At 33.2% G+C, this 72089-nt stretch overlaps 7 protein-coding genes and 1 long non-coding RNA gene across 8 annotated transcripts; 5 read left to right on the top strand and 3 right to left on the bottom strand.

The window, feature by feature from the left end:
- The first annotated feature begins 2542 nt into the window (after positions 1-2542).
- On the top strand, positions 2543-6672 carry LOC108212713 (uncharacterized). Its single transcript, XM_064090129.1, has 3 exons — positions 2543-2575; positions 5848-5931; positions 6271-6672. Exons 1-3 carry the CDS (start codon positions 2543-2545, stop codon positions 6670-6672), a joined length of 519 nt encoding a protein of 172 aa, XP_063946199.1.
- Positions 6673-12916: 6244 nt separating this feature from the next.
- Positions 12917-16314, top strand: LOC108214133 (ferritin-3, chloroplastic). Its single transcript, XM_017385938.2, has 8 exons — positions 12917-13271; positions 14081-14164; positions 14257-14317; positions 14426-14513; positions 15198-15259; positions 15624-15689; positions 15808-15871; positions 16013-16314. Exons 1-8 carry the CDS (start codon positions 12925-12927, stop codon positions 16057-16059), a joined length of 819 nt encoding a protein of 272 aa, XP_017241427.2. The 5' UTR covers positions 12917-12924; the 3' UTR covers positions 16060-16314.
- A 2726-nt stretch (positions 16315-19040) lies between these two features.
- Positions 19041-29832, bottom strand: LOC135151327 (uncharacterized). Its single transcript, XR_010290112.1, has 5 exons — positions 28851-29832; positions 26479-26670; positions 22651-25550; positions 20278-20469; positions 19041-19353 (listed from the first exon to the last, which is right to left on the bottom strand). It is a non-coding gene; the product is annotated as an uncharacterized LOC135151327 (long non-coding RNA).
- Positions 29833-32742: 2910 nt separating this feature from the next.
- LOC108210743 (uncharacterized) lies at positions 32743-39281 on the top strand. The gene is made up of 11 exons (XM_017382134.2): positions 32743-33051; positions 33535-33622; positions 34500-34793; positions 35034-35192; positions 36129-36269; positions 36391-36447; positions 36608-36746; positions 37926-38030; positions 38278-38468; positions 38597-38638; positions 38749-39281. Exons 1-11 carry the CDS (start codon positions 32960-32962, stop codon positions 38914-38916), a joined length of 1476 nt encoding a protein of 491 aa, XP_017237623.1. The 5' UTR covers positions 32743-32959; the 3' UTR covers positions 38917-39281.
- A 212-nt stretch (positions 39282-39493) lies between these two features.
- On the bottom strand, positions 39494-46100 carry LOC108210509 (probable apyrase 7). The gene is made up of 3 exons (XM_017381832.2): positions 45948-46100; positions 41199-43349; positions 39494-40231 (listed from the first exon to the last, which is right to left on the bottom strand). The coding sequence occupies exons 2-3, from the start codon at positions 43201-43203 to the stop codon at positions 39933-39935; spliced, it is 2304 nt and encodes a 767-aa protein (XP_017237321.1). The 5' UTR covers positions 43204-43349; positions 45948-46100; the 3' UTR covers positions 39494-39932.
- A 2479-nt stretch (positions 46101-48579) lies between these two features.
- Positions 48580-51663, top strand: LOC108211574 (probable methyltransferase PMT23). The gene is made up of 8 exons (XM_017383211.2): positions 48580-49210; positions 49380-49529; positions 49764-50034; positions 50114-50224; positions 50329-50500; positions 50574-50825; positions 50912-51106; positions 51284-51663. The coding sequence occupies exons 1-8, from the start codon at positions 48710-48712 to the stop codon at positions 51468-51470; spliced, it is 1839 nt and encodes a 612-aa protein (XP_017238700.1). The 5' UTR covers positions 48580-48709; the 3' UTR covers positions 51471-51663.
- A 360-nt stretch (positions 51664-52023) lies between these two features.
- LOC108210628 (peptide-N4-(N-acetyl-beta-glucosaminyl)asparagine amidase A) lies at positions 52024-54097 on the bottom strand. The gene has a single exon (XM_017381994.2). It carries the CDS (start codon positions 54035-54037, stop codon positions 52232-52234), a length of 1806 nt encoding a protein of 601 aa, XP_017237483.1. The 5' UTR covers positions 54038-54097; the 3' UTR covers positions 52024-52231.
- A 6333-nt stretch (positions 54098-60430) lies between these two features.
- LOC108211899 (sister chromatid cohesion 1 protein 1) lies at positions 60431-66370 on the top strand. Its single transcript, XM_017383614.2, has 20 exons — positions 60431-60675; positions 61457-61525; positions 61618-61676; positions 61779-61823; positions 61943-61962; positions 62050-62126; positions 62378-62501; positions 63027-63102; positions 63207-63285; positions 63461-63573; positions 63844-63917; positions 63998-64159; positions 64397-64562; positions 64641-64720; positions 64806-65061; positions 65177-65258; positions 65407-65537; positions 65622-65709; positions 65799-65911; positions 65997-66370. Exons 1-20 carry the CDS (start codon positions 60623-60625, stop codon positions 66077-66079), a joined length of 1950 nt encoding a protein of 649 aa, XP_017239103.1. The 5' UTR covers positions 60431-60622; the 3' UTR covers positions 66080-66370.
- Positions 66371-72089: the final 5719 nt, after the last annotated feature.

The following is a 72089-nucleotide window of genomic DNA, read 5'->3' as shown; positions in this document are numbered from 1 at the left end:
TTTTGACCACTTATATCCGGTCATATTTATAAATTTGACCACTTATTTAAGTTGGTCAATTTTATATTTTTGACTAGAAAGTTGTAGTCAAATTTATAAATTTGACTGATGTTGGGTGGTCAAATTTATAAATTTGACCGAAAACAGCCAAATTTATCAATAATATTACCAAAAAAAAACGCCATGACCTAGCTTATATACTACTATCCCACCTATAACCAAATCAAAATAACCCAATCCAATCACAACAACCCAAACTAACTATACTGAACTTTGCAATTTAATGTAAACTCAAATTCGAAAGACACTGTAAACAAACTTCATCATACACCATTCACAACTGGTACCATTCATAACTGATAGGATAAGTTTTACGCTGCAAAATCAATTACTACAGCAGTTAGAAACCTTGCATCAATTACAAGGGAAATTGATCTGCTTCTTCAGCTACGTCTTCATCATCATGATTTCTTGAGAAGTCGCGATCCATTGGAGCTTTTTCAATACTAGCACCCTGCAATTGAATAAATTATGGAAAAATAAGAATGCAGAAAAGAAAATTATAGATTTGCAGGTGTGCAGCATGTAGACAGCACGTAGAAGAATCCAATAAGCAATACTTAACCTCAAATTTTTGTGGTACCAGACAAATGGATATAGATACATAAATGCTAATTCTGTGCAAATTTCTTCAAACAGCAAAGACCACTAGAGTAGTATTCTAAAAAAGCAGGATTTGGCATTCAAATCACTCAAATATAAATCATAGAGGGCTACATAAAATAGAACTTCTTACTCGTAAATATTATGTCTCTCACCTAATGCAGGTCTGGACAGCAGTTAGAAACCTTGCATCAATTACAAGGGAAATTGATCTGCTTCTTCATCTACGTCTTCATCATCATGATTTCCTGAGAAGTCGCGATCCATTGGAGCTTTTTCAATACTAGCACCCTGCAATTGAATAAATTATGGAAAAATAAGAATGCAGAAAAGAAAATAATAGATTTGCAGGTGTGCAGCATGTAGACAGCACGTAGAAGAATCCAATAAGCAATACTTAACCTCAAATTTTTGTGGTACCAGACAAATGGATATAGATACATAAATGCTAATTCTGTGCAAATTTCTTCAAACAGCAAAGACCACTAGAGTAGTATTCTAAAAAAACAGGATTTGGCATTCAAATCACTCAAATATAAATCATAGAGGGCTACATAAAATAGAACTTCTTACTCGTAAATATTATGTCTCTCACCTAATGCAGGTCTGGACATGGTCAGACTTCATAACTCTCGAGTTCTTCACTTAAGCCTTGACAGGTATGTCTAGACAACCTGTCACTAAATTGAACACTTAATTGAGAATAATGCAAAACAGTAACAGGATATCATGCATACCATAAATATAATGTAATTTAGAAGGCAATACCTTGAAATTATAATATGAGATCCAATACATAATCGCTAACAACTTTTCCTTTTTATATCCAAATCCTTGCAAGTATCAGACATTCACATTTCTTTCTCAGTTTTTCTTTTATTGCTGGAAGAAGAGCCAAGTGTCAGGCTCTCATCAAGCCAGTCCAGCAACTCTCCCTAGATAGGTTAGTTTGTTTCCCCTCTACAAAAATCCTATCAAACAGATCCACTATAGAACTCGGCAATGTCCAAAATTTTACCAATGTACTAATTTTATGATGGTTATGAATCAGTCGGATTGCACACGTTAAGAACTTTTAATGCTTTGTAATAATACTTCTGGGAATAACAAAACTTAATTACAAACAAGAAATAGCACTTACCTCCAAGACAATTCTTGTCCAGGAAGATAAACCACCATTATGCTTGTTGATAAGACTTAACGAGTCATCAAGTAGCCCAATTGCCGCAAATGATAGAGTTGCGACAGCCACAGCAGATACTTCAATAGAAGAGAAACCAACTATGACTTCTGCAACGATCACGCCAATTGGTACAAATAACAGTCCACCCATTATAGGAGTTCCTCTCTTCAAGGCATGCCTATTTGGCCCTTCTTTGTTAATGATTGATTTCATCTTCATTCTATGAAGTAAAGGAACTCCAGTATATCCTCACAGACCTACCATTTTATAATGTGACCATTATGACTCAAGTTAGAAGGGAAATAAAATATCCAAACCAGCTTGCAAATTAAGTGCCTGCAATGTTTAATTTTAATAGATTAACAATAATTTATATTAATTTCAAATAGCCACAGACAGAGCTTTTGTCGTGGTTCACTTTCGCATTAAGTTCTTTAATACATATAGATGTAACCTTGAGTAATCCCTAAGGAAGCATACCGATCGTACTAGTCTGAAGTGGTCAGCCAACGTTCTGGATTCCTATCTAATGTATAAATATGAGTGTATTAATATAATCGGAAACATTTCTTAAAATTGCGTCAGAAATGAAGCTCTTGTTTAGATGAAAATTTTGCTTTTTCAAATTAAAATTCCAAAAGCAGGAAGGTGAAAAAACATACATAACTCGCAAATTCTTCACTTAAGCCTCGAAAGATGTGGAAATGGGGGTCGCTACTGCGAGGAGAGGTGAGAGATCGCGAGTTTATCTGGAATGTCTGTAGATAGGAAATTTCAATTTGGGGAGTTCTATCCTCTTAACATTCGCCTGTCTAATCTAATCCCGCTGTCTTTAAAAATATTAATTTATTTATTTAGTTTTAGTTTTTCTAATTTAAATTATAAATAATATACGTGTGAGAAATATTTACTTCTAACTAAATTAAATACTACTTTAATTATGTGACAAAAAAATATTACTTTAATTTGTCAATTATTATATTATCATTTTTGTTAAGTTTTTATGTGAGCAAAATATAATAATATATATAGACAATAACATCAAAATAAAAACATAAATGAAAACCAAGAGAAACTATACCTAAATGACCTAAAAGTAGGTATTATAAAAATTAAATTATGATTTTAATTTTAAAAATATCAAAAATAAAAATTACTTTTTTAATTTCAGATATATTGGAAGAAAGTTTCAAAACTACCTTTTGTAATATATTTAAAAACTACCTACTTTAATAAATATTAAATCAGAATTTGAAACTTCTTTTCGATTATTTTGTTATCAAAAATGGCTTACTTCTCTTCCAAGAAGTTGACCATATTTTTGTTAAAAATGTATATCAAAAACAGAAAATATTTTTGATAAGTCGGTCTTTTCTCAAATTAATCCCTGTAAATGAGTTATACTATACTAGATACTTTGAATATCGACATAGATTATTGACTTATGAGAGTAAGAGTTCGTCGGATGTGAGAGTCGACAAATCCAAACAAGGGAGAAGAATATAGTCTTGAAATGATATTGATGGATGAAAATGGCAATGCCGAAACTTTTAGTGATATTTGTTTGTTGGTTATTCTTTTATAATATTTGTTTTGTCCGCACATGTTTGTTGTTTTTAATTTTTATATGATTTACTTTGTATAAAGAAAAATATAGACTTCCACAATATCTGTTTGTTTGCTATTATCTCATGGATTTAAGTTAATGTTCGTCTACAAAATATATACAAAATTCAATATAAATGCAAATAAAATAAAATCACAAAATTCTAATCAACTCATACCTAAAATTTATACTAATACACAAATCTATACTAACTTCATCATACATGAGTAACATCAAACATTTATACCAATTTCACAAACAATACTCTACACTAATTTCACAAATTTAGGAAACACAATTTAACCAATATAATTATCATAATTAGGTATTGAATTTATATTTTCAAAGAAAAAAAATAGAATAAAACTAGAATGTGATACTTACTTGATGATCTCAACGATTTGATGAGAAAAATAGAAAAGAAATGGTGAAAAAGGGTAAATAGACGAGAAAAAAAGGGGAAATGAGAAAAGGGAAACAAATATGGGAAGGGTAAAATTGACCGAACCCGGTCAAATTTATATTGTTGACCGACTCCAGTCAAATATATATTTAACTTTTTTTGAAATTTTGTGCGGGAAAATTCCCGCCTAAAAAATAATTTTGACCGCACACAAATTTGACCGCGATCGGTCAAATTTAATGACGTCATCGAAACATGCTTTGGCGGGAAATTTCCCTCCTTTCTTTGCGGGGCCCGCCATTTAAAATTGACCGGATAAATTTGACCAAAAACTAATTTTGACCGTTTTCAGTCAAAATTGTGAGCAGTCAAAATTAATCGGTCAATTTTAACCTTGACTTGGTGACATGCGAGTTTGACCTTAAATGTGACTGCGTTCGGTCAAAAATAAGGCGGTCAAAAATAACCGGTCAAAAATACCCGGTTTTTCTTGTAGTGTCAATAACCCAATCACAAATTTTGATTCAGTGATGTCTTAACTTATTAGTGATGTCTTAACCTATTAATTCTTAAATTTTATATCAAAGCCTTTTTATAATCGTCCAACCCTTGTATTAGTATAATTTTCAGATATTTGTCTTGCATCTTTTTATTCTATATATTTTCTCGATTTTAACTTATGGCCTTATGGGTCGTTTTCTCTGATTTAACAAATATTAATTTAATAAATCGCCCAAATTTGTAGGAACCCACTCCAAGTCCGAGGGAGTGATGAATTATAGCATTAGTGACTTTGAAAATTGTTTTTGGATATTTTTTTCAAAAAAATGAAATTACAACCCATAACAAATTCTTTTTAAGTAAGTAAAGTTTTCTCGATTGTGTTGGATATCGATTTTTGTTTGCATGTAGTTGTATTTGATCACAAAATCATAGCTTTGTATTTGTAAAAAAAAGACTTTTTTTTATACATATATATGTTTTTTATATATATTACACAAATAATGTCAAAACAAGTTTAATTTTCAAAAGTACTTTCATTCTCTCTCCATTTTCAAAAATACATTATTTCTGTTTTGAGTGTTTGAGCCCAATAAGAAGCCCATTTCCGCTGCATTCTCGCTCCGATCTCAGCTGCGTTTCTTCCTCACCTTCGCACTCTCAGCCGCGTTTCTTCCTCACCTCCGCACTCCGTCATCATCAACTAGCATCTAATCGCTTGAACAAGGTATAATCTCGGTTTTAGAGTTTCAATTCTAGTTGCATTCAGCTAATTCAATTTTGTAGATTTGAGTTGATTCGCTTTTGTATATTTGAGCTAATTCGCTCGAACTAGCATCTAATAGTTGCGTTTTGTGTTGCTTACGATTCCAGATTTCAGTATGATTTTCAGCTTTGAGATTACAATAGTTTTGTAGATGTTGTTGATTTCGTAAGTTTGTGTTTCACATATGTATATTTGAATGTTACTCTAAGTTGCAATTAAAGTTTATTCTGACTAAATTCATCATTGTTGTATATTGTTGTTATTAAAGTTTATTCTCCATTGTTGTATTTAGTTGCAAGTTGCAAATCGGTTGATTTCAGTTGCAATTGAGGTTTATTTTTAGCTGACTAACCATGATTTATGAGATTATGAATTTCGCAACCAAAATAACATGAGAGTCATTTTTTACTTGTGTTTTAATTTTGATTAGTGGTTGCTGTTAAGCTTGGTACTTTTGAGTTGCAATTCATGTTGATTCAATAGTGGTTTTTGTGATTAAGTTATATTGCATCCCAACTAACATGTTAATTCAGTTGTTTCCGAAGTTGATTTAGTTGCTGATTTAGGATTTAGTTGGTTTTGTTTAGGTGACCCCGCAAGGGCACTCATTGAAGTTGCATAGAGTGTTGCTACATTGTTTAATCAACATTATAATTCTTTATGCACACAGAGACCATTATGAACTACATTGTTTGCTCTATATTGTTGAATTTGGTTGATTGCAGTTGCAATTGGCTATTGGCCATTATCAACATTATGAACTACATTGCAGTGCATTGAAGTTACATTATGAACTACATTGTTTGATGGTACCTTTCTAAAATCAGCTCATAGAGGTACATTATTGGGGCAGCAACTCAAACTTAACATCCAACGTTGCTGAATCTTTAAATTCTGTAATCATAGCAATTCCAGAACTCCCAATTTGTACTATTCTATAGAGTTTGCGTGCTTTGATCCAAAAATGGAGTTGGAGCAATAGAAATATAGCAAATGCAGCATTGACAAGACTGACCAATAAGTTCGAAGATATGTTGAAAGATAATTACCTATACTCCATTAATTTGACGGTAAGACTTTAAATTTTAGATTTTCTAAATATAATGATTATTGAGAGGCACTGACTTATCTATTCATATGTTTTACAGGTGCATCTGACAAATGATGTTTTGTTTGAAGTTCACAATGGTGATAGAAAAGCTATAGTTGATATTGGTTCGAGAACCTGCACATGCAATAGATTTCAGCTGGAACAACTTCGTTGTGCTCATGCAATTGCTGTTTTACAAAAGGCTAATCATGATCCATATGATTACTGTTCACCATATTTCACAAAGCTTAAGGAAGCAATGATGCATGCATATGAAGAGACAGTGTTCCTTGTTGGTCACGAAGACGCGTGGAAAGTACCCGAAAATATCAAATCAATGGCACTATATCCTCCACAAGGACGACTAAGAGTGGGCAGACCAAAAAAAAGAAGATGCAAAGCTTCTTGGGAGATAAATGCAAAACAGCGTGAACAAGTCAAATGCGGGAGTTGCAATTAGTATGGACATAATAGGAGAACTTGTCGAAATCCTCCACTTAGAGTTGCTTGAATTAGTTAGTTTACATTGATTGTTTTATCTCAAACAAAGACAAAATTATCGTTTTATAGTACACGGAATAGAACTACTAGTTTTATATATTTGACTCTGAGGTTAAGGTATCAAGTGACTTTCAGTTACATTTGAAGTTGATTTTTGTTGCATATTAACATATATTGTCTGTTAAACATTAGCAACACTGAATGCTACACTGTATGCAACTAAATATGACAAATATTAAATTTGGACTAGTGGTTGTTGTTGAACTTGGTAGTTTTGAGTTGCAATATATGTTGATTTAGTTATAGTAGTTGCAATTGAGGTTTCTTTTGGTTGATGACAAATATTTAAAATCTTCATTAAGAGCCCCTGTGGGGCCAATAATCCAAATGAATTCAATATTACAATGCATTGGCATGATATCCTTGTGAGACTGTATAAACCTACAATGCAAAATTATTTGCAACTTAGTGCCCACTTATAGTTGTAGTTGTTAAAGTTGCTACTATTCAACTTAATAATCCAATATGCAACATCACATGCAACTTATTAAATAGATATGCAACTTCATCTGCAACTTTAACAAATTATTATTTCAATATGCAACTTGCCAAGCTAATATGCAACATATAATGAAACTCAGCAATATGATATAATTATGCAACTTAGTGCCCTGATATGCAACTAACAACCAAATACAAACAAAACAATTCATAAACGAACCAAATCATAAGTTTTGAAACCATATCATTTACATAGTTCTTAATTCCATCATATCAAATCATGTTAAATCTCTAACCACTATTAACACAGGCAAATCATTTCATAGATCTCGTCTTTCTCTTCTTTGTTAGTTTTTTTATCGCTTTCGCATCTCCTTTTTTATCCTCTTCCTCGCTCTCGTAGCCATAAATCTGCTTGACCATGCCATATGAGTAAAACTAGAAAACCAAGTTTGCTTCTATGAGCGCCAATATCCAAGTCTCCTTGCGGAATTTCCTTCTTATCAGCAAGATACTCAGCAAAAGAGACCATGTAGATGCCTTTCTGCTCTGAAATAAAGAGGGTTTGGAACATCCCAAATAAAAATCCCACTCACACCGAGACAGAGTCAAGTCTTCAAGAGTTCTTTCATCGATTACTTCAAAGTGCCCTGCATATTAGCATTATAATTTTGATTCAACATTAGCCACAGTCTATGCAACTCAACTCCTAACATGCAACCTTCTAATCAAATTAATCAATCTTAACAATTATCCTAATATGCAATAAGTGCTCCTGCGGGGTCACCTATCCAAAAGCAAATCAAGCCTAAATTATCATTCGAACCAATAGAACTTAATCAACTTAACTCCTAACATGTTGATTAAGTCAACTTAATCAACTCAACTCCTAACATGCAACCTTCTAATCAAATCAATCAGTTTTAACAATCAACCTAATATACAATAAGTGCCCCTGCGGGGCCACCTATCCAAAAGCAAATCAAACCTAAAATATCAGCCTCAACAGTAGAAATATTGACCTAAAATGCATGCAACTTCATCTGCAACTATCTATTTCTTATACAAAATCAAACAGTACATGAAAAATCTACAAAGGACAACACTACATGATAAATCAAGAGCTTAGGAGTTTATAACATTCCCTAACTAAAATATACAAAATTAAACACATACACATATTTAAATTCATTTCAAATCGAAGCACAAAAATTATCATACTAAGAGAAACAATTATCCAAAACAAATGTATTTAGGGTTTTACAAAACAAAAATCGAACAAATCGAATGCAAAATTCACAATGGCTCGAGAGTGAGAATTACAAAGCATCACCTGATTAAGCAACAGAACTGAGTAGGAGTGAGAATTACAAAGTTTCGCCGATGAGGAAGCTGATGAAGATGAGAGACGTTGTGAAGAAGACAGGCGTTGTGAAGAAGAGAGAGGTGCTCGAAGACTAACTCCCCACTAACTCCCGACCAGTACTGCTAAGCCCGATACCCAACGTAATTTTAAAAAAATTTCTCAATTGTATTGTATAAATGGTATTAAAAGCTTGTGGTTTTAAAAGAGGTAGTAAAAGTAAAAATCTTATTAATTGGGATAGTAAAAACAGAAATAAGATTAAAAAAACAATATATAGAACAAATTCCCAAAAAAAAATCATAGCTTTGTAAGAAAATTCAAAAGTTAACAGTTTTGTTTTAAAAAAAATAGTTTTGCAAATAACTAAAGATAGAGTTTATTTCTCAAAAAGAATAATCCAAAAATCTGCTGCTAGTCTATGAAAATTTCTCAATTAGAAAGACTCAATAAATAATGAAAAGTTATTTTTAGATACCACCCGTTGAGTTAGACACATATCAAAATAAATCAAACAATCTTAGTAAAAAAAATTTTTTTTTTTGTTTTACGATCAAACTAATTCTCATCTATCCAATTGGATCATTGGATGGGAACTAGAGACCGGAACTAGCAATTCCCATTTGCGCAGTTTGTATATTTGAGCAATAAACATTTACCTACATTGAAAGTATATAGACCATACCTCGCAAGAGTCCGTTCAGTACGACCTTTCATTCTGTTCAGGCCCATTTTGAATTTCAGTTAATATGTTTAGATTTTTGTAAAATATTCGTTGATTTTAAGAATAATTTATAAAAAAATTGTCAAATTCTTGCTATTCCTTTTTTTTCCCTTTCAAAAAAAAAAAAAGAATGACAAGAATTTGACAAGATTTTTCATCCGTTTTCCAAATAAATGGTTGGCATCAATCCCGTTAACCATATTTTCATATTAAAAACTAAAATGTAAATTTTAATATGTTGGTTAAAATTTTTTAATTTTCACAAAATATTAACTGTGTATATCGATCATCATTTTGTAAAATTTTAAAAACTTTAACGACTAAAATTCACTCTTTAGAATTTAACACGTAACGGCGTATTATTAAATGTAATAATAGGCCGAGGAAAAGACCGACCAATTTACTGCTATTTTCAAAAATAAACATACATTTTATAAATATATGAAAATTTAAGTAACCATCCCAAGATTTACTCATCTTTTATATTATTCATTTATTTATGTATAAACCTGTGTGGGACTGCGGGTTATTATTGCGCGGATAATTTTACGGACCCCAAAATTTTATTTCTAAATTTATTTCCTAAATGACGTGGTAGACAAATAACGAGTTTTAATTGAGTGGTTCATGTAGATATAGGGGTCCATTATTATTAGTATAATAAGTTGGACCAATCATATGTTGCCAAGTTGATTTGAAAAAAAAAATCAGTAGAGTTTTTGGGATACCTAACATTTTCCTCATTGTCCAGAGCTTGTTTGTCTCGATTTTAAGTCATGGTTTAAAACGGTTCCAAATCTTAAACTGGAAATGTCTATTTATATAATAAGTCAGAAGCCAACTTTAAAGTCAGAAATAAGTCAGAAGTAGTTTGAGATATTTTTCAATGAGTTAATTTTTTTTAAAATTTTTATTGATAAAAATTACTCATAAGATATAAATTACCTATAAACTACTTTTATTTTTATTATTATATTTTTAATAACTCATAAATCATTAATAAGTCAACATTATCCAAAAACTCTCATTCTATCACATATATCACGTTAAGTTATAACTTATAAGTCATAAGTCACAGAGTAGGAATGCATGCACGACTAAGAATGAGAGACAAAAAAAAAGAAAAAGAATTGAGTTTGAGTTCGAAATTGGTCTGGAACAAGTACTAACAGGTTACGGATCCGGAAAGCAAGTAATTGAAGAGGCTGAAAAAAGACAAGAAGGTGTATAGAATTAAATTTGAACTCCAACTCGATTACGAGTGCGTGGAGAAATGCCTCCTCCAAACTGAAAATTTGATAATTTACGGCTTGCTCCAGCTATACACAGATCCGGATCTGAGAGTAGTCTGTTAGGCAAGTAGGCAACCGGATCCCAACTTAGAAGGGGTCCAAAATTTTTTAGTTAAAATTTTATAAGATCATTTTTTGTTGGAGATTTCGAACACCATGCATGTTCTGCAATTAAAATATTATAAAATCTAATATTTTATAAAACATGTTATATAAATAGTGTTATTTCATTACAAACCTAAAAAAAATTGTACATTTTACAAGTTAGACATGTATAGAATATATGTTCGGCAATATCCTACTTGTAAAACATATATGATTTTTCAAGATTTTTTGTTAAATTCTGATTTTTATAAATATGATTTCCAAAATTATATATTTTTTAATGTTTTAATTGCAGAACATGCATGGTCTTCAATGTCTCCATTGAACTTTATTTCAATGTAATTTTAATATCAGTTTTTTGTTATAAAAGCAAATATTAAAAATGATAGATAAAAAATTAGAAGGACCCAAAGTTCCGGTGAAAAGAACTTGTTTAAAATTAATGTTGATAATAATGTACTTGAGACTCTCAATGTAATGAGAATGATTGAATGGTTTTGCAATGATTATTGCACTTTGTACACCAAACTTTGGCTCATTAGCAAATTTGACCCCACACTTTGAAACGTGTTAGTTTGTAACTCTAAGTTTAAATTAGCTTTCAGTTTGTAACTCTGACCCACACATCCGTTAAAAACTGCCGAGAACGTTAGGTGATGGAGATGTCGTAGTGTGTATATTAGTTTCTAACAGCTACCTTACACCCTGTGGCCCCTCAAAGTTTTTGTATTATATTTTAAAATTAATTCTGAACACACACAACGATAATTCAATCCGCTAACAGTTATCCGCTAATTCCCAAATAGAGTCTGAATTTTATTTTAAGTGCAGTGCTTTGGTAAAATTGAGTAATAATTAGTTATATACTTATATCACATATATAGTATGTTATTATTTTTAAAATAGGTTATTTTGTTTTCCCACATATTCATAGAGCATCTCCAACCATCGAAAGTCATTAGCTAGGATGTGACTTGGCATGTCAAAAACAAAAAAAAAAAATAGCCAAACCTTTCAAAAAACTTCACACTCCAACCATAACTATTTGTTGTTTATAATTTTAGCCAACTTTCAATGAATGATTATATATGTTGAACCTCTACAGGTCTGCATGATATCTGTAAGAAGATTGCACATCATTTATTATCGTACTGAACTGAAATATTCTATTTTAACAATCTAAAATATTGATAACATATTATTTTTAAATTATAACTAACAAATATAGCCAACACCATTAAAACACAATGTTTTACGAGTTCAACAAATTTTACATAATGTCTTACAGATCCAATTTAGCCAACGATTATAGCCAACGTCACTGGAGATGCTCTTAATACTTTTTATTTATAATATGGCATATGATTTTTCATTTAAGAAATCTTTTTATTTTATCGGAGATGGTCTGACTTTTATAGCGTCATAATTTCTTAGAAGTCCAAGCTACTTTAATTTTGTAAATGATATAAGAATATTGGTTACAGATGATTGGCTAAATCGAACCTATAAAATATCATATAAAATTTGTTGAAGTTATAGTAAATTTTATTTCGATGATATTCATCGTATTGATAGGCTATATTTCAAATATATCATGTTATTTTTGTTATGAATAAAATTTATTATTTTTTATATTTAATTGACGACGTGACATTTGCTACACATCTCTAGTTGTTCAATAAATATATCCATCCATGAGAGCTTAGCTAAAATTATAAAAATGTGGAGGGTAGGGTTCGAGTTTGATATTTTCATAAGATTTTTACAATATTTTTTTATTTTTAATATATCAACTTAATTTTTAATTAAAAATTTTTCATGGTTGAAGTTGCTGTAACTTGAGCCTTAAAATCATACGCAGATTAAATCATGTAATTTCTCTCTTTTTAGTGGAAAGAATTTATGGCATCCTTTTATTCCCGAACGGAGTTATGGCATCTTTTCAGAAGATAAATTAGATCTCCTTTTGATCCATTTTCTAAACAAAATTATCCTCAATTATTATAGTTTTACTGCCGGACTGCGAGTGCTATTTTCACACCAACGGTACCGATTGATCCTCGGGATTCCAATCAAACCCAAAAGCAACTTTCCCAGATATGACACAAGCTCGCCACGCGCCCTCTTTGTCCACCTCATCCTCACCATCCACGTGTCACCTCATCAACGGCCGCTGTCACTCACCATACGCCCATCATCACCAATCTGTGACTATATATCTTCTGTATGTATTTCTCATCTCTCTCACTCACCACACAAACCAATCCCTCTTTCAATCATTTCACACATACACACAGTAATATGTTTCTGAGAGCCTCTGCTCCGATATTTTCGCCTGCGGGCGAGACTGCGAAGACGCAAATCGGCGGCGTGGTTGCGCCGGCGAAGGTCGGGACCGGCGTCGTGTGCGCGGCGGCGAAGAACGCGAACCACCGCCCGCTGACCGGCGTCGTGTTCGAGCCGTTTGAGGAGGTGAAGAAGGAGTTGATGCTCGTGCCGTCGGTGCCGCAGGACTCGATTGCGCGACACAAGTATTCAGATGATTGCGAGTCTGTTATCAACGAACAGATCAAGTATAACTCTCTTTTCATACGTGTGTGTGTATATATATGTGTGTGTGTTTGAAATTTATGTATATGTGTGTTTGAAGTTAGTTATATATGCTTGTTGTTCAATTGAACTTGTTTTTAAATTAATATGTATCTGAACGACAACGTGTGTGTGTGTATGTGTGTTTGAAGCTTATTATATGTGCTTGCCAGTCAATTAGTGTTAGACCTTCTCCAAGTATATTTTTCGCTTATGCGATAATCGATTTAAATTGTATGTATGATTGTTTTTCAATTGAACTTGTTACTGCTTGCTTGAGCTAGATATGATGTCCCTGTTTAGCAATTTGCGGTTAAAAGCTGTTCTGACTAGAGGATTGAATTAGCTGTTTAATTAGTTTTGTATTTAGGTAGACAGATGTCAATCCTCTAATTGAAAAAACGTATCCAAGTAGCTTTTTCAGAATAAGCTTTTTAAGTCCAAACCATTATTTCGATCCGCTAATATCAAATACCACCACATGGCCGAAATTCTAAAATGGCCCAAACCTCTTAATTTTTCTCAAACCTCTGACTTCAAACATGGATGATATGTGTGTAAATTGTACTTCTAATTTAGTCGGTGTTCTTAAATTTATGCGTGCGCTTGTTGCTCAATTGGTGTGATTAGGCTATAATTTATGACTTGACTTGTTATTGAGCTGTTGTTGTTTTTAAATTTGGTATTTGTATGCGGCTCTCTAAGGAGCCTCATGTTTATTTGTTTATGTTTGAGGTTTAGTTTTTAATTGTTATATCTGATGTAATATTTCCTCGTTTGTTGGTGATTCCAGTGTTGAATACAATGTTTCATATGTCTATCATGCCATGTATGCTTACTTCGACCGGGATAATGTTGCTCTCAAGGGATTGGCCAAGTAAGCTTAGACATCTCATATTCGTTTGCAGTTCATTTGTATGGTTAGATCAGATTATATGATACTATCTGTTTATTGTGTTTTATGTGCAGATTTTTCAAGGACTCGAGTGAAGAAGAAAGAGAGCATGCGGAAAAATTCATGGAGTATCAGGTACTTACAGTTTTTTTTGTAATATTATTTTTTTCAAATTCTACAGAATTTGTTATGTGAATTAGGTATTAAAGATCAAATCTCTAACTTCCTGCTTAAACCTTTTAGAACAAACGAGGCGGAAAAGTGAAATTGCAGTCTATTATAATGCCAATATCTGAGTTTGATAATGCTGAAAAGGGGGATGCTCTATATGGTACGATTTCTCTGTTCTCTGTATTGTTACCTTTTCTAGTGTTATATTCTTAGTTGTGCTTATTTGGTGTTGGTTGTACAACTTGTACTAATAAAAAGTTTTCGATGAACACGCACCATCTGTTCTTTATGGACTTTCCTGTTCTACTTATCGTCTTTCTGTTGGAGACAGCATAAAATTGTAAAAGCTGAGCATAAAATTGTAGAAGTTTGGTAGTAGCTTTTAAGAGAAGAGAGAAGTGCGAATAACTTATATACAAAAGTATCAGATCCCGCATTATGTCAAATGATTGGCTATTGGTTCACACCTGATGCAATACTTTGCACGTGTGTATAGAATCAAAAATATTATGCAGTAGGCAAATCTCTAGAAATCATAAATTTGTCAGGCTTCCTTTTACAGATTGGTCCACTTCTATGTTTATGTAATGCGTACTTGAGTCATGCTTGAATTATGGTGGAAATCTCATATTTTGAATACATGTACATATATTTTTAACTTTATGTTAACACCTGATCGGAAGAATAAGTGTCATTAACATAAATCAATAACCAAGTACTAATGTAGTTGATGCAAACACGACCTGTGTGGTCTTGGCACCTTTATCACTTGCGTCTGCCCAGCAACTTTTTGATGTATGTTGAATATGAAGCAATTGATTAGCTGATCATTTGAACTATACAGCGATGGAGCTTGCATTGTCTTTGGAGAAATTGACGAATGAAAAACTTCTGCACTTGCACGAGGTAGAAAAACCTTACATTTTGTTTGATTTTGTTCATATATGTGTGTTCTTTGTTTTATATATCTTTTTTAAAACCTTTGTTGTTTATATAGAGAACTTTCTTTTGTTTTAATAGCATTTGGAAGATCAACTGTACTAGAACATCCAATTCACTAGTCCAATATAACTTTGTTGCATACAACTGCTGTTTCTGTAATTGACATTCAGTCCCTATTTTTATTAGATACATTTACTCTTTATTAGTGACATTCAGCATCTTAAGCCTGGCAGGACGATGGCCAGAAGCAACTGCATCTGTTTTTATCCAAGATTGTGTGTTATGTCTGATATTTGTATGATTAATTTGCTTTAACTTGTGACAACAGGTAGCAAGTCGGAACAATGACGTCCAACTAGCTGATTTTGTTGAAAGCGAGTTTCTGACCGAGCAGGTATGCTACCAACTAAAACAGAAACCTCCCCCACTCCCTTAATTCGCCAAGCTTTAGCACTATGGCTGATGGTGGCAAACTGATATTTTATTTTATGTTTTCCTCGTCTTTAATTAAGGTGGAAGCAATCAAGAAAATGTCTGAATATGTTGCTCAGTTGAGAAGAGTAGGCAAAGGACATGGTAATACTCTTAAGATGATTCACTTTATATTGATTATTATATACTTTTACCAGATTAGAGATTGTATTTGTTTGGTTATCTTTCTATCATCTACCTAGGACTGTTATTGGTTTTCTGATTCTAGCTCTATCGGCATTTCAGGTGTTTGGCATTTTGATCAGATGCTCCTCGATGGAGCTGCTGCTTGATCCCAGCTTGATCTAGAACTTGTTTGCAGAACTTGTTTCTCTCCCTCGTATATTTTACACCATCGGTGGTGATTATGGTTTAAGTAGAAGTTTTTGTAGTGGTTGCAGAACTGGTTTAAATGATAGTTTGCATCAGGTTTTCAACTAGTTGTAGTAAACTTTATTCAAGCCGTAGTTAGACATGTTAAGAATTTTGCTCTTTGGCCTTGAGCCTTTTTATGCAATGAAGTAGAGTGAAAGGGAGTCACTTTCGTATGTTTTTTTTGGTTTTTCTTTCGTGTTTTAGCATCAATAACCAAGTCTAATCGGGTTCTTTGCCTTAACGAAAAATAAAATCAGTTGATCTTGGCTTTTGTTTTGCGGGTACTTATTCAAATTGATCTTTGTTGGATTAGAAGACCTGTTATATGATTATCCTATGTTTTGCAAAGCTGTCTGAATATAAAATGGGACTCGATTCATATTTGGACTCGATTGGATTGTTTATTCCCACAAACAACCAAATTTCAAACTTTGAACTGTTTTAAACTTTGACGTTGTCGGCTGCCGGGTCTTGAGTTATATGATTCTTTGAACTTGTGGTATACTGGTATGTGCTGTTGTTGACAGCTCTTTAGACTTGTGGATGTCACGTTTGTGATTATAGAGTACTATTTGTTTTTCCCTTTCACTGTCAAAGATGTTACTTTCAGTTCTCCTCTTGAACCACTTGCCAGTTGCCCACATCTATAATCTTATCTGTTTACATTGAGTTTGATGTGTTGAGCAGCGATGTCAGCTGTGAAAGTTGAATAGGTAATTAGCTATGAGCGCAAAATATATATTTCTTTCTCATCTATTTCTTTGTATTTCTTTATGTTCCTTTAAATTTTTATATTTTATAACTTCATAAAAATAATAAATAATACAAAAATTAATTGCAAACACTACTTTTTTTTAAAAAAAAATATTAATTAAATATTAATGAAACTCAAAATTTCTCACTTATTTTATACAATTTTAATATAAATACCAATATTAATAACCAAGTGGGACGAAAAAGTATCTAATGGGACCGTTTAACACCTACTAGTAAAGAAGTGAATTACCAAAATCGCATAGTTCTCCAAAATGACTTCAACGGTGGAAAACACATCAAATATTTATCTAAGTCTGTAAGTTTTTGAGCAAAAAACCGCAGTCGTTGACCTATACCAAGAAATATAAATGCTGCTAGGATATGCGGAATTATTGAGCCAAACAAAATAATTATTAATGAAATGAAAGATGAATAAAATCGCTAAATTATAAGATAAGTAAGTCTCTTTAGAATATACAAGTGCCTGTCGAATTCATACCAAAGATTTGGTTAAAATATGTCAGGTTCCACCAAATATACAAATAGAACATAACCATACATGTTTGATTATATAGTTCAAATCATCTGCATAAACAAGATTTAACCATATATATCCTCTAATTATATATTCCAAATCATCTGCATAAACAAGGTTTAACCATACATGTCCGCTGATTTTATATTCCAAATCATCTGCATAAACGAGGTTTAAGTCTATGGATCTGTCCGGCTATCTCCGCTGCGTACATCACCGCATTTTCACTTGACACCTGTCGTAATAACAAACGGTTCATCTCACTGTGACCTTCTCTTGAATTCTCAACACTTATATCACTCCATCCCGCAACCTTCTCTTAATTCTCAAAACTTATGTCATTATCTTGGATGTGCTACCAGAGACTCCGGGGAAGTCGGAATAGAAGAGCACTCATCTTGGGATGGCCTTACTACTTAAATGCTTTCAACAGTTATCCGTTCCGCACTTGACAAAACGTTTATTGTGGGATAATTGGTACACCAACGATGCATCTTTCCTAGTCTTCTCGTACTAAAGAAAGATCCTCTCAATACTCTAAAACCCACACCAGATGTGTTACCGACAGTCTCATAACATCCCGACCAAAATTACCCAATAAAGATTTGCTCTCACTGAAAAGGAGATTATCCGGCTGCACATTCCAGTACCACTACCTTATTACGACTTCACTCTAGTCATTAGCCCTCCTTTAGCATCCCCTTAATGACTTCAGATATGATCAGCTCTCATAGAGTGACAGTAGAAATGAATTTATTGATCTATGGTTGACCGACGATTACTGGCAGTTCTGACTTCATGCAGGTAAGTTGCAAGCTTGGAGTGCAGTCCGAACTGGAAACGGATTTTTGGCGTTAGCTCAATCTCATAGGATTGCGATCCTTTATCCAGGACATTGTAGCACTTGTGTTTCCCCGGACACAAAAGATATGATGACTTGACCTCATCCTCATCTTCCCCTTATTACTAATAATATGTTCAGGATTCTAATATTTTTTACTAATTTTTAATAAATTTTTACATTATAAATTAAGAGTAATTCTAATGTTACTAACTATACATTACAATTATGTTTGTTTCTATAAAATTAATTTTTTTGTATCGATATCTTTTTATCTTCATTATTAGCATACTTATATTTTAGTTTATATCTTTTTACTAATCTTGTAGCTCTAAATTGTAAATATTTACATAATTTTATTATAATTGATTTATATATAATTTAAAATTATATTTATATGTTCATCGAAAAGTATTTATTTTTTAAATGTATAAATCACACAACCCGCATCATATCGCACTGCGTTCTTGTGATGTGTTTTATGCGATTTTCGTTTGACACGGTGTAGTTGCGGTTTGCAAGTTTTACCAACTTTATCAAGCCACACAAATTAATGTTGGTTGTTTCATGATTTTTGAAGAAAAATGGCATTTTCCTGAAATGATTGCTTAGGCGATTCTCCCCCAAGACTAACTGTGACAGCCCGAGAATCCGGGGGTCTGGATTCTGACGTCACCACACAAAACCCATTTTTAAACACTTTTGAAAACCTGTATTTTTGAGGAGAAAATAAAAATCAAAGCATTTAAAACTTGAAGACTTTAATAAAAGATTTAAAAGAAAACACTTTAACCCCCTAAAAACAGGATCGCATCCAGGTTACAGTATTGAAATCAGAATCAACCACTATCAATAAACAATATCTTACAATCTCAGATCATCTTCGATAAGAAGAATCACTGTCAATCTATTCCAATTATGACTTACAACTGAATCTCATCAATACAATTCTATCTAGAACCAACCTTGACAATCTCCCTGGATATTCCACTTGTCCTCTGGATATTCTATAACTCTGACTCCTCGCTTAGCCTTAGCCATACTCGCAATCTCAATCAAGCAATTCATCTCTAAGCTTTTCTGAAATGGTAAAAAAAAAGAATAGCAAGGGTGAGCAACAATGCTCAGCAAGTGTATATAAGCAACAATAGTCCTGAAATATTTTATCAGGGTTCACAAGTTCAGGATATGCAATTGAAAACTTCACAATTCTTATCAGCAATTGAAATCAGAATTTCAAACTTACAGAAGAATTGTCGAATTGGATTCATCACATTTTTACTTAAAAACCAAAGGTTAGGCTGCTGATCAGTCACGCACTAACCCCGAACATGGCACACAGCCCTGTTCTCTATACTGGATCCAAGGCACACATTGGCCTATAATTGACCACGAATCTGGTCTGACCACGAATCTGGTCCACATATTTTATAAAAACTAATCCAATTCTAACAATATAAATCAATAGACAATTTAATCAACAGAACAGAATCATAATCATTATCAATAACAGAAATATTCCAAACCAACTTTTGAGGATCAACATTTCATAAACCACAGTCTGTCTTTTAATAAATCATAGTTCAGGAAATTCCTAACTATTCAGTATCCTCCATTATCGGCTAAGCAACTGAATTTAGCCTGCTAAACCAGCATGACAATGGCGGGTTGAATAATCAAGAAGATCCCAACTCATTCTAGGTTCTAACTATCACTGAGCAACCCATGCTTCAATGACGGTCTGAACTTCGAATTAATTTGTAAAGCTAATATTTTTAAAATCTTGAGGATTGGAAAGAATGGATCAGAATACTTGTAATAGAAATTGAGAGTATTTGAGTGTTTGGCTTTTCAAAGACTTGAAAGTTGAAAACAATCATGGGTTTCATTCTCAGAAATAAGAGTTTATTTGAGAAGGGTTTCAGTATAAGCAATAACATAGTCTGGACAGAATAATCAGAACATGCAATATATATATGTGAGGAAGTATTTAGGAAAACTTGCCTTAAATCCGCTTCCACACACAGCTTAATCTCATCTTTCCAACTCACAACCTATGCATATCATAGTATCTAGACCATCTCTGGCTATACTTTATTCGCCACACTGCTTCACTTACTCGATTCGTTCCTCATTCGCTTTGGAACACCGTTTGACTTTCTGAACGTCTTCGGTCGTATACGCCTCGTCCAAATCCTTTACGAGAATAAAATACTACCATAATTACTAAATAATCTATTAATTCTTATCTTACTTATCAAACTCGGTATCATAACCTATCGCATATACATATCACTTATATCGATAGCATTTAACACATAATCACATATCACCCTATATAATCTCTATGCACTTATCAGGTATCACTTAACATATACTCATGCTTTGACTTTATCATATAGTCACATCATACTCCATGTAGCATACTACAACTCAATAACCATATAAATCCTATTGAAAATCTGACAGCGTCTTGTCTATTTATAGGACTATCCATCTGTCAGCCTATTTCAACCAACGACCAATCAATCAACTCAAATTCCTGTAATCTACATATTCTTATTCAACATTAATCAAGACAAGATGCTATGTCTCCCAAATCGTTTATCAAATCAAATGGATACGTATTTAATATAATCATCACTATATAGCAAATAGATCACGTATAGTCACATTATGCATTTTCAACAATCTTTATACACATTGGAAACTCAATCATATTGTTACATTATATTAAACTAGAGTTTCTAAGCTTTAACCTCTTTTTCGTTTCACTCGATTCTGAATTACGGATCAAAAGTTATTAACAAAACAGTTTTCTAACTCCCTATACAACTCAACAAATAACCAACCCAATCCAACTCAATAAACCAACAAGTACCGAACCAATTATCAATTAAAACACAATCACACATCAATAACTCACATATCTCAGCCAAACAATGATTCAACTTTAAGTCTAGATGCAAGTCATAGAACAATACATATAATTCTAACTCGACAATTCATAAAGCCCATAAACTGCTGGACAGACACCAAGAGATTTGCATTTTACTAGCATTCGGAAATCTCATTTATAGATACATTAAACAAAAAAAGATAGAGCATTCCAAGATCTTTCTAACCATATATAGTATGCAAAAAGTGATTAAGTAATGAAACGGCAAATCATACTTCTTAATACAAATCAGCAACTGCCCTCTCAATTTTGCCAACTTATAGCACATTAGATTACATAATTTTCCTAGACAATACAAACAGGAAATGACATACTTGAAATTATCTAATCAACACAAAAAGATTCACCATTTAATCATTTATAAGATTTACACAATGCATCATTTAGTAAAACAGGGCAGTGTAGTATAGTTTTGACATACTTGACTTAATCAATTTCCATAAAATAGAAGCAAGCACCAAATCAAGGAACTCAGAGAATAGAAATCATATAGAACTCGAATAGCTAAGTTACAGAGGTCAAACAAACAAGTTCCAACACATAATTAATTTAGTATAAATTTTGGAAGTTCAACATGGTGCAGAGAAAGCATCACAGCAGGGCTCTAATAACACCGTACACATAAAAATTCATATCTTAATATTTACTAATCCAAATTGATTAATTCCACTTGGCATAGATCCTTGATTCCACATAGCATATAGTCTCAGAGGTTCAGTATTTTAATTCTATTCTATGTTGTACAGACTTTGCATACAAGACACATCAAAATCATAACATATTACTCAGCATCTAATCATGTAGCATATCTCTTAAAAATCTAACATAACTTTAATCTTATTAATCCAATCAACCTAAATCCTTTTGGTACTGATTTTATACCTTAAGAGACATCAATATAAATCAATCCATTCACCAATTAATCTTATATCAGTTTGGAATACACATGTCAAAATAGGGCAGTGCACACATATGTCACATAGCAGAATTTTGTCATCTAGACATAGAGTCACTAATTAATTCATAACTTTTAGCTCATTTAACGAAACTTTGATTCTTTTTCGCACTTAATCTAGACTTCAAGGAGCATATAATCACAGGGAAATTAAGCATAGTAATTGAACTTAATAGTCCTAGAACAAAGCTACAAAACAGGACATTACCGCTGCGAAGCTTGACAACAATTGCCTCAATTCTAACACCACAACTCAAATTACACAAAAAAACCCATTTTAAGAACATAACACACAGCTATATATACACCACCACATCACCACCACGGCCCTCCACCAACAGTGTTGTCATCATCTCCAGTCGAAACGAACAGCCACACAAATACATACATACACAAGTATACAGACACTTATGCATATAATCAAGTTTAAGAATCACAATTAATCAAAACGAGAGTTGATTACCTTTGATTGAGTGAAGACGGACAAACCCTAATTTCACTCTCCCCCAATTAATCACACAGCTGCAGGAATGAAAAAGGCAGGGAGGAGGAAAAGAACACTCAGTTGGGGAGAGAACGAGAGGTAGGAGAGACCGAGACTTGAGGTTTCAAAAGTGATGACATTAAGAAAAGGAAAGAAGAAAGGGAGTACAGGCGGTGGAATATAGGGGTACGTGTCACACTCTCATGCTGCTGCGTGTCCTATTTTTTGTAGAACAATCCCTGGCTAATACCCGCAATTAGCTTATTTACAGATACTATTCATAATAAAACATTCCCGAAAAATCACCAAAATAATTTTACAAATCCATGAATATTATAAAACTAATTAAATAAAAGTTTCGGGATTTACAGAGCATTTTCGAAACTTATACAAAATTTAGAAGTTAGATGCTTCAGAAACTAATTAAAAATCCGACCATATAGACATAAGATTCTTAATATTTTATAAACTCCTAAAAATATTTATGATCACCATCAAGCAATTAAAATAAGTTTTCAAATTATCTTTGTATTTTTACAAAAATAATATCCATTTAAGAAGATAATAAATTTTAATAAAGTAATATAATAATATCAAAAGCAGAAATAAATGCACACAGACATAATCGTACACAAATAAATCAATTAAATCTCGTAACAGATAACTGCACGATGAACAGATATTTTCCCCTAACCCCGATGACAAGGAAAATAATTTATACAAATATTTTTGAAAATTATCAAACTGGAATAAAATATTAAATTTTATTCCTCCTTTCTAAGAAAATAACTTTCATAACAATAAACAATTTTTGAAAAATCCGGGTCGTGAAAATATACGAAATCACAGAAGAAGAATGCATAATCTGTTTAAACCTTATAATTCCACATCAAAATTATACTCATACTACACAGATCATTCATCTCATCAGAAAAAAATCAACTAAAACCAATAATAATATTCAAAAATTTATTTCTAAATTAATAAACTAATTCTGAAAATCTGGGATGTTACATTCTACCCTCCTTATAAGGATTCTGTCCTCAGAATCCGCGAAGAGAACTAAAACTTCGTAATATCATTCCCCACCTTTAAATGACCTTGGCATACCTTTAACTTTAAAGACATAGGAGAATCAATCTTTCACAATTGCAGAATTCATTTCCCAAGAATCAATCCTTGAGATTTAGAATGTGAACAAGATGTTTGCAAAATAGGTCATGTTTAAATAAGAGAGTGACTGAGAGATCAATATGATCAAACGAACTTAGTGTTGCGTGCCCATATTAGACACTACTAAAGGTTGTTAACCTTCTTGTAAGTACAACACACACAAGTGATGGCGTCCCATCCAACTCCTATCACACAGACAGGTATACCTTGTGTCCCCTATACATAGGGTTGTTCATCCCAATCAGATGGAAGTAATACCAAGGAATATCAAAGAATACCAAAGAATATCAAGAGAATCAAGATATATATCAAAGAATCTCAAGAAATATCAAGAAATATCATTGTCTTCTCACAATAACTTTTATCACACACCAAGAATCAATACCAATATCAATAATCAATACCAATGTTTTCTCGTCATTCGAGAAATAGAATATCTCATTTATCAAAACTTTTTGTAGAAAAGGTATCCTAATAAGGACTTAATGATGATGAAAAGAATTAAGATAAGCTTTTGTTGAAGAAAGATATTGCCAAGGTCTTCTCAAATTCCTGCTCTACTTCCATAAATCGTTGTTCAATGTATGTCCTCTTCTCGACGTTCTCGATAATCGATCATCATTAACTCGTGATAGCCTCGTAAGATTTCCTTGTAGACATTATCATTCGCAATGAAGCAGGTTCATCTTGATAGCAGATGAAATGCCGGTTAGCTTGAAGCGTCGTCGTTAAGACTAACGTTCTATCTCACTCACAATATTACTTCTGATAACTAGACTCAATTCCACCTACTCTCTATCATTCACATCACATCTATCTACAAAATTCTCTTTCTAATTCACAATATCTCATATTCAACATCCATTCTTCTACATTTCAATTCAAACGATAAACCACTTTCAAATATGTAACATGGTCAGAATACTCCAAACCATGCATCTTTATCATTCTTAACTTAATCATTCATTATTAATACTCTTTTGACTAGGTCCGACTCTGACCCTTATCACAATTCACTATCTCAATCAGTCCCCATACTAGAAACCAAGTATCTAGACTTAGGAACCATGATCTATCTAAACATGTACCCTCAACTTAATTAACTATCTAGATTCTATTCCGATTACCTCTCTAGACTATCCCCAGACAGTCTCACAATACCTCTATATGAGGTCACTGAACACTTTTTCTCTATAAAACTTATAACCACAATCTATATTCTAATTTCAATAACTTATAACCTGTTGCTCTGATACCAACTGTGACAGCCCGAGAATCCGGGGGTCTGGATTCTGACGTCACCACACAAAACCCATTTTTAAACACTTTTGAAAACCTGTATTTTTGAGGAGAAAATAAAAATCAAAGCATTTAAAACTTGAAGACTTTAATAAAAGATTTAAAAGAAAACACTTTAACCCCCTAAAAACAGGATCGCATCCAGGTTACAGTATTGAAATCAGAATCAACCACTATCAATAAACAATATCTTACAATCTCAGATCATCTTCGATAAGAAGAATCACTGTCAATCTATTCCAATTATGACTTACAACTGAATCTCATCAATACAATTCTATCTAGAACCAACCTTGACAATCTCCCTGGATATTCCACTTGTCCTCTGGATATTCTATAACTCTGACTCCTCGCTTAGCCTTAGCCATACTCGCAATCTCAATCAAGCAATTCATCTCTAAGCTTTTCTGAAATGGTAAAAAAAAAGAATAGCAAGGGTGAGCAACAATGCTCAGCAAGTGTATATAAGCAACAATAGTCCTGAAATATTTTATCAGGGTTCACAAGTTCAGGATATGCAATTGAAAACTTCACAATTCTTATCAGCAATTGAAATCAGAATTTCAAACTTACAGAAGAATTGTCGAATTGGATTCATCACATTTTTACTTAAAAACCAAAGGTTAGGCTGCTGATCAGTCACGCACTAACCCCGAACATGGCACACAGCCCTGTTCTCTATACTGGATCCAAGGCACACATTGGCCTATAATTGACCACGAATCTGGTCTGACCACGAATCTGGTCCACAGGTTTATATAAAAACAATAATCCAATTCTCTAATTCAATTCAAGAAACCAATGTAAATTAACAGAACATAATCATAATCATCATCAACAACTGAATAATTTCAAATCAAACTTTGATAATAAACTTTTCATAAGTCACAGTCCATCCTTTCATAAATCATAGTTCAGGAAATTCCTAACTATTCAGTATCCTCCATTATCGGCTAAGCAACTGAATTTAGCCTGCTAAACCAGCATGACAATGGCGGGTTGAATAATCAAGAAGATCCCAACTCATTCTAGGTTCTAACTATCACTGAGCAACCCATGCTTCAATGACGGTCTGAACTTCGAATTAATTTGTAAAGCTAATATTTTTAAAATCTTGAGGATTGGAAAGAATGGATCAGAATACTTGTAATAGAAATTGAGAGTATTTGAGTGTTTGGCTTTTCAAAGACTTGAAAGTTGAAAACAATCATGGGTTTCATTCTCAGAAATAAGAGTTTATTTGAGAAGGGTTTCAGTATAAGCAATAACATAGTCTGGACAGAATAATCAGAACATGCAATATATATATGTGAGGAAGTATTTAGGAAAACTTGCCTTAAATCCGCTTCCACACACAGCTTAATCTCATCTTTCCAACTCACAACCTATGCATATCATAGTATCTAGACCATCTCTGGCTATACTTTATTCGCCACACTGCTTCACTTACTCGATTCGTTCATCATTCGCTTTGGAACACCGTTTGACTTTCTGAACGTCTTCGGTCGTATACGCCTCGTCCAAATCCTTTACGAGAATAAAATACTACCATAATTACTAAATAATCTATTAATTCTTATCTTACTTATCAAACTCGGTATCATAACCTATCGCATATACATATCACTTATATCGATAGCATTTAACACATAATCACATATCACCCTATATAATCTCTATGCACTTATCAGGTATCACTTAACATATACTCATGCTTTGACTTTATCATATAGTCACATCATACTCCATGTAGCATACTACAACTCAATAACCATATAAATCCTATTGAAAATCTGACAGCGTCTTGTCTATTTATAGGACTATCCATCTGTCAGCCTATTTCAACCAACGACCAATCAATCAACTCAAATTCCTGTAATCTACATATTCTTATTCAACATTAATCAAGACAAGATGCTATGTCTCCCAAATCGTTTATCAAATCAAATGGATACGTATTTAATATAATCATCACTATATAGCAAATAGATCACGTATAGTCACATTATGCATTTTCAACAATCTTTATACACATTGGAAACTCAATCATATTGTTACATTATATTAAACTAGAGTTTCTAAGCTTTAACCTCTTTTTCGTTTCACTCGATTCTGAATTACGGATCAAAAGTTATTAACAAAACAGTTTTCTAACTCCCTATACAACTCAACAAATAACCAACCCAATCCAACTCAATAAACCAACAAGTACCGAACCAATTATCAATTAAAACACAATCACACATCAATAACTCACATATCTCAGCCAAACAATGATTCAACTTTAAGTCTAGATGCAAGTCATAGAACAATACATATAATTCTAACTCGACAATTCATAAAGCCCATAAACTGCTGGACAGACACCAAGAGATTTGCATTTTACTAGCATTCGGAAATCTCATTTATAGATACATTAAACAAAAAAGATAGAGCATTCCAAGATCTTTCTAACCATATATAGTATGCAAAAAGTGATTAAGTAATGAAACGGCAAATCATACTTCTTAATACAAATCAGCAACTGCCCTCTCAATTTTGCCAACTTATAGCACATTAGATTACATAATTTTCCTAGACAATACAAACAGGAAATGACATACTTGAAATTATCTAATCAACACAAAAAGATTCACCATTTAATCATTTATAAGATTTACACAATGCATCATTTAGTAAAACAGGGCAGTGTAGTATAGTTTTGACATACTTGACTTAATCAATTTCCATAAAATAGAAGCAAGCACCAAATCAAGGAACTCAGAGAATAGAAATCATATAGAACTCGAATAGCTAAGTTACAGAGGTCAAACAAACAAGTTCCAACACATAATTAATTTAGTATAAATTTTGGAAGTTCAACATGGTGCAGAGAAAGCATCACAGCAGGGCTCTAATAACACCGTACACATAAAAATTCATATCTTAATATTTACTAATCCAAATTGATTAATTCCACTTGGCATAGATCCTTGATTCCACATAGCATATAGTCTCAGAGGTTCAGTATTTTAATTCTATTCTATGTTGTACAGACTTTGCATACAAGACACATCAAAATCATAACATATTACTCAGCATCTAATCATGTAGCATATCTCTTAAAAATCTAACATAACTTTAATCTTATTAATCCAATCAACCTAAATCCTTTTGGTACTGATTTTATACCTTAAGAGACATCAATATAAATCAATCCATTCACCAATTAATCTTATATCAGTTTGGAATACACATGTCAAAATAGGGCAGTGCACACATATGTCACATAGCAGAATTTTGTCATCTAGACATAGAGTCACTAATTAATTCATAACTTTTAGCTCATTTAACGAAACTTTGATTCTTTTTCGCACTTAATCTAGACTTCAAGGAGCATATAATCACAGGGAAATTAAGCATAGTAATTGAACTTAATAGTCCTAGAACAAAGCTACAAAACAGGACATTACCGCTGCGAAGCTTGACAACAATTGCCTCAATTCTAACACCACAACTCAAATTACACAAAAAAACCCATTTTAAGAACATAACACACAGCTATATATACACCACCACATCACCACCACGGCCCTCCACCAACAGTGTTGTCATCATCTCCAGTCGAAACGAACAGCCACACAAATACATACATACACAAGTATACAGACACTTATGCATATAATCAAGTTTAAGAATCACAATTAATCAAAACGAGAGTTGATTACCTTTGATTGAGTGAAGACGGACAAACCCTAATTTCACTCTCCCCCAATTAATCACACAGCTGCAGGAATGAAAAAGGCAGGGAGGAGGAAAAGAACACTCAGTTGGGGAGAGAACGAGAGGTAGGAGAGACCGAGACTTGAGGTTTCAAAAGTGATGACATTAAGAAAAGGAAAGAAGAAAGGGAGTACAGGCGGTGGAATATAGGGGTACGTGTCACACTCTCATGCTGCTGCGTGTCCTATTTTTTGTAGAACAATCCCTGGCTAATACCCGCAATTAGCTTATTTACAGATACTATTCATAATAAAACATTCCCGAAAAATCACCAAAATAATTTTACAAATCCATGAATATTATAAAACTAATTAAATAAAAGTTTCGGGATTTACAGAGCATTTTCGAAACTTATACAAAATTTAGAAGTTAGATGCTTCAGAAACTAATTAAAAATCCGACCATATAGACATAAGATTCTTAATATTTTATAAACTCCTAAAAATATTTATGATCACCATCAAGCAATTAAAATAAGTTTTCAAATTATCTTTGTATTTTTACAAAAATAATATCCATTTAAGAAGATAATAAATTTTAATAAAGTAATATAATAATATCAAAAGCAGAAATAAATGCACACAGACATAATCGTACACAAATAAATCAATTAAATCTCGTAACAGATAACTGCACGATGAACAGATATTTTCCCCTAACCCCGATGACAAGGAAAATAATTTATACAAATATTTTTGAAAATTATCAAACTGGAATAAAATATTAAATTTTATTCCTCCTTTCTAAGAAAATAACTTTCATAACAATAAACAATTTTTGAAAAATCCGGGTCGTGAAAATATACGAAATCACAGAAGAAGAATGCATAATCTGTTTAAACCTTATAATTCCACATCAAAATTATACTCATACTACACAGATCATTCATCTCATCAGAAAAAAATCAACTAAAACCAATAATAATATTCAAAAATTTATTTCTAAATTAATAAACTAATTCTGAAAATCTGGGATGTTACAAACTCAATATCATGTTAAATGACCGCTTGTGCTAAAATTTCAAATGACGGGACATATTTTTATCATGATCATAATGACCTTGACTTGTCTTACTTTTCAGAAATAAGTAAATAGAACAAATATACAAATATATATTTTTCTGGAATATAAGTGACTTAGTTTTATAAATGATAAATGTTAAACACTTATTAAATATATTATATTGTAAAATATTACCTAAATATGAAATTTATTTATGAAATAAGTCATTATTTTTTTTGATAAAAATGACTTGTCAAACACGCCCATTATATTCTAATAGAATCATACAAACAAAAATTAGGCAACTAAATAAAAGAACAAATATGAATGAGGTTTAGCTGCTCAAGGAAACTTCCAATATTGTTCTGCTCGGATTAGGACCTGTGAACTAAAGGTTCTAAAATGATACAATCATCTTAAAAACCATAATCTATATTTGATGATAAGTTGATAACTAGTACCAACAATAGGAGTTATAGACAAAAATGCTAATTGCAGCTGATAAACATTGTACCCAGGTCCCGGAGACTCTAACTATAAACAAAAAACGAAGTTCCAGTTGACAATGAAATTTCCATTTCGATTCAGCCAGTTGTATGTGCTTTTTATTCTTAAATTTTGTGGTCAGATGAATGTAAGTTAATAATACAAGTAACTCGAGTAAATAACATATACATAAAAGGCCGGAGAAAGATGTGATTCTCAACTAGACTACCAGGTTTTGTATGCAGAGACTGTCTCAGAACCATGCCGCGTGGTGCAGCCTTCTACGACGTCCTTACCTCTGTATATTGGCGGCATGGTTTTTGAGACAGTCTTTGTATACAGGCTCTGGAATATGTGCTTCATTTACTTGTAAGCCCTATTATTATGGTAAGCGATGATATTTCTAGGTACTGTCATGTTTTGCTTGCAGCTCATATGTTTAGTAAACTCACAGCTCATTCTTTATCACTCATTCAATGAATTTTATGTCACCAAAGACTATTAGAGTCAATAAGGATGTAAAAAATTCAGATGAATGTGCTTAAATCTTAATGTCTTCAATAGCCGGAAAAGCCTAGCCATATTTGTTCCCTTTGATATCCATGCTAGTCGATTCAAATCTGAATCACATTGTAATAAATCCTTCTTAATGATCCTATGTGTAAGCACCTAAAATTCTTAGCTATGTTTTGTCTATATACTTTTTCTTATGTTGTGGGCCGACAGAAACTGGAGGCTGGAGCTCAGATAATTCTGATGATTGAATGTAGGCTGGCAAGTTCGAAGCCTACAAAATGATGTTCTTCTCACTTGTTTGTTGTAATATATATTTTGGAAATCTCTTGTTTGTGTTTAAGCTTGATCTTATTTTATTTTCTGGTTAGTGCAGAGGTGCCATGATTTGGTATATTCCTTTTCTTTCATCTTCTAGAAATCAAGTGATCCATATTTAGATCTCAGCGTGGGAATGATAAACAGATAAACAATCAGATTTCACTTCTTGGCTGTGGACTGGGTTCAGGTTCAGCTGCTCAAATTATTATTATTAATTGGTTATATAGATAGGCCCGTACTTTGACCCAAATTAAAAAAATAATTATTTATATAAATAGGCCCAGAATAATTGGTTATATAGATAGGCCCGTATTTTGGCCCAAGTACCGACCGACCGACCAAACTTTTAATGTTTCGGCTTTAATAGTATAGTATATATATATATATATATATATATATATATATATATATATATATATATTCACATATATAGCACGCCTCAAAGTCATTGTTTAAATGTTATTCCTTCAATGCCGTACATTTGTTTACAGTTCTCTTGATGTCTCATCTAATTATTTACATTTCAAATTTTACGAAAAATAATCAATGGTACCATCACTTTATCACCTTTCCTCCTTTTTCACACTACTTTTACTCCACTATCTTTTTTTTATACATTAAAAATCAATAAGTCCACTTAAGCTAATTTTCTTTCTCAATTCCAATACTTTATTTATATTTCTTAAAATCCGACCCTAACAAGTCTAGCCAATTTCTTAATTTTTTTTAAAGAGGTTTGTCTATATATATATTTTTGGGTTAAGAGGGAATGAGAGACTCAACCGGTTCAACTTGCTCATGTAACTAAAAAAGCCTACATGTTGTATTGGGCCTGGCCCAAACACGAATACAGAGCAGCTCCCTCTAAAGTAGGGGTGTACACGGTTCGGGTTGGGCGGGTTGAGGAAATTTAACGACCCAACCCAATTAAATCGGGTTTTCAAATTCTCAACCCAAACCATAAAAATTAAATTCATAAACCAAACCAATTTGTATCACTTCGGTTCGGATCGGTTCGGATCGGTTTGATCGGGTTATAAAATATAAAATAATTTCTTCTCCATAATAAAGTAAAACCAAACTTTGACACATCAAAAGATAGAACTTTAATTGAATGTCTGATACTAATAAGAGTCTGCAGTCTGATACTTAAACAGAAAGTCTGGTTATCTGGTACATAAATAGAGTTCAACAAAATAACATAGTTATCCATGTCAAATGGATCTTAAGCCACCAAGTTTTGACATCAAAAGAAACAGATAACACATATGGAAAAGTTAAATGGGTTGGGCTTACATACTATGGGCTACTGGAGTATGGTGGATAATTTTTATATTTTTATATATAATTTAATATTTTTTAATCGGGTTGGTTTGGTTCGGTTAAAAAAAACTGAAACCCGTACTCAACCCAATTAAATCGGGTTACTCGTTTTTTAATCCAATTATATATCGGGTAAAAAAAAATCGGGTTGGTTCGGGTGAAATATGGTCGGTTTGGGTTGGTTCGGTCGGTTTCACCGAACCGTGTACACCCCTACTCTAAAGTGAACACGTCTCATGTTAGTTATTCTCTTTTTCTTATATTTCTGACACGATCACATCCTCATTTCTTCTTCCCGAAGTGTTCTGTTGTGTTGTGTTTTTAGGGCAGCAAGCATATATACACACAATCTACATACAAAGCCAATCATCCTAATTCATCTCGTGTTGTCTTGGATCCATCATCTAAAATGTCGTTAGTATTTCTCATTCTGTTACTATGTAGTGCACTGCCGGCTCACCTAGCCTTTGATGTTCGCCATCATCTCGCTACTGTAACTAGGTAATCTTATTACATTTTCATATGTTTCTGTCTTCACACTATCACTGAACTGGTAAAAGATCGAAGAGGTCGGAAATTAAAATTTAAAATAATTGATTATACACAAAATGTATTATTTATGTGAGATTGTTGAGTATTATTGCGCTGAAGCAGCTATTTCATATTTGAACAACACTTGTACGGGTATGATTGGTTTGAATTAGATTGTGGTAGTCATAAGGTAATAGCTGTGTCGGAAATTTGAGAAGGTGTTATCATGTTTGTCGGATTTGAGTCATTGTGTTTAAGCTCTTTCGAGAAAAGATTGTTGCTTAGTTGTGAGTCTTTTGATGAAGGAATTGAAGTGGGGGGAGGAAGGAATTTACTAGGTTTGAATTTATGGTTTGTGTGCTTTTGAATTGAAGTGTATATATGGATTGTTAGGTTGAGGTGTTATAATGTGAAAAAAGGCTGATATATTTTAAATTTTTGTGTGGAATGTAGGTACGACGTTGTCAAAGATATTGTAGACAAGTCATTTACGCCGTCTAATATTCCCGATCAGTGTTCTCCAATTCATCTGAATTTGCTGGTAAGCTGCTGCAATCCCTAATTGCTAGTACTATTATAGTCTGTAGGCAATTAGCCCTGTAGGTTTTCAAGCCCAATCGTGAAAATCGATTAACTCATTGCATAACATTTCAAGGTGCTTCTTTACATTTGATTCATAGAAATTTTTTAGCTCTCCTAGTTGTACTGGTATCCTCCATTTCATAATTGAGGATGTTCTTTCTAAATACATATTTAGCTTTATCTTGATATAAAGGAGCTTTGACATAATAGTGCTTAGCTTATGATTTTAACTGTCAGATTATTTTTTGCTACCAGTATTGTTGGTATCCCAATGCGTGTTTAACCTTGAACTTAACATACAAACCTCTATTCTTATTGGGTGATACTGGTATCCACTTTTGAAATAAGCACCCTTGTGAAAGTATAATCCCCAATAATTAGTGGCATATTAGGATGTTTATAAAATCAGGAATATAACTATAATCTTAAAAAGGAAATAATACAAGTCAAAATTAGTCATGAGTCGTGACTGTTCCAAAAAACAATGATTTTGATTTATGAGGAGTGATTTGAGGAACTGGCGAGGAGAATATAAAATAGCTGAAATCATCAATTTGATTCATGCTAATGAGAGAAAAATAATAAGATGAAGCATTTAAGAGATACTTATAGAATTTAAAACATGTTCTCAAATGTGTTGTGGTTATAAGTTTCTTATCGTATCTTCATATACTGAGAATACACACTATTTTGCGTACAGAGAATTCTAATTGTTTCTAGCGGGCTATATATATTACTCAGGATATTAGACATTTTCAAAAATCTACTCTACGCTTGTATTATGCTTAAGGCTAGTGACTGGTGTCATGCTATACTGAAATGTTGTTGGTTCATAGGCACGGCATGGAACCCGAGCACCTACGAAGAAAAAGTTGAGATCATTGGAAGCTTTATCTCTTCGATTGGAAACTCTTCTACAAGCTGCAAAAGAACAGAAACGATCATTGCAGAAAATTCCATCCTGGATTGATGGTTGGAAATCACCCTGGAAGGGCAAGGTCAAGGGTGGAGAATTGATTAGTGAAGGAGAAACTGAACTTTATAATCTCGGGATCAGAATTAGAGAAAGCTTCGCTGAGCTTTTTAGTGATGATTATCACCCAGATGTATACACAATTAAGGCAACTCAGGTAACGTTTTTCTGACTATGTATCATTTGTCCATCTATTTTGCAAGGAACAGTTTGTTGTTTGCATATAGCTTGAGTACTGAAACTTGTGCTCAATATCACATGAAATCCTTGTTTCAAGGTTTCAATGTTAGGATTCTCCTACTCTCCTGCATAACATTGTCAATAATCATTAAGCTGACTCTGTTATGAAGTGTATTTTTTATTATGACTTTAATCTCTTTAATCAATGACAATATAGATCCCTCGAGCGTCAGCTAGTGCCGTGGCATTTGGCATGGGACTTTTTAGCGGGATAGGAAACCTTGGACCAGGACGTCATCGAGCTTTTGCAATTAGCAGTGAGAGTCGTGCAAGTGATACAATGTTGAGATTTCACGATTGTTGTCAGAACTATAAGGTAAAATTGTTGATCTGTTCTCTTTCTTGTCTCCCTACTTTCCGTTTGATTAAGTTTTGACTTGCACAAAAAATTGAAGGATAGTATCTTTGTATTTGCTCAATGACAGACCCAGAAGCATGCTTAGTTTCTTATTAAACAATATAGGTTAATTTATATTTGTAATTTTTTTCTCAACACTGTTATTTTCTCCTTGTCGTCATGAATTTTAGATCATTGTATATAATGCATGAACATTATTAACGAGGGAGGAATAATTTGACTGAATTCAAGGTGTCAACTGAACCTATTATGATTTTAGGTGATAGTCCTCTAGTCCTCTATTTTCGTTGACAGAAGCAAATTTGAAGTTTGGAAACAACATTACTTTTTGCAAGGAGAAATATATATTATAAAAGGAAGGCACATCTATACATCATTATGTGTCTATTAGACACATGGCATGGTCTGTAAACAAATAATACTTATGGATGATTTATTGATGATGCAACACAAAGCTGACATGTTCGCCACACTCTTTGTATTTCTATTTTTTCTTTAGTATAGCTTGTAAGCTAATAAGTAGTATCCTTTCTTTGATAAATTTTGGGGTGAGTGAGAATCTGGAGACGACAGAGGATAATCCCTTGCCACTAGGCTATCACTTCACCCACTTTGTATTTCTCTGAAAGTGTCTCATTTGTGAGAGAAGCCGGCAATCAGATGTTTGCTTCCCCACTCTGTTATTCAAAACAGAAGGCTGTACAAGAGGTCTTAATTTTGTTGGAAGTATATACATTGTCATCAAGTTGTTCATTAGTCTACTGTCTACAACTCTTTTGCTATCCGCAACAAAAGTGTCTGCAAAGACATATTCTAATTAGACTTTAATATTGCTTCTAAAGTTGCCACAGTGCTGCGGTTCTAGTTTTTCTTATCAATCACCCGTGGGTGCAGTCTTTCAGAAAAAGTAGGGAACCTGGTGTTGATAAGCTTAAGAGGCCTGTCTTGGATGAGGTTACCAATTCGTTAGTGCTGCGGTACGGGCTAAATTTTACAAGGCATGATACTTCTTCTCTCTGGTTTCTTTGCAAGCAGGTCACTGTCATCTTCCCTAAAACCACTTGACTAGTCGATCAGATCCTTTAAATTCTTTTTAAACTAAATCACATATGAATGTCTTCTTTTCTGATCATGTGTTTAAATTAAATTGTCGCAGGAGGCATCTCTTCTTAGCAAACCTGATCAAGCTTGTGCCATGTTTAGTCCTTCCGAGGTACACAAGTCTTGGCTAGTTGTTATGCCACATTTCTAGCTGTTACATTTATTTGAGTCAATATGATCATGGCTTTGTTAATATCATTTTCCTTTTTTAGTTCAATATTGCTTCTTGCTTACTAATTTTATTGATTTGCATATATATATATGAATATCAGGTTGCTTTATTGGAGTGGACAGACGATCTGGAGTCGTTCATATTGAAAGGTTATGGTAATGCACTGAATTACAGAATGGGAGTGCCTTTACTTGAAGACGTCGTTCAATCCATGGAGCAGGCCATTAAATCTAAAGAAGGTATATACACCTGAAACTATATGTGTGTTTTGCTGAGGTTTTCTTATGTAGATGTTAGTTTTCTTAGAGCATTTCAATAAATTTGCTTTGATGAAGGACATAGCCTTCATCATCTGAACTTTTCAGTTTTGTCATCATACCCGTGTCGGACCTCAGATGACAGGGGTGTGGGTATAAGATCTGAGGCCAATCCTTGATGTTGAAATTTGTCACTTCACCTTTTTATAATATGTAATCTAAAGCCTCATCTAGACAACTTGTTCTCCTTATGTTTTTTGTTTGATAAACATTTATGCATAGTAAGCCATCTGATTTAATGGTTATATCTTGGTAATAGAATATATTTTAATGATATTCAAAAAGATATAAATATATGAAATTTTCTATGTTGCACTTGCATGCTGAGTCCCGTACCCTTGTCCAAATTCTGATACATATCTAAGACCCATATTCTTAAAAAATAAAATTCTGACACTTAAATCAGCAGCAGGGACCTACACTCGTATCTGAGCCTAGGCATGTACCTTAATTATAAGCGTGATGAATTTTTTAGATTTATACTCTTTCTTTTTTTGCTAAGCTTTGGTTATACTCCTTCCTTTTTCAATTTGAATCTGAAAATTGATTATTAACATGTCTATGAGCCTGTTTGCCTGGGCTTAAAACCCGGGCTTTAAGTCATTTTCGACTTTAAGCTGAAAAATATCTGTTTGTGTAATAAGTCGGAAGTCGGCTTAAAATTAGAAATAAGCCTTCAGAAGTTAGTTTGAGGTTACTTTTTTCAATGAATTAATTTTTTCAAACTTTTTTTTGTTAAAAATTATTCATAAGACATAAGTTACCTATAAATCACTTTTATTTTTATTATTATATTTTAATAACTTTTAAGTTATTAATAAGTCAAAATTACCCAAACAGACATTTTAAGCTCCAAGCCTATCACATTAGTCACGTTGTGTCACAAGTCATGTTGTGTCATAAGTCACGTTAAGTCATAAGTCATAAGCTCAGCCAAATGGAGTCCATATTGTGTAGGATCAAGAAATTAAGTTGGGTAGGTTAGGAATTATTCGCATCATGTTGCTAAATCTATTCATCAATTATGCCTCGCTATATGGTACTTTCTGGAAGATGTCTTATGATATTTCTCGCTATAACATTTGATGTTTTCTTGTTCAGAAAAACAAGCTCCGGGGAGCTATGAAAAAGCTAGGCTTCGGTTTGCTCATGCAGAGACATTGCTGCCTTTCTCATGTTTAATAGGCCTTTTTCTGGAAGGATCTGGTTAGTTTAATCGCGACTATATATTTTCTGATTTCCATGCGAACTTGTGTATGGGTTCAATTAAACAAATTGAAGGTATAATTTGAAGGGTCAATGCACAGGCAAAGGAATAATCTCATCTTGAAAGAAATTTTGCGATTAGACATGATTACATAGAAAGATAGTTTTTACATTTCTAATATATCCTTCTGCTCTAATCTCTATTATTCAGGTCTTTTAAATATTTGTTTTTTGCTTAATATCTTAGAATTTGAACAAATTCGTCAAGAACAAGCCTTGCAACTCCCTCTAAAACCTCCTCACTCGAGAAAGTGGAGAGGCAGCATAGTTGCACCCTTTGGTGGAAATAATATGCTAGTTTTGTATAGTTGTCCAGCTAACAACTCGAGCAAATACTTGGTGCAAGTACTGCACAACGAACATCCTGTTCCTCTGCCTGTAAGTTTCTTGCTTGAAGCATATATATGTGGTGCTTAGATGTAGCCATGCTATTATTAATTTTACTGCGACTAAAATAAACTATTACCTATAAGGATATGTTAGATTCACGTTTCTGTTGTGTGCAGGGCTGTGATAATTCTAATATTTGTCCATTTGAAGTTTTCAAGGTATTAACTTATATTCCTTTTTTTTTTGTCAGGGGTATTAATTTATCTTCCAGATATACTCTACGAATTAAAATTACTTGTATTTATATTTTCCTGATGCCTTTTCACAGGAAAGAATAGTTGCTCCCCATCTGAAGCATGATTACAATCAAGTCTGCAATGCACTATCTGAAGAAGCTTCAGAGCAAAATTTTCTGTTCTTTAAGCTGAAACAGATGTTCAGTTGGCTATTCTCTCCGAAGAATAGTGGTAAACAGAACCACAATGTTGAGCTATAGTTTGTTGATAGGAGAGCTCAGAGCAGTATCTTACATCTACAGTTTTTCTTCTCTTGCAAGGATTGTATCATTAAGTCAATTTCAGCTAGCTCACACCCTCATTCGTAAAGAACACTCATATGTATCATGGCAGTGGTACTATCTATAAGCGGAACCAGCTTTTGACACGCCTAGTTTAAGATGTGACACTTTCAAGAACTATGTAGGTCAGTGTAGGTTTTCGCTGTCATGCTTGTACCAAGGGGCGATGGACCCAGATGAGTTGGTCCATACTTGTGTACTTTACAATGTACTTTTTGCTGAACAAGTTTAATTGTATTGTAGTTATCAGGATACTTTTAATATACTCACCATCCCATTTTACATGTTCTTTTTTTATTTTTTGCACGTAATTTTTGGATGCATAAGAAAGATATTTTGATTATTATTTTTTCAATTCTTTTTAAACATAAGAATATATAATCAAAGATTAAGCAACTGTATTGACAAAAGTAGTTAGTGATCTGGTGACAGTTTTGCATTCTTTTAGCAACCTAGAGTAGATTTTAGAACATCATTAGGTAATTCAGTGCAAATATGCAACTGCAACTGTCATGCTATATACTAAAATATGATTGTTATAATATACAAAAGAATCTGTGAGGAAATAAGAGATTAAAGAACTTGAAAATCTTCCCTCCATGTTTTCTAAAACATTTGATCCTATGATTTGAGCAATAAACAAGAGAAGGAATACAGCTTTGTCAAAGAAGCATTAATCAGTGTCACCTGCCTTTGTACAATGCTTTTCCAACCGAACCTCCAGACTAACTTCAGTAATATCTGAAAAGCTCGCCTCCCCTTTCGAAAACATATTTAACTCCTTTGTATGAATTTTACTTTGGATCAGGAAAATACTCGACAACTTATAAAATGATTCCAAAAATGCAGCCTCTGGCTTGTATTCAGGGATGACTAGCAATTTTTGCATTATGCAAGAGCCAAGCCCAGCGGATTTGGGTAAGTATAAAAAAATTTTATGTCTTCGTCAAGTGCAACTCAGCCACTGAAGCACTTAAGTCTTCTCGAGATTGGGACCTCCTACTTTGAAGATGCATCTGACTTCTCTGTGAGGACCAGGAAGAACCTATGCTGCTACTGTCATTTTGCTGCATCTGACCCAAGCTACCTGCAGAATAACTATGAACAACACTGCTTGACGATGGATGCATGGAGGAATCGTTGAGCTCAACGCCACTATTAAAATCAACAGAGCCAAATGGTTTATGCCATGAAGTTACAGCTGGACTTAATGGCAACTTGACCCTTCCTTCCCCTGGATCAGCAAATTAACGTCGCTCAAAAAGGTCAACTAATGAAATAGAAGTGATTACCATTTGTTATTATGAAAATACAAAAACATTACAGAAAAAGGACATGACATATGTCATGCTTAATAAAATAATATGCACCCCGCAAAATCATACTGCAAAAGTCAATCAAAGACGAAAGTGTAAAAGTCTTGTGAGCACGAGAGAACGAGATCACGTGGTATCTAGCATCAGTAGACAAAGGATCAACAACTCCATTCAACCTTAAAAGCTAAAAATTTTCTTTAGAGAAAATCTTTTTTGATTTGGTATTTCTATTGTAATTCATAATTTTCCTATGATTGAACCACAATTTGATTAACTCCATATATTCCAGTATCATAGAACTAACTTCATTATTGCAAATCCCTGACCCCATATCATTCTTACCACAGAACTCTGTCCTGCAAATTTTTTTTTTTGTAATAAGACATAAAAAGACTGATATGTGAGCATAACAATTTAAAAAGAAATTTTATTGGAGATAAAAAGAGGAAAGGATGAAAAAAATTAGATATAAATATAAAAGATGAGAAGATTAACCAAAGCTGTGCCTGTGGATCTATATGATACATTTTATATAAAAGACAACTTGTCCTTGTATTTTGTACTCTTTGTTCATTCAATAAATTATTTATTACAAGGAGTAAATGAGTAAATGTCAAGTTATCCCGCATCAAATATTTATCTTGAATGCCGATATATTTATGATCAGGACAAAACCCTAGGGCAGCATTTGGTACGTCAAATCCGGTAACCCCCCCCCCCCCCCCCCCCCTCCCCCCCCCCCCCCCCCCCAAAAAAAAAAAAAAAAACACACTCACAGAAGAAGAAAGACCACTACCAGATAAAAGATCTTGCATCAATATATTAAGGAATATAATCTTTATCAGCATTTAAAACTTTAAAAAGCCATCTCACAAAAGCATTTACCTGATTGCATAGGGCTCCATCGCTTGAACCGGAAAGGGGATGGGATATTAAGAACAGAAGTGTTTGAGGTACTGTTATGCCTAGATAGTGGAAGATATTGCCGATGTAAAAGTTTTGATGTGCAATTCCCTACGTACAGTAGTGCACAAACTAGGAGAACCAATGAAGCAGATAGAATGACCAAGAGGACAGTTGGGCTGATCTTCAACCAGTAAATATTATAGGTGCGATGTTCCAGCTTGGTTGTATAGGCTTTTCCAGCTTCTAATAAGGCAACACCAAGCGTCCAGGTTATACTTCCAGAACCAATAGTTACATTGCTATCTGTTATGTGCAAACCTTCTCTCAACAGGAACACAATGTAAGGTGCTCTGAAGCAATATTGTTCAATAAATGGCTGAGGCGCAACACTATTCTTTGCGACATTCCAAGTCTTTGCACAAAATTCCTGACCCTTCTCCAACACATCATCAAGTGTAGAATCAGAAGTCAGTTGAAAAAACTTATAAACCACATAGAAGCCAGACATCCCATAAAAATGTCCATTGGGATGAGGAACATTATCTGGAAGGGCACAAGGATTCATTTTACAATTAATAGCTGGAGTATTGCCAGACCACTCAGAGATGTTGACTGCAGCATGTGCAAGTAAATTGCATTGCCCCCAATTTGGAGCGCCGATAAGCTGAACTGAAATTCCTGGTCTACCTCCTTTTCCCATTTTGCCCTCCCCATTCAAAGGACTCCCATCATCCTCGTACAAAGAAGTACAATGAGAACAAGCATACTGCTCCTTGTACCCAGAATGCAGGCAAGGGTGTTCAATCACAATATTCCCACTTGCCATATCTGCTTTGGTAATATGTGGAAGTCTTTTAAAAATATAAAAAACAGACTTGTCAAAAGCATCATTCAGACCATAGCCTGATAGAGAATAGGCACTCAGATGATGATTGACAGGACCAATGTTTAGCTGTAAGCTAGTGTCATTATGAATGTTTTTGTTGTTCTCAAATGTAACCTGCAATGAGGAGCCACCTAAGTCAAGAGCACCATAAGTTTCCTTTTTGGGCATAGTTCCCAACACACTGAGGTGATAGTTTAGAGCTATCCATCCATAAAATGCTTCATCCATGCCACTGATAATCTTTATCCACTCTCTCTGACAGAGGAATGACGAATTTTTCATAATTAACCAGGCGTTGTTAAGAAGCCAGTCTGAGTCTGAACTTGGCAGTCTGCGAAGACCGGCTGTAGCATAAAGGAACAGAGAAGTAGACTTATGTGCATTGATGGGGATCTGCTTCTCTGCCCATTGGAGTAGCGGTTTTATTGCTCCTGTCAAACCTGAAACATTATGCACCAATTTATCAAATCCAGGATCGGTCTCTATCCGATTGTAAGCCCGCCCAATCTGGGAATCCTTTGTGCTTATAAGGCCTTCAGGTAAAGAGCTTAGCAGAATTGGCAGGCCACCAACATATCTATTGTGATTAGCAGATGCTTTGTACACATAAACCCGGGTCCCAGTGCTACCACAATCAAGAATAACGTAGAACTCAGGTGACCCCTTAGACCATTTAGAATAAATGTATTGTAATGTAAATACAAGGAATGCAAACAACACTAAGCAGAGAAAAACCAAAATTACTTGCACCCATTTCTTTCTCATACATGGGCTTCCTGTTGATGCCTTTTTCTTTGAAAAGCTGGCCCCACCACTTACTCTTTGTGCCAAAAGAGATTGTTCTTGGGTAGACCTCCCTTCTGTTCCGATGTTCATAGTTCCTTCTTCAGGATCCACTTGGCTATCAGTAGAGAAATCTTGCAGAGATGACGTTCGTCTTAATAAATTATTTCTCCCAGATCTGGAAAAGCCAACACCATGCCCAGAATCATTGACTGGAGACACTCCAGGTGACACATGTTGAACGGTAGAAGGCCTTCCAACTGATAAACGACTAGCAGCAGCAGACAGGATTTCTTCAAGTCGACCGAACGCCATACTTGCAGAGTATTACAACAAAGGAGTGAGGCAATATTTTATCCTGGGAGTTGGAATCCAAAAAGTGTACAGAACAATACTTCTATTTATCATGTAAGAGTAGGGCAGAAGCAAAGAAGCAGATAATTTAACTTCATCAACATGACCTGTAGAAAAGTTGAGCGATTAGGCATTTAGGCTGAACCATGCAGATATCTTAACATAATAAGCAAGACAGAGAAAACTTAAAAGAGTCCAAAGACCAATTCATGAATGACTTAATTAGACATCACTCAAACAATTCAAAGAATAGCAACAGAGAAGATATAGATTAATTGGCAACTACCAGTCAATTAAAAGGGCGGAATACAACCATATATGAGTTTTCACTTTTCATTTTTAAGAGTTTATAGATATATTGTTTCAAATTTATTAATACACTTTAAAATTTATATTATTTGTGATAGACACGTTCACGAATAGATGAGATTTTATTAACATATGCTGTATTCTCTTAAAATACATGCCCTATATACTTGTCAGCTCCAACAATTTTTTTACTCCTAGTTATTATTATGGCTGATAAACTACATTGACCCAGTGTCCTCATATAATTAGTATCTACTACATATGAAAATATGCAGCCAGACATTACCAACCTACCAGGGAAACCTTTTCAGAGAACTATCATACATTAAGAACTATACTACAATTTCAGTTCAGTAAATCATTGGACAAACTCTGATTATAATAATTAAAGATTTAACATACCTTATTCTGTTGAATTCTAGTGGTTTTCAGGTTTCAATCTAAAGTTTATATTTGAACGACACACTTCTACATATATTCTACATATACTCATTACATAGTAAAAATCGGAAATCAGATGTACTTTGGCTGTGTAGTACACATTCTCAACATCCGAGTACTTGCTTGAACTCGTTCCGGTTGGTCTCTGATTTCTGAGCACTCCTTCAATCCTTGTACTCGTCAGAGATGACCAATTTTGACAACACAGATAACATTATAAGTAGAACTACTAGTTCTGCAATATTTTGGGGCTGTTTGGCGTAACTTAAACAAAGTTACTTCTTGCTTATAACCAGGAAGTTACTTATAAGTGAAAAATAATTTTTAATTTATTAGTTTGGATAAATTTATTAGTAAGTTATAACTTAATGCGTATAAAAACTAGTAATAAAAATAATAAAATATTAGAAATTATCCTTTAAAGTGATCATATTCATTTTTATGAAGCCAAATATCAAAAATATAAAATAAGTCGTTGAAAAAAGTTATGATTTTCAACTTCTCAGGTTTCAGCTTATAAGTCAAAAGTTAACTTATAATTGTTGTGTTCACTTGGATGGAATAAAATCAAATTTATACTCTTATTTAGGAAAGATAGAGGAATATGTTTATCATTTTCATTCCTTTCCTTCCATTCCAAACTAGATGAACTCAAATTCAAACCCACATGTTTTGAAAGTAATGCTCCATTTCATCTTTTCATCCATTTTCCTACAATCCTCATCATAAAAAATTTAGACCCCTTCACGTTCATCAACTAATTCACTTGTGCAATCTTCTTTCTTCATAATTTTTTTTTATATTTATCATTCATTCCATCCCCATTCCATTGTCACCAAGAGAACACAAACTAATGTTGTGTTTGGTTGGAGAGAATGGAATGGAATACCTACAAATAAAAGAAACTAGTAAAGATATGAGGGAAGTTTGGAAAAAAAATTGAGCGAGTGCAAAATTGTTTTGATGAGATTTGAGAAGAAATCGAGTATAAGAGGAAATGGAGCACTCCTTCCCAGATTGGGGTTGTTATCTCTAGTATAGGGGGTAAGGAATGGAATGGAGGAAGAAATGAAATTTATAAACAATTGCCTATAAGATATTTCAAATTTTATTCCATTCTTCCAAATTCATTCACCCCAACCAAACACAACACAAGTTCATTACAGAAACGTTACAAATAAGTCAATTCCAACTTAGAAATCAGAAGCTGGGAAAAAAAAATTGCACAACAGGCACTTTGTCTTTGCAATTTTCCCAAGTAAATATGAATGATCTTTTCTTTTATCTTAAAACGTTATATATTTTACTATAGTAAATTTTGCAAAAGCGTGTCTGTTCCTACAGTTTTATCTCGCCAAAACAAATCAACAATCAAGGGACAAAGCTCTGCAACACACATTTCATTGAACTAAAAACCATGCAAAATCAATACCAACCCATTCTTAAAACTGAATTGAAAAATTACAAGTACAAAATACTGCAGTGCTAATTATAAGCAATTCTTCACTCAATCCTTGAACACAATTATATATTTCTCTCTATCCTATCATCATAACTTGACCGTCTCCAATCAAGAACCGCAAATATTACAAACTTTCACCAGCATTCGCCTCCGAAAATCTAAAACCCTTGCAAACCACTCCATTATGTTCACACAGATCACTACAACTGATGCACCGTCAATCACTCACAGAACACTACACCTAAATCCACCGTTTCCAATTACATAAACTCGAAATTTCGATAACTATTTAGCAACAACAAAACGATAACTAATAAACACATTCGTTAAATCCTTTATAACAAAACAATCATGAATCCAACATTACCAGATCTCAATTTGAGTGTATCTAAATGCAAAACAAACATTTCACACATCAACTAATAAATTAAACATTATAAGCTATACATACGTAAATATATATATGACGATTAGAACAAAAAGGCACACTTACAGTGGATGAAATACGAGATTTACAGCGCTGTTTGAAGATCGTGCTGCGAATTTCAATTTTGTATGTACATGTGTATTTATATGAGAGAAACGGCGAAAATGGCAACTTTCCAAATCTTACATCTTGTTTCCTTCTTCTGCAATGCTAAACTGTAACTATAGCACGACGTCGTAACACGTTTAGTGAGCTGCACTCAAATTCGATTAAATATGATAATACTTGTTATTTAATTTATTATGAGTGATATATTAATAATATTTTATTTTAAAATTAGTGAGATTTTAAAGATACTAGCCTTTAACCCGTGCAAAGCACGGGCGGGAATATAATTCGTAATTTATTAATTATAATTTAAATTTTAACATCATTTTATTAGTATTTTAGTATTAATGAATTGGATTTTAGTTAAATTATATTAACCAACTGATTATATCTTCTAACGGAAATTTAGCTTTCACAATTAATATTATTCAATTAATTTTAAATCAAAATTTTCATATTTCATATATCTTCATATGTTACGTAATGGTTCGTGTTTGTAACGGAATAGAACACGTTAGAGTTAAATTTCGAGTAAAATACGTTATAATTAAAAAGTAGCGTCTCTAATTATTTATATGTATTTTAGACAAAAGATATTAAAAATTATATATTTATAATTACTTATACATTTGTCTATAAGTATTTTTTAATATTAATATATGTTATTAACAGTAGGTTCATCTTTTTCAACTAATTATAAATTATATTTAATAAGATATTAATATACATAAGGAGTGTTTTTAGTATATAAAACTGTTTAATAGATATCTACATGTTGTAGAGTTTTAGTTTTAGAGGAGAGTACTAAACCAAAATTTTGTACGACTACAAATTATACCCATGTTGGCTTTTTATAGTATAGAAATTATACTCATGTTGGCTTTTTATATAGTACTCCCTCCGTCCCTTTTTACATGTCCCTTTTGAAAAAAAATTTTGTCCCAAATTACTTGTCCACTTCTCTTTTCAAAGCAACTTTTTGTATGTTTTTTCAAAATGTAACAACTTCCAATGTTTGACTAGCATATATATATACACAACTCTATCTAATTCATTACATTTATTAGGGATGCGTATGAAAACAAGATATCCACCTAACATTTTCTTAATATGCGTTATTTTTTCAAAAGGGACAAGTAAAAGGGGACGGAGTATAGTATAGATAGTATAGATTTAGGGTTGAGTGATTTGATTCAGACAAATTGTTGCGTTGGTATAATTGGTTATTTATCTAGAAGAATCAAATTATTTAAAGCATGTATAAAGAAGGTGTATCATTTTTGATATTACGAATTTTATTGACAAAGAAATGTATATAGGTAATTTGAAATTTTATTTTATTTTGAGAAAACTTAAATTTAAATTTTAAATTATTTGAAAATTTATATAAAATTTTATATGTTTTGAGTCATTTAACTTACTTTATACTAATAACTTGCACTTGTCGAAATCGATCTCTTTTAGAAGTATAAAAGTTCTTATGAATTCGAAATATGAAATTTTTTAAAAAAGAATTAGTCATAAAAATAAATACGAAATTTAATATAAATGAAACTTATACCAAATGCTATATGAGTATAAATCAAAAGTATTCTTAAATATTTCTTAAATACATCATAAAAATAAATTATACATTGAACTTATATCATCAAATAGAATAGGTATAAAATTAAAATTAATGATAATTTAATAAAATTTTAGAATTATCATTAACTTGTTAAGATTTTCTTGTTCTTTCCATCAAAAAAATAAATTCTTGTTCTTAATAAAAATATATTGCTACAAGCCTAAACTCACATGTATTCGACGGTATAATTAGGATTCTCTTTTTTTTTTTTTATTAAGAATACTTTTCACTCAAACATCAAATCAATAGTTTACAGATGTGATATTTTCTATTATAAATTTATAATATACTAAATATAAGTTAATAATATAACAAATTTATATATCCAATTTGAAAATTGAGTCCGGTTACTTGTCAAAACATATTATTTATCAGTGTTGTGCTTAAGTGCTGCGCGTTATGACTCACGTAAGAATGTATTGGATTGAGATTTAAAAACATTTTTATCATTCATGAAATATGAAAGCATTCGATTGAGATTGTTTAAAATCTATTAAAATCTTGAGGTATTTAATTGTAATTTTAAATTATACTACAAAATCCAATTGTATTCAATTAGGATCGTAAATTATGATTTAAAATCCGTTGGCATTCAATTGGGATTGTTTAAAATCTATTAAATATGATGGTATTCAAATGTTGATGGATTTTTTTGGATTTCATACAATGATGGATTTTGTGACATATTTCAGTGTATTTTAAGTTTTTTGAAATCCCACCAAAATCAATAGGATTTTGAAGCATTGTGCTTAAATTCAATCAACCGTGCGACATTTTATCAAAAATCTGCACAAAATCAAAAACACATACAATCCATTAAAATTCATGGACTAAAAATTATCTATTAAAATCTCAATCGAATACACTAGTGATATCACTGTACAACGTGAGTCAAATTTTTATTTAAAAAAAACACATATATGGTGCGAGTACTATTATTTAGGACCACAAGTAGGAGATTGTAATAACGACTTTTCAAAAATTTCCTCAGGAAACCATACCTGTGAGGCTGTGACACTCACCCTCTCTCTCTCTCTCAAAACAAAGGGTTCATGCAATCTTAATCTCTTCTTACAAAACATACTCAATAACAATGGAAATCTTGGTAGATGGTGTTCTAAAAGCAAGGAAATTCCCCTTCATTTTTTCCTTCTTCATTCTCCTACTATTCCTCCTTGTCTCCTTTTTATTCTTGTCCAATTCTCAGACTCAGATCCCTGTCAGTTTCGATCTTGCAGCGCCTCAATCTTCGATTATTACAGAATCCGCTTCTCTGTCGCCAGAGGCTCCTTTGATTTCATCAGCACCAGAGGTGGCTCTGCCTCTGCCTCCGCCTTCTTTTCATAAAACTGATAAAGGTGTTCCGGAAAATGCTACTACTAAGGTGGCTGATCTGAAATGGAGCAAATGCATAGGTCCCGTGGCAGTTGATTATATACCTTGCCTGGACAACTATAAGCTCATGAAGACATTAAAAGGCAAAAGAAAAATAGAGCGCAAGGAAAGACATTGTCCTCAGCCCAGTCCTCGGTGTTTGGTTCCTCTTCCCCAAGGATACAAAATTCCAGTTTTGTGGCCCGAGAGTAGGGATCGGGTGAGATATAATTGGTATTGCATTGTTCAAACCAGATTGAAGAGTCTGAGTATACAACTTGTAGGCTCATTTTGTTATAGCAGAAGAAAGTCTAGACCAAGCTATATGTTATTGCTATTAGCTCTGCTACTTCTGTCCTCGTAACATTAAATTCCGTCGTGTTTGCCAGGTCTGGTTTAACAATGTTCCCCACCCTAAGCTTGTTGAGTTTAAGAAGGATCAGCGCTGGGTACAAAAAGATGGCGATTATCTCGTTTTTCCTGGAGGTGGCACCCAATTTAAAGATGGCGTTTCACACTACGTCGATTATATAGAAAAGGTAAAGTTAGTCTTCTGTCTGTAATATCCATACTAGTACGATTGATAGTATCGATTGATCGTGCAATGTGAATGAAATCATTCATAGGTGATAAAAATGACGCTTTGGGCTTTGATAAAGATTAAAGTCTGGCACCACACAGAATGTTCACTACTAGGTCTATTGCAAGTATATAATACTTTGCTTTTTGGCTAATAACTAATAAGTAGACTAACTATGCCTGCTTTCTACTAGAGTTTACCTGCGATTGGATGGGGAAAACTTAGGAGAGTTGTACTAGATGTCGGTTGTGGTGTTGCCAGCTTCGGCGGCTATATGCTAGACAGAGGGGTCATTACAATGTCATTCGCTCCAAAAGATGAACACGAGGCTCAAATACAGTTTGCTCTAGAAAGGGGAATCCCTGCTACTCTTGCATTCATTGGAACACAGAGGCTTACATTTCCAGATAATGCCTTTGATTTGATTCACTGTTCTCGCTGCAGAGTTCACTGGCATGGCAATGGTAAGTAACATATTATTATCAGCCATTTCACTCTGTCCTAATGCCAATGTTGAAATACCCGTTATGTTTGCAATTGTAGGTGGAAAACCTTTATTGGAACTCAACAGGATTCTAAGACCCGGAGGATATTTTTTATGGTCTGCTACACCAGTCTATGAGGGTGATGAAAAACATAAGAATGTCTGGGATGGTATTTATCCTATCTCATATTTCTTAGTGAGTTCTTCCACATGCAATTTGTAAGTTCAATCTCCTGTAATCATGTAAAATGACTAAGTTCCTGGTTTCTTGAAGCTATGGTAGCTCTGACAGAATCAATTTGCTGGAAGGTAGTGGCCAAGGCATTCTATGAGAGTGGGATTGGAGTAGTTATATATCAGAAGCCTGTTACATCTTCCTGCTACCAAAGACGAAAAGAAAATAAACCGCCTATGTGTGATCAAAACAGGTGGAGCAGCATCTCATGGTATGCAACTAACATTTCCCTAACTATACATTTCAATCTCAATATTATCAGCTTAACCTTGTTTCCGATACAGGTATGCACCTCTTGATGATTGTATTTCCCCACTTCCAGAGCCAAGACAGGGTGACACATACAGATGGCCAGTGCCATGGCCTGAAAGACTTAACAGCAAACCAGTAAGCCTGTCAAGTGAAACAGATGCTGAAATGTATTATGATGACACGAAACGTTGGTCAGAGCTAGTGGCTGGTGTGTATCGCCAAGAATTTCCTATAAACTGGTCTAGTGTGAGGAATGTAATGGACATGAATGCTGGCTACGGAGGGTGAGACTTACCTCAGCTCAACTATCACTCTGTACGGTCATGCTAATCTCAATTAGTCTCAGATATCTAATTGTTGTTGATCGCAGATTTGCTGCTGCACTCATTGATCTACCTCTATGGGTAATGAATGTGATACCTGTTCATGAGCCAGACACTTTACCTGTGATTTTTGATAGAGGACTCATTGGAATATATCATGACTGGTGCGAGTCACTAAGTACATATCCACGAAGTTATGACCTGTTGCATGCTAGTTCACTCTTTGAAAATTTAAGGCTAAGGTAACAGAATAATTGATATATCTAGCTGTAAATAAGGTAGTTAAGCTTAAGTACTGCATTTCATGTATCTATTTGTAATAACAAACACGATTGTTGAGCCTCTTCTTTGCTACAAAATCATTTGATGTGCTGTAATATTGACATGGTGATATTGTCTGATCATTTTATACAATTCAGATGTGAAATAACAGACGTAGCAATTGAGATGGATCGCATATTGAGGCCAGGTGGATTTCTCCTAGTAAAAGACACCATGGCAGTGACTAACAAGCTTACTCCAATTTTGCGTTCACTTCACTGGTCAATAACTTTGCAACGTGAGCAATTCCTTATTGCCACTAAAGGGTTTTGGCGGCCACAATGATGATTGGCGTAGGGATAAGTTTAACTAAGATATATAATCTTGTATTGTTAATATATTTACTAATTTTCATTGTAAAGGTATTAATGCCTAGCTTTATGTAGTTATCTAAAATTAAGGTGTAAGAAATAGCAGTACAGGAACTAATATATATAATCTTGTATTCTTAATATATTCACTTAATCTGCAAAGTACAGGAACTTGAGTTCTTATAGACTAGTTTACACTAATTCAGCATACTTAGCTTAGAACTATAAATATTTGTTGGCTATGTTTAGTTTCTTTGACAAAATTTAAGGGCGTACTATGAATTGCCTTTCGAATGACCATGGGGAAGTGATAAAAAATTGTGCTCTAACAAGTTACTAATGAGGTGACCCTATGCTGGACAAGCTATTGGATGCATTGATAGATGTTTCAGAGATTGTGCATAATATTGTATCTAAATTATTTAACTTTATATTGATGTATATCATATGTAATTTTAGAATATAGTAGACAGAAATTGCCAAATCTCAGTTGCAGCAGATCAAGTTTAGAATATTGTAGACAGCAATTGCCAAATTTCAGTTGCAATTGATGATAACTATACATACATACAAGAGTACAATCTTTAACAGCACTCAGACCAATAGAACAAACATTCCACATACTACAGAACCAGCACACTGTGGCCTAAAGAATTCATTTATTCACCAAAACAATCGGAGAAAAGACCCAGGACCATTATTTTGTAGTGGTAAAAGATACCAGAAATAAGCAAACTAGTATGAAGATGCACAAGAGAAGCTAGAATTATCCGACACCAACCTTCCATCCGCAGCCTTAGAGATCCGAGAGTAGCAGCCAAACTCGTCTTTGTAAGTATAAAATTGATCAGTTGCCGCTTCTCCAGAAAGAACAGAGTGATCCTTAACCTCCATCCACCCACTGGAATTCTGTTTGTTTTGTAGATGGCTAGAGAAGCCTCCAAAAACATTAAAATTCTTCTCTTTCAATCCACTTTTCTCATTCAACTCATGGACAACACTTGTAACCATTATATACGTATCATTCCCTGAACCTGTCATGTTTGTAATTTCAATATCCAGAGGATATTCCCTCTTCACAGTTGCATGGCTAATCAACACATCCTGGTCAGATTTTATTTCTACTTCAGCAGTTGTCTTAATTTTCTGTTCAACCACTTTATCACTACCATTGTTCGTAAATTTTATCGAGTTTTTGAACTTGAACTCTTGAGAAACACTGGTCGTTATATTCCCTAGGGTTGAATTCACCCACCCAACAAATTGACTTTTCCTCTTAGCTTCTACCTTAAATTTTCCATCAAGTAAATTAAACTCAGACTTCCTTTCAATCTTAAGAGTCGGATACCTGTAATCTAGAACTTTAGCTTGAACCTCATCCACACCATGATCTATCCACAAGTGCAAATTTGCATCTACAAGCCAATATGAAATACTATCACCCACTCCAAGCCCGATACTATGAGGCTTACCATCCAAAAGCATTCCCAAAAAGGGTGACAAATCAATATCATAAGAAGGAAGATCAAACGCTCCAATCCCAACAATCGGTTCCCAGAACAATGGATTAATCCCACCCGTAAATATCACAGGAAAAGGAACAACCGATCCCACAAATCTCCCATCAATACTGACAAAAACCTCCCTATACGCTCCATGACCACGCCCCGTCACCAAACCATTCTTCTCAATATACTCATCAGGCGGATTCGAGTACCAAAACTCATCATCACCATGAAACGACACATAAACCTCAACCACCGCTCTATAACAATTCAAAGGCACCACAACCTCCTTATAATGCACATCACTCTCACTCTCAATCCTAAACCAATACCCCTTCTCCACACCCCCCGATATCGGAATTATCAAATCCGCCGCCTTCTCATACACATTATAACTCCTCTTCCCTTTCCCAATCCCCACAATACCCCCTCCCCCTAAAACCCCTAATTTCCGATTAATCCTGACATTATCCCCTAACCGCACCCTATGATCGACATTATAATACAAAAAACTAACATTCACATTATAAACGCCAGTATAAACATCATTGACAATATTCTCAAGCATCACAGTTAATGTAGCATTCGCAACCATAAAAGCCGAGATGTACCTACTAACATCCTTTCGAACATTCCAGAAAATCCCCTCTTCATTCGGCTCCGCCGTGCTGGTCCGCAGAATCTCCACGCCGCCGAGCCAAACCGCCGCAATGCGATCATACTGATCGCCTTTCGAAGCGACGCGAAAATCTAGGACAATGTGGGACCAGTTAGTGCAATTGGGGGGAGGGGAGTAAGGGACTGAGATAGGGGGTTTATTGATTGTGTTGGAGAAGTTGTGGCTGAGGGCTAGGTGGGTGCAAGAGGGCGGCGCGTGGAAGGGGAGGGGGCGCGTGGGCTCGAAGAAGGGGGTGGTTGTGGTGGGGGTGTGGCGGAGGTGGGTTTCGAAGGAGGGGTGGGAGTGGAGGGTGAGGGGTAGAGTGAAGAGGAGTGAGAAGAAGTGGAGGAGTAGAGGTGAGGAGTGAGGGTAAGGCATTGTTTGGCTAAGTGAAGTGTGTGAGTTGAGATGTAGATGATGGCATGATGCTGTGAATTGTTGTACTGCAATAAATGTTCTGGGTAGTTTGTGGGGCCTACTGTATAGTTTTTTCTGTTTTGACTGTACTGGAAAGCTTGGAAACTTTGTGTGATTGTGTCATTATGGGGTGACCAAATCGGTTAATTACATGGGTTTTGGATGTCCTTGGCCACATACTAGCATTTACTTGGTTTTCTGTAAATAATATATTAATTATCAATAAAAAATATATTTATATTTGAAATGTTTTATTTATTTAGATATTATATTTAATAAGAAAATATATACAAATTTTAATATTGAATCTTGACAAAAAAAATATTGAATATAACGGTTCAAATCTATATTTGGCAGATGTAAGATCCTCAAATAGTGGTTACTAAAACTTATAACAAAAATAAGGAGTTAATCAAATTATAAATCAAGCTATTGAGATCTTAGGGAATTTATAAATATCAAAATTTATTAATATTTTGTTATCACGAGTCTTTTTAAGAACAAAGTGAAGACTATAATTTCATTTAACTTACTTAAATATTTAAAAATAAGTCATTTATTTTCCAAAAAAATAAAGAATGTGTATTCTTTCAGATATAAGTTGTTATTCATGCAAACAAGAACATTAAATATCTCTTAACTATTAAATCAATAAAATTATAGAGAGATGTAAAAATTCAAGAATAAATTCTTATTTTCGTTAAACAAATCTAGCCAAGCATGCTTTTCATTTATTTTTTCAGTTAATTTGATGATGACTATATTTATTCATTTAGTTAATTTGATGGTGACTTGTACAAAGTTTTGTGGTGTGGAGAAGTCAAGAACGCGTTAAAAAGCTCAGGATAAGCAGAGTTTGAATCCTATAATTTTTATAGTTTATATTGATTCTTTTCTAAATCCTATCAACGTTGTTCCGCAGTAGCTCTGGCTAATACAAACATACTTTGAGTGTAATCCGGGTTCAAACCCCGGCTGCGGATAAATTCTTTTTCAATCATTCTCTTTGTTCACATGATTCATATGGTAATTAACTAAAATTTATCTGCCCCCTACTCTGCTCCAAACTGAATTTTTTTTCCAAGTCCCTAGAACTCAGAAATTCTTTACTGAACTATACCAATACACTGATCAGTATTCCAAACAATTCCATTCATATAAAGTCTGTTCCAAATTATAGCAGTTTGGTTCTGCAGTAGCAGTAGCTAATACAATCACTAATTTGAATGTAATCCGGGTTCAAACCCTGGCTGCGGATTACTTTTCCAAATACAGTTTTAGCTTTACAAGTTACAATAAATACTACAATGTTTTTTTGCCTAAGAAAACTTCTACCAAAAAATACTCTACCTATTAGGACCAAGTGTTCTTGGTATCTCAAAATAAGTGTAGAAAATGAAAGTGACTTGAAACAAAGCAAGTATTAAGAAAGTCATCCTTAAACCAGTTAATTATGATGGTAAAAGCTCAACATAAGACGAGTTTAACTTATAACGCAGACTGCAGTCACTGTTGGCCAAAACTAGTTAAATAATCATTCAAGCTCTAGCAACGAAGTTCCGCAGTAGCACTGGCTAAACCATCAAGTACTCTGAATGTAAACCAGGTTCTGCGGATTTAATTTTGCTAGCTTAGAATTTTTGACTTGTGCATTATCTATGTTGCTTTTTAGTCCATCACTCAAGGTTTGAAATCCCGCAAAAATGTGGGTAATTCCTCGTTAAAAAAAAAAAAAAAATCTGTTCGGGAATTTGTAACTCATCACTTCATAACTTGCCATGTTCTAGTATGAAGTTTCAAGCTCATCAGTCATCACGGCACAGTCATATCACAAAAAAGAAAATTATAGCATTGAAACAGCATAAGCCATCAGTGAACTGACCTTGGTCTAAATTTTATCGTTAAGAATATATCTTGTCTGCTATTAGCTCACTTCAAACATCTGATTATTGATTGGAATATTCTTGGTTATTTTTTTTGGTAAAATGACTTATTGTCATCTCAAATGCGCAGCTGAGTACTTATAAGTTATAACTATCTAGCCTCCACAAAAGTTCATTTTTGGTTCGCAACTGTAAAAACCTTGCTGGTCAAGCACAAGTAGAAACAATAAGTAGTATGTTGCTCGCATTTTGAGCAAAGTATCAATGTATCACTGTATATTTAGGGAACCAAATTATATATTTCAGTGATTTTTCTAGGAGGCATTCAAGCCTTCAAGGTGCAGGTGCAGCCTAAAGTGTGCAGGTCATATGGAATTACTTTCGCAGTTATATTATAAATAAAAGATATTCACCTCCTAGTCCAACTAAGTCCGCAGTAGCACTGGCTAAAGAAATCATCAAGCTTTGATATAATCCGGGTTCAATCCCCGGCTGCGGAGTTCTTTTTGGGTGGTTCCGCGCCATACTACAATACGAGGGCCCAAAGCGGAGATTAAAAGTTTAGGACCTCAAAAGTTTTTTCTTCGAAAAAAGTAAAAAAAAAAAAAAAAATGCGAACTCAAATCTCGATAAATATATAGATACAGATACATGAATTTGAGGTCAAGGAAAAAGTTCTATTAATCCGTCTTTAAATTTTAAGTCTTGAGAAGTGAATTATCCTTTTAAAATATTAAACGGCTTTATATCTGTGATATAGTTTCATATTATTTTTTTAATTTTGTTTTTGTCTGAATAAAAGTTTGATATTTAAACTTTTATAAAAAAAATTTAAAAAGTATTATGAAACTGTATTTTATAAGAGTCTCGAAATGCGTGCAAACAGTGACGTATAATGCTCACCGAGACACGGAAGGAGTACATTTTATCTATCACAATGAAAATTATATAAATAATCGTTAATTTACGTTTAAATTGGCTAGAAATACTTAAATGGTAATATAAAACACAAAAGGTCAAAAGTGATAATTATATATTATAATATATACAGATATGATCCTTAACGGATCATCAGATCAATTTAAATCCATATCGGCATTTATCGAACCGGATATCAAATTTTTTCAAAGTCCATTAGTTATGCCTGAGCAGAAAATGTGCTATGACCGGTTGTAGGCCATTTCAGTGAATTGTTAGTCTGATCATCACATAGTGTCGGACCTAAATTTCAATTCATTGAACATTCCTACTCTAATGCATAATTTGTTGTCAAATTTAAATTTGTTTGATTTCAAATTGTATATTTTTTTTTTTTTTGTCAGGGTCTACATACTCGTAGATGAGTTGTATCTCGAGATACAATAAGCCGCTACAGGGAATTTCATTCATTCAAAAAAGATTATCATCTAACCGAAAGACATGCAAAGATATCTCCGGACGCTTAGATAATAATGCTTTAATGTCTGATAGGAAAATACCCATTTAACACCTCCCAAGGATCCTGCAAAAAAACACACGAAAAAAGAAGAAGATAAGTTCATATACAAAATTATAAAGGATAATATATCCAATAATTAAGTATTATAGAAGTGTGTGTTTATATTTCTGAAGTTGAAAAATTAGAATAAAGTCTAACCAAAGAAGGACTTCTTTGGTTAGACACTAAAATAATTAAATATATTTGATTGCTTCTTACAAGCCAAAATATACGCCATCATTTATGGCCACCCATGAATGGTACAAATTCGCCTCAATCAAGGCACAAAAACAATTAAATCATTTATAAAAAATTATGACATCAATCAATTCAATTTAAAAAAGTCAATCACTACTTAATGTAATATCTCACCATAATATGAATTTATTACGGTCAAATAAAATTAATGAATTTAAAACATTTAGAAAATATATTTATTAGCAATTACTCGGTAAACAAAAATTCAAAAATCAGCATCAATCAAACAAGTCAAATAAAATTCAAAAATTAGCGCAAATTAAGCAAGTCAACTAGAGATTTTAATATAGCTAAAATTAAATACATCATTTACTACTATTAAAGCCAATTAAATAAAATTAAAAATGGCACCAATTATACCAAACAAACCTTAAATCATGCAAGAGAATTATTCAATAATATATTATTTCAAAATCACAGTAAGTGATAGCACCATCTCATTAACATTGAAGCACTTTTGTCACTAACAGTAACGATATACAAACTCTACCTCTTACAAACTCAAAAAACACAATTGCAAATAAACTTGACGAACTATACCAACGAACCAACATTTTAAATTTTTTTCACACATTTCATTGGAGAAATTAGAAGAAAAAGAAACAACAAGTAATCACAAAACCGATCAATTATTAATAAAAACAAATAATAATCTCAAAGTGCAAACTAGCAAAAGTTAGTGCACAAGAAACTTAAACTTTTAAACAAGAAATAATCCTTCAAAAGACTATGGCGATTAACCAAAACAACTATAGTACTAGTCTTCAACATCTCATAACAAAGTGATCGAAAAAAAATAACAAGTAGCAGATACATGAATTCAAGACTGTCAAAATTCACGTCCAACAAAATCAACACTTATAAACATAAAACCCAACAAAATCAATATAATAATAACGAATCTTCAAAAGTTTAAAATAGCGTACCTTGATTGTGGTGTAAATACACACAAAAAACATTCATAAAATGACAAAAGGCTAAAGAAAAACATGTTAACATCGATCAATAATCATGTAGCAATATCTTCTAGTCATCATATTCCCCATGTTTCGATAAATTGAATCTCGGATCCAACGTCTTTGTTTCCCGCTGCAAAAGTATATTACTTTTGATCGAAAAGGAAATTTTGAATCCTGAATCAGTTCGAAATACCACAATAGCCGAAATACTAAAGCTGGCCATGAGAGAGAGGAGGGGGGGGGGGGGGGGGGGGGAGGGCGAGAGATAAGAGCTACTACAATACCTTTGAACTAAATTTAACATGTAAAGATATAACATGTATATAGTCAACAAGTTTTATACTTCAAAATATCGGCGGGAAAAATATTAAATATGCAAAAGAAGTATTAAAAACCCTGTTTATTGTAATCAGTTAATTTCGGTGTTAGACTAATATGCTTCTAAAAACACGACAGAAGCTCATCACGAGATCGGTTAACCTCAAACAATGCAGGTCAAACTAAGAGTTCTGCTGTGGTAAAAACTGACCACAAGATTAGTTATACTCAAATAACTTTTTTGCCCTTTTGACGATACAACAACAAAATTCCGCGATAACACTGACTACAGATAAACATAACACGAATGTGCTTTTGTCAAATCAGAACTCTGATTTCATATTGAAAACCACACTCTCTAAAATTTAATTAGGTGTACATATATCAGAGGAGTACATATGAATTTTATGTTATATTTCAATATACACAGTCATCGAAATCGTAATTCCGAGTATACATATATTTAAGATGGAGAGTATTGTATCAGAAAATAAATAATTCATAGGATTGAATTAGCTAGCATAATTTAGGATTGAGACCTTATTCTAAATTGTATTGTTGATAAATAAAAGGAAAAAAGCTCAAGGCCCTATGAGTTGAGTATGTTTCTGGTCTGATATTACTTCATTCAATCTGCAGTAATTTTATCAAAGTAATTTTATGTTTCAATTCAGGATATATCGAGAATTTTGATAAAATTACTTATGAAAAGCATCTCTTGGCTAAATTGAACCTGTGATACATTATGTAAAATTTGTTGAACCTGTAACACATGTTGCTTAAAAATAGTATGTTATTAATATTTTAGATTATTATAGATAGAATCTATCACTTTAATATAATAATAAGTGATGTGTAATATTTTTACAGATTTCTTGCAAACCTGTAGCAGATTGATAAATATAGTCATTCATAGAAGGTTGGCTATAATTATAGATAAGAGATGGATATGGTTGAAGTGTCGTTTTTTGAAGGCGTATGTTATAATTTCTATTTTTGGAAGGACAACCAACTTTTTAGCTAAGAGTTTTCCATGTTAGAAGACGCTTTAGCTAAGAATATTCCATGGTTGGAGACGCTTTAACTGATGAGTGTATAAATAACTCGAATGTAACTTATATTCTGCAAATCCGAATGCAATGAAAATTCATTTGTATAGTAGTTTGAATATATCATGAATATTATTAGTATATTTTAATATAAATTCATATTTAAAATTCTAATAAAAAAGTATATGATAAAGTTTTAACCAAAAAACAAAATAAAAATATTAAAATATATTATGAATAATAGATACGTGCCTTACACAGATTTATACACTATTCCGAAATTATTTATAAAAAATCATACGCACCGTAGACCATTATACTTCTCACAAATATATTTCATTTGCGGCAAACAAGCCATATAAAAAAAAATAGAGAAAACTAGAACAGTTAGTCGGTGACCGTAACTGTATCAAAAGTTCAAAAAATGAACATTCACTTCGCGTGCTAGAGTCTCTGCTCCGGTATTATTAGCGGGTACTCGTTTTATACAACCCCCGCCTTTTCTCGCTAGCCTTCCACTCCCATATATACTCGCATACAACCCCCCCCCCCCCCCCCCCACTCTCTCTCTCTCTCCACACACACACACGCTTAGTTTCGTAATGTTCTACTCGCACCAACTGCTCGCTCGCAAAGCTCCGCTTGGTCAAATATGGTATTCTCGCTTTACTTAATCTCATTTCGAGTTGTAATTTGAATTTCGTTTTTAATAGTCGAGTTTCCGTACAGTTTTATATAGTGTAATTATGTTACTGTAGGTGTAGCTTGGAAATTGTGTATGATATTACATGCGATCGTTTTAGTTTGTTGAATGCGATGAATTGTGTTTGTGTGTGTGTATAGGTTTTGAAATTGTGTATAATAGTATGCTGCTGATTCGAAGAATATCGTTCGTTTTAGTTTATTACTTCGCACTTGTTGGTTTTAAATTTAAATTTGAAGTGTATTTTGTGTAGATTTAGTTTTGAGCTCAAGCATTTGACTCCCATTGGTTTTGTTATGTTGTTTGTGCCTCATAATTCTGTTTCTGTAGTGGTACAATTAATTTCATGTAATTGTGTATAATTGTTTGCTATTGATTGACGAGTATCGTTCATTCCAGTTTATTGATTCTCGAGTGTTCATCATGAATTTGAAGTGTTGTTTGTGTTGATATAGTTTTGTGCTCAATCATTTGTCGCCATTTGGTTTGTGCTCTGATATTTTTTTTGCGTACAGTCAGTTTCATGTGATTAACTTACGATATCTATAGATTTTGAAACTTGTACAATAAAATGCATTCTGAAGAATATAATTAGTTTTAAGATCTTCATAGTTGAATTTGATTTTTAATTTGAAGGTATTGGTGTAGATTTAGTTTTTTGTTCAATCATTGATGTTGATTGGTGATTTGTTAGTTTTTTTTATTTATGCTACAATGTTTTGTTTTTGTGAAGGATGGCTGCAACTACACATGCGAAGATCAATAAGAAGAAGCTACACAAACTCAATATCATCCAAATTTGGTACTGTTTTTACTAGCAAGTATTTGTCAATTTGATCAGATACGAGTCGAAGTTTCACTAATATTCTGCTCTGAATATTGTGTGTGTTACAGTGAACAGATTTTGAATCCATCAGTTCCAATGGCTTTGAGACTTTCTGGAATTCTCATGGGTAGATTGAACTGTTAACTATATTAGCTGGACTTATTTATTAAGGAATGTTTTAATATAATATGTATTAACTGGTGATGGCATTGTCTGCATTTAAACTCAGGGGGAGTTGTGATTGTATACGAACGAAAAGTGAAGCTTCTCTATGGTATTTTTTTTAAAAAAAAATTCCAATTATCACATGAATTATTGATGTCATTGTATAGCCCTGTAATAAAGGGTGACTCTAACAAGCTTTGACTGTTTTTATATGTTTTTGTTTGTCAGATGATGTAACTCGTCTGCTGGTATTACACAGTCACGATCTAAACGTTGCTGAATTTGTTGCTTGATTTTGCTTGGATTTTGATTATTATGGCGCAAATTCAAAATAGGTGGAAATAAATGAAGCATGGAAAGTAAAAGGTGTACCTGATCGGACTCTGCTTCCCAAGGGAAAATCGCAGGCCAAGTCAGTTTCATCTTTTTCACATTTATGAGGCACATGTTAGCATTGTTTGTCATTGTATACACAGTCGCCAACATAGTTTTGTAATAATACCCTTAGTAGAGACTAGGTAGTATAAGTGAAAGTGGCTGTTCAACTTAGTGCGGGAGTATAGTATAGGAGTATATCCCATGGTTAGGAAAGCTGATCAAATACTGTTTCTATGGAGTGTTAATATTTTTTTCCAAACACATTATTAGCTTACCCTTTTGCAGGTATGAAGCTGTTACTCTGCCAGATAATCAAGGTACGGAAGAGGTAGAAGAGATTGAGCGGTCTCGACATTTTTCCGAATCTGCAACCATGATGGGCTTCCAACAACCTTCATATGTGTCCATGGTATAATGGAAAAACTTTTCTAAATTCTTTGAATCCTCTTGGTTATAAACCCTTTATTATAGAAAATAGTTTGTGACAGAAAATTTTCACCAGTTCATATTTTTGGTTAAACAACTGGGTATCCATTCCCAATCCTGCACCTCCCCGTTGTTAAATAATGTGACAAATTATGTAGCAAAATGTAGGAGATGCATTTGATTTGATCATCACTTGGGCCACCAATTAGTTCGGTGATTGCCTACACAAAAGGAGGATGTATGTAATGTTCCACCAGAATTTTTTGTTGGTCATTTTACCCCTCTTACCTTATCCTGAAACATGTAGCACAATTGGGCTAGTACAACAAAAAAAGTTCCTATATGCCAACTGGCATGGGAATCCTTAATTATATTAGAGGGATTTTGCTGACTATGCAGCCGAGGATATGCTATCGTGTTAACCAACTAGCAACTGTATTAATTTTGTAATATATTATAAATTATCTCCTCGGAGCTAATCTTAGCGTGTAACTCTTCATATCTGCAGCATCTAGACAATGTGGATGTACCCTATACTAGCAATACTGTCAGGGAAGATGGTCAAGCCCAGTACTACCATCAAGGTCAACAAAACTCTATTAATTTTTTTTAACTTATTCAGCATCTGATCTGTCTGGCATTATTTGATACAATCTCTACTAACCTCAGCTGCTTGCTTCTCTTCCAGTTGATTTTGATAATATCACTCTATTTGAAGGTTTTGATTATTATCAAGCTGATACTGACCTCCACAATCGATTTGAAAGGTCATTACCAATATGATGTAAATGAAACTTTATTACTGAGATACTTTCACAAATTGTCAAGTAATTAGCTTAGCACAGGAGTTTTGTGCACAATTGATTATCATTTCCTAGTCACTAATTTAACATAAGTTTCATTATTCTTATCATGGTGCCTATCTGACCGCATATTGTGCAGGTTTGACATAGAAGATGATGCTGATACACAAACAAATTTCGCTCCAGATGACCACACACAAATTCCAGCTACCATTATTTCCTCCCCGCCTCGTCAAGAGGAGCCTAAAAAAGGTAAGTACAAATTGTGTATCACTTTTACTATACAGTTGTAAGTATATAAATGCGCTTACTAGCATTCTTCCAGGCGGTGCATCGAAAGCACATTCATAAACCTGTTATGTCTGATTGTCATGAACTTTCCAATAGTTTGAAAAGTTTAGATCTAACCTGTGGAGAAAATTGTTGCTACGGAAAAGATATGTTTTCTTTTAAACATGATAAATAAGGCTGAGGTTGCATATTGACTGATGATAAAGTACATCAATATTACCATCTGTGTAGTGAATGAAAATCCCGAGAAACCTCTTAATGACCATGTCGACCAGCCTTTTGAAGAAGCAAAAGAAGTTACCCAGGTAGCATTACAATGTATAGCTTGATTATTAGACAAATGTAACTGCAGATTATTCATCCTTGTCTGAATGTGATCCTACAGATGGATGAGGTTAAACAGAAGCAAGGGCCACCGCGAAAGAGAGCAAGAAGAACTGTACTTCCTGTCATGGATTATGAACAAACTATTATTCCAGCGCATATATACCAGTCTTGGCTTCAAAATGCACCGGATACAGTATCAAAGAGAGGAAGGAAAAGAAAGGCATGCCTTGAACACTTATGATTGTCAATTGTTGATTGAAGTTCTGCAAAGATCCAACTATGTGACCTTACATATGACTAGTGCAACTTATGTTTGGAAATAAATTGCACCAACATGTTGTATCTGTTTGATTTATTATTTTTTACTTCAACTTGCAATGTGCTCAAAACCATTAAAATTCTTAAATTTATGTGTAATTTACAAAAGCTGAATGGTTATCTGCTAACCAACTTGCAGTTTATGGATTCGACTCCTATTATGAAGATCACTGACCTCATGGACATACCTCCTGTGGTACTAGTTTGTCGGCTGTTTGCAAAAGGAAATAAACAAATTTATTACCCAGCAGCCCTATTGGAACTATGGAGGAGATGCACCCAGCCGCCACATGATTCTCCTTCTGGTTTGTGTTTTCTCATGTTAGCCCTTAAGACACTCCGTGCCAATAGATTAGATTAATCCTGTACTGTTCTTCCTGTAGGAACTACTGCACCTCAGCCACCTGCAGCTTCTTCATCTTCCCATTCAGAAAGATTGCACCATCAGGATCCAGATGGATTTGTAATCCACTCTTTTCTGTTTACATTTGTGTCATCAATAAATGAAATAAAACTTACTAGTTCTTTTTATGTTCCTGGACATGAAGCCTCATGGCGATTATCACACTGGAGTCAGCTCCCAGCCCTCTGAAATATCCATAGAGAAGCAAAGAAATACTCTTGAAAACAATGAGATGCCGACGGAAATACTAATGGAAGAGCTAAGAAACAATCTTAAGAATTTTGGAATTGGAGCAGCCAGTGCCAATGGAGTGTCTGCAACCAAGGCTAGTGGAGTGTCTGCAACCAAGGCTAGTGGAGTGCCTGCAGCCAAGGCTAGCATGATTTCACCCAGTAATTCTGGTATGTTAACTGCTGAAGGCTTAACTTTCCTTGTTTGTATGCCAAGAAGTCATAGATGGTCTATATGGTTGTGAGGATTCCTAATTAGTATGCTTATTCATGTCAAACTATGTAGGAGGGGAAGAATTTGGATCCATCCCCAGCTCGGGTTCTGGACATGCCTTTCCAACACATAGCACAGAAGCCAATACTAAATGGTTAGTAGTGTCTAGTACATACCTGACAGACATATGGAGTTTTTAGGAGGGGGGTTGGGGGGTGGGGCTCTGAATATTAAGCCATGTTCTCAAAGTGATAGAAAAAGTTGCCACATGGATTCCGAGTTTTGAAACACTGATTTTTCAGGTCCAACAAGAAAAGATCATACTCCTCAACTAGAAATCTTGAAACTGTTGCAGAGGAGACCACATGGCAGAATCTTGATCCAGATTTCAAGTTAACTAGCACGCCAGAGAATGGTTCGACACTTGATAATGGTATATACCGTCAATATTTTAACTGAACTAGTTCGGTCTGTACTATGCTACGTGTCAATGCCAATTTAATGCCTTCTTTTGCAGAACTGATGGTGGAAACAGGACCTACTCAGACTCAAAAATATCCTGTGGCTGATCAACCCCTGGATCAGATTACTGATGCTATCCGGAGGTAAATTTATCAATTTACTAGATTTTTATAAATCTGGAATATTGATGTGCTAGATGCCACTTGTGAATTTTGATCAATGCACACCTCAGGCACCTGAAGATACACTTTGATACACCAGGATGCCCAACAATAGAATCAGTGAACCAGCTAGCCTTTGGAATGAATAGGAAAAGAGCAGCATGTTTCTTTCATCAGATATGTGGTACACATACTATCGCTGTTTATAATCTCCACTGGCAAAAACTTCACAGTATCTGGTTGATAAGAAAAACTTTTCTTCCATGCAGTTCTTGCTACTCTCGGTTGCATTAGAATTCAACAGAAGGTGCCTTACGGAGACATATTCATTTCTCGGGGTGCCAAGATGTGAAGGTTCGAAGAAACTCCTTATATTATGTTTCCCACTATGCTTTATTTAAATTTAGCATTCTCGAGCCATAGGTATACTGTGATTCATTTAGAGCATCACATTGTGCAGCTTAGATATATTGAGATAATGAGGTCTTTCTTTTGTGCTCAGAAGATGAGTAGTTTTATCTATTATTATTTTGTTACGGAAACTTGTAGACAATTTCTATAACATATAAACCTTACCTGGTCTGGCTATACTTCTGCCGTGGAATGCTAAAATTCAGTTATCCAAGCTTCTTGACCATTGTCATTTAACATTTTGTGCTTGATGTCTGAAATGTTGCATTTTTGTTTAAGTACCCATCCGACTGGATTATACTTTAGCTGAGTTGTATTATGATGTGGACCCTTGACCCTTGTTAAATGTTGAGTACTTTCTGCCTTTCTGGTGAATGCAACTGGATTGTGAAATCAAAGGAAGTAGGAATCACGTTTATGAATATGATATTCTATTAGCATATTAGGATACAAATCTGGACCTTGAAGTGATCCAAGCGTGTCCAAATTCTATTTTAATTAATACGTTTTGAAGGACAAGATGAGAATCTTTATTTTATATTTTTTTGTTCATACTACTAAATTGGTGAAATCGATCATTTTCATATTTCAGAATGGTCTCATTTTATAAATTCAGAACTTCAAGATTTACTTCAACTTTTGTATTTAAATCACATATATTATTGATTATCATTATTTTTCAATTATCTTGTATATGCTAGAGATGAACTTACATGTTTGACCGCTAAATTGATAATTTGATGTTTATATCATTTTATTCGAAATATGAATATTGGATTATTTTATATATTTAGTTTTTTTTCTAAATTTGTTATATATTTTGATATTATATTTTATATTCATCATGAATTAAAAATACATTCTAAATTTGATTAATTTACATTTAACAACATTAACAAAATAACAAAACTGACAATACAGTGGTTATCCGAATTTGAATCACTATAATTTATTGTTCTAAATACGATTTAAATTTTGGAATTTATGAAAAATATCAATTTTTTCTAAGTTTTTTTATGAATTATAATATCCTTTAAAAATATTGGTAAAAGTAATAACTTTTTAGAATATATTTATAACAATACGGCTGCAATCATATGCAATTCAATTAATTGACCTCCAGATTTGAAATTATAGTTGCATATGGTTACTAGTATTTTGTAAAATATTTGAAAAAAATGTTATATTTTTAGTTAAAAAAATTCGGATTTGAATATTTACAAGAAAACTTCTTATAATTTTAGATATTTAGTCCCTGTAGTTAACTAGTTATATTTAGTAACAACACAAAATTATTCCAGTTCTTCGAAAGTGGCTTAGATTTGATATTTGACATTGTAACAGGTCGCCTAAGCTGAATTTGTAAAAGAATTCGAGCTTAATCACGTTTAATTGGTTAAACTAATCGAGAATGAACCCAGTAATCTAAGCAAGCAGCAGAAATGAGACCGAACAGCTCCACCAGAATGGACAAACATATGAATTGACAGAAGAGAATACTAGGATCAAGACGAATAATACGGGCAGAATATATGTTACTACAGTATATCTGTGTGAATATGAACTCGTCAAAACCCCGTACTGGCTCTCGAACACACTTGCTTGGAATTTAACACAAAAATCCAAATCACTGACCCCACCACCTCACTTCCAGGTAACTTCACTCTATAAGCACGGACAAAGCAGACTAACATCATTAAACGAGTCCCTGGGGTTAAATCATCCACCGTTTTGTTGCTAATTATTTATTGATTCACCGCTTTTTAACCCTTGTTTAATGATTTTAACTTCTTCTTTTTTGTCGTATTAATGATTTTAACTTAAATTTTCGTTAAGATATGGGTTTCCATACTACGATTCGGTTGTAGGACGCGTTTTTTCGGTCCTATTGTTCACGAATGGCTTTATTAAGAAAAATATTTTTAATCTGAAAATTACTTTCATTCACTTCTTAATAATTTAATTACTTTTTAACATTTTTGACTTACAGAAATAGTCCGATTCTTTTTAAACTATCATTTCATATATATATTAAGAATTCTTAAATTTACTTCTTAAATTATTAAGTTTGGTACGCATTGTAATGTTCTGGAAAATATAATTTCATAATATATTTCTACTTTTTTCTTTGTATAAAAATTGGATGTTTGAAATTTTATACATAAAAAAAATCTTTAAAAAAAATAACGGAATTATATTATACAAGAGCCTTAAAATGCATGTCGAGCAGGGGAAAAACCTGTAACTAAATGAGATGGACGGAGAGAGTACCTTGATTCTCTGCGACATAATTTCTTATGCCTATTTTTCTTCTCCATCAATAATGAGTCGCACTATGCCAGATGTTTTGAATGACGATAGAGATGATTAAGAGTAAGAGTTTGTCGAATGTGGGAGTCGACAAATCCAAATACATGAGAAGAATATAATCTTAAGATGATATTGATAGATGAAAATGTCAATATTTATCTTCACCATTTAATACAATAATGATTCACTCTATGGTAGATGATTTGAATGTTGATAGAGATGATTGTCTTATAAGAGTAAGAGTTTGTCGAATGTTGGAGTCGACAAATCCAAATAAGGGAGAAGAATATAGTCTTAACATGATATTGATCGATGAAAAGATAAGAAATTAACTTTTAGTGATATATGTTTGTTTGTTATTTTTTTTTATAATATTTGTTTTGTTCATCAGACATGTTTGCTGTTGTTAATTTTTATATGGGTTACTTTGTATACATGAAAATATGATTCATGAAACACTTCGACATCTATTTGTATACATGAAAATATAAGGTTTAAGCACCTTATATGTGAAGGCTGACATACCTGTGTGGCATCAAAACTGTTAGTGGCAGGTGGAAAAACAAAGATCTAAGAATCAGATTAGTAAGTTATTGAAAAGTTGCTTTACATCATTAATTACATGTAGAAATTTATTTTCATTTTTTCACTCATGAATTACAGTCCAATTTTACAAATTTATATATTAATATCGGTATTGTATCGAATATAAAATTTATTTTATTTTACAAATATTAATTTTGAATCATGAATAATTTTTCTAGGCCACCACAAATTTATTTTATTTTAAAAATATTTATTTCGAATCATTAATACAATTTTTATAGGCTGCCGCGCGGCTTCTCAGCTAGTTTTACAATAATATAACAAAGTGGACCCTACATCAAGATCTGACTTTGTCATTGACGTTTGGTTTACTCGTACTAACCCTACACCTACAGGCTACAGGGTAGGCCTGTAAACGGATCGGATTTGGATCGGATCTAGCTAAATCCATATCCTAATCCATTTAAATTTGTCGGATTCGGATCGGATCGGATCAGGAGTCGGATATTTTACAAGTCAATCCATATCCGGTCCACTCGGATCATGGATAATCGGATCGGAGCCCCGATCCACTAAAAATTATGAAATATATTTTTTCTCCGTGAACAATTTTTTAACTTCCATACAAAAAAAGTGACATTTTCTAGCTATATTAATTCATAAACTTTAGCGTAATAGGTAAAAAAAAACTAATAAAATAGTATTTAATAAAAACTTTGTTGGTTGTTCCTATAAAAACTTCAACACAGAATTTATCAAGTAAATTAGAAAAATAATAAATAAGTTGCTTAATACTTTTGGAGTAAGCAAATTATGATTTGCTCCTCTATTAATAAGGATTAAAATTGATAAATATGTCTTAAATACGAAACCAGGTGATTGAGGAGGTTTTAAGTGGAAGAGTCGGCTCCTATGTTTATACTCACTATACATAAAAAAAAGAGTGATTATCAGATTAACCGGATAACAAGAGTGAGAGCCATGTCAAAAATTAGGAGATCGATTATAAGAAAATATGATTTAGGATTTTGTCATGTATCTTTAGAAATTTTTATTTTGTATGTACTCATATATTAATAATAATATATTATATTATAATACAATATAATATAAAATATATAATATAGTTAAGCATGAATCGGATCGGATCGTTAACAGATCGGATTTGACCATATCCATATCCATTCTTTATCGGACCGGATTATTATCGGATCGGATTATTAGCAGATCGGATTTTTTTAATAAGGATCCATATCCATTTATTTAACTACGGATCGAATCGGGTCGGATCGGATATCCGATCCATTTACAGGCCTACTACAGGGCACTCCATGCACGTCACCACGCTTATTTTGTGGCCAAAAAAAATAAAATAATCCTTTCAGAAAACGAGTACTCCCTCCGTATCTTTTTTCTTTTCCTATTTGTAATGTCGGTACTGTTCATAACATGAGACAAATTACTAATTTACATCTAATCTATAAAACTAAATATAGTCATGAGTGATCTTGTTAGATTCGTATTCACGAGTACCTTAATACGGTGAAGTTTTTATATTTAATGCTACTACGAAATGAAAGATATTAACGATAAAAAGTGTGTGTTGGCAAACGTGAAAAGTACAAACAGGAAAAGTATTTAGGGACGGAGGGAGTACTATCAGAATTTATTACTACCAATCATGAATTCATGATAGATGGAGTAATTGTTACTGTCAAAAATATCATATGCTTTCTTGGGAAACTTGATTATACTAAAATCAAACATGATCGAAAGATTGTAGTTTTATACTGTACATTCTAGTTTATAACTCATGTAATCATGTAATGCACAAGTATATTTTAATAATTAATATATATAATTAATTAATTTATTATTGACGGGATTCGAAATCTAGAATTTTATTGACATCTTAGTGACATATAGAAAATTTACTGTAATAGTTTCCATCGACTTGATCTCAATGATCTATCACTAAATAATGTATTGTAACATAAATCGACGATCCAAATCTTGCATGTTTAGTTTAGATAATATAGTATAGATGTTAGATTTATTTAAATATAATAAATGAATTTTTTTTAACTAACATTAAACACATCAGTACGTGAATAAAAGTATGTGAAATTATTTTTCTCACATTTGTTATTTATAAAATGTCTAAATTTTTTCTCAATAAAATGATGTGTATTTGAATCATGGTTATAAAATTGGAAATCAGAATTGATCGAAAATCTACAAATTAATGAATTATCAAGAAGTTTACGATAAATCAAAGATTTTTAATTTTATCGGAAATATAGTTGTTATATGGTAAAATGTTTTTTAAAATTAATCGAGGATTTTTCAATAAGTCGAATATTTTCAGAACGTCGATTTGAGTTAATAAAATAATTTAATTTTTATTTTCTAGGATCAATTTGTAACAAGATTTTCACAAGATTCGTCAATATTTGTTTTCATTTTATTCAACCATAAACTATCTTTTTTTACAATTTATTATCAATACATGTGTTTATTTAAGTTTCAGGGAATTATTAAAAATATATTTTTCTAAATTTTATTTGCGATTTTACTATCTTTTGAAAATATGTATAAAGTAGTTGAAAATAGAAAAAAATTTGGGTCAAATGGTGGGACCAATTGATTTTTAATGTATAAAGAGAGATAGTGGAGTAAAAGTGGTGTGAAAGGGAGGAAAGGTAGTGTGAAAAAGAGTAGAAATTGGGAAGTGGTGGGACCCATTGACTATTTTGGGTAAGTTTTGAAATGTACTTGCTCAGTCCCCCATGTTGTTTAGGTTCACTGTTTGCACGTATTTTGAGGTTTCTATAAAGTATAGTTGTATAACTTTTTTCTAAAATTTTCTTTTTTTGATAAAAGTTTAAATATCAAATTTTTATTTAGAGATTATTTTTAAAAAAAATATATTATGAAACTATATTTTAAACTAGCGTGAAAAAGCATGCCGAAAAGTAATGTAAAGAAATGAGGGGGACAGAGGGAGTAAATAATTAGATGACATATCTCCAAAAGAAACTGTAAAAAATCTGGTGGGGGGCAAAAGGAGTATATATTTGTCTAATTACTTAAAA

This window comes from Daucus carota, chromosome 3 (assembly GCF_001625215.2).
Source record: "Daucus carota subsp. sativus chromosome 3, DH1 v3.0, whole genome shotgun sequence".
Classification (NCBI taxonomy): Eukaryota; Viridiplantae; Streptophyta; class Magnoliopsida; order Apiales; family Apiaceae; genus Daucus; species Daucus carota.
Note: the sequence above shows the minus strand (reverse complement) of the source record. Positions and strands in the feature narration are given on the sequence as shown.

Coding starts and splice junctions, on each gene's coding strand:
- LOC108212713 (XM_064090129.1), top strand. CDS start 2,543: ATGTGGAAATGGGGGTCGCTACTGCGAGGAGAG. Junction 2,576..5,847: donor GGTCGCTACTGCGAGGAGAG/GTGAGAGATCGC, acceptor GGTTGATTGCAG/TTGCAATTGGCTATTGGCCA. Junction 5,932..6,270: donor ATGAACTACATTGTTTGATG/GTACCTTTCTAA, acceptor TATGTTTTACAG/GTGCATCTGACAAATGATGT.
- LOC108214133 (XM_017385938.2), top strand. CDS start 12,925: ATGTATTTCTCATCTCTCTCACTCACCACACAAACCAATCCCTCTTTC. Junction 13,272..14,080: donor GTTATCAACGAACAGATCAA/GTATAACTCTCT, acceptor TGGTGATTCCAG/TGTTGAATACAATGTTTCAT. Junction 14,514..15,197: donor AAAGGGGGATGCTCTATATG/GTACGATTTCTC, acceptor TGAACTATACAG/CGATGGAGCTTGCATTGTCT.
- LOC108210743 (XM_017382134.2), top strand. CDS start 32,960: ATGTCGTTAGTATTTCTCATTCTGTTACTATGTAGTGCACTGCCGGCT. Junction 34,794..35,033: donor ACACAATTAAGGCAACTCAG/GTAACGTTTTTC, acceptor ATGACAATATAG/ATCCCTCGAGCGTCAGCTAG. Junction 38,469..38,596: donor AACATCCTGTTCCTCTGCCT/GTAAGTTTCTTG, acceptor TGTTGTGTGCAG/GGCTGTGATAATTCTAATAT.
- LOC108210509 (XM_017381832.2), bottom strand. CDS start 43,203: ATGGCGTTCGGTCGACTTGAAGAAATCCTGTCTGCTGCTGCTAGTCGT. Junction 40,232..41,198: donor ATGGAGCCCTATGCAATCAG/GTAAATGCTTTT, acceptor TTGCTGATCCAG/GGGAAGGAAGGGTCAAGTTG.
- LOC108211574 (XM_017383211.2), top strand. CDS start 48,710: ATGGAAATCTTGGTAGATGGTGTTCTAAAAGCAAGGAAATTCCCCTTC. Junction 50,225..50,328: donor ACATAAGAATGTCTGGGATG/GTATTTATCCTA, acceptor GGTTTCTTGAAG/CTATGGTAGCTCTGACAGAA. Junction 50,826..50,911: donor ATGAATGCTGGCTACGGAGG/GTGAGACTTACC, acceptor TGTTGATCGCAG/ATTTGCTGCTGCACTCATTG.
- LOC108210628 (XM_017381994.2), bottom strand. CDS start 54,037: ATGCCTTACCCTCACTCCTCACCTCTACTCCTCCACTTCTTCTCACTC.
- LOC108211899 (XM_017383614.2), top strand. CDS start 60,623: ATGTTCTACTCGCACCAACTGCTCGCTCGCAAAGCTCCGCTTGGTCAA. Junction 64,160..64,396: donor AGAGAGGAAGGAAAAGAAAG/GCATGCCTTGAA, acceptor ACCAACTTGCAG/TTTATGGATTCGACTCCTAT. Junction 65,062..65,176: donor GATTTCACCCAGTAATTCTG/GTATGTTAACTG, acceptor CAAACTATGTAG/GAGGGGAAGAATTTGGATCC.